Source organism: Crinia signifera, chromosome 7 (genome assembly GCF_055691185.1).
Source record: "Crinia signifera chromosome 7, ASM5569118v1, whole genome shotgun sequence".
NCBI lineage: Eukaryota > Metazoa > Chordata > Amphibia > Anura > Myobatrachidae > Crinia > Crinia signifera.
Genome location: NC_139223.1, coordinates 58,274,029 through 58,346,117, shown reverse-complemented (window position 1 = coordinate 58,346,117; position 72,089 = coordinate 58,274,029).

Here is a 72,089-nt window from a genome sequence, read left to right as displayed (position 1 = left end):
CAGAAATGGCTGTATCACCCTGTCACCACTACTTCCATGTTCCCTGTCTTACAGAATGGCTGCAGGAGAACAACACCTGCCCTCTGTGCCGCACAGCACTCTTTCGACCTGGACGTTTTCTCCCACCTTAACTGACGGCTACCCAGCAAAGCGGAAGAACCAAAAGTAAGATCAATGGTCTAAAGCGGTGAGTTTTTTTTTTTTTTTAAAGTTCAAAAGTTTTTACACTTTTACAGTGTTTTAATAAATAAAAAATGTTGTATTTTTTAAGAAGACTTGTCACTGATCCCTCCAGTTCCAACAACCATTGTTACACGTTTACAGTGTTTTTCTCTTTGTTTTCTGTTTTGAAACTGGAGGGAATTGACGTGAACAAGCTGGGGATTAGGGCTACTGGCGACACCCCAAAAAAAAAACGACATTAAGCAGCCACCTCATGGGTGTGTTGGAAGAGCTGCTAAGCTGCTAATTATTCTGAAAATGTTGCCAGTTACATCCAACTCATTTAAGGGCCGATATGGCCCCGTCCATGATGTTTGGGGTTTGTGCATGAGCATGTGTGATTATGCGCATGCACAATCCCTGGGAGCAGACGGCTTCAGTGATTCTTACATACGATATATCACGTCATCCCACCCAATCCTGCTAATGCAGCACCTGTGACTCGCAGGTTCCGGTGTGATATCCCCAGTACCACACTTTGCATTGGATCTGCTGTCACATACTGTACATACAATATATCACACAGTGGCGTAACAATGGAGGGTGCAGGGGATGCAGTTGCTATGGGGCCCGGCGGCTGGGGGGGCCTGAGCCCAAGCTAGCAATCCCCTGCATCCTTTACATTTTTTCAATAATTCCGCAGGCAAATGGTAATGGCAAGCTGGCAGCGTCACAGCACCGGTACAGCCTCAGTCTCTCCTCCCCCTCCCTGCCTCCTGGGGCTTAACGTCACACTCTAGTGACAGACAGTCTGTCACCAGCCCTGGCGCGAAATGTAAAAGCACCTGAATGACCTGTGCAGCTGCGGTGAGGAAACCAGGCGCGGAGGTTAGAAGACCCGGCGCAGGTTCTCGTGTGGTGCGGGGACCCAGCGTGGAGGTGAGGAGTCCCGGCGCAGGTTCTCATGTGTGCTGCGGGGACCCAGCGTGGAGGTGAGGAGTCCCGGCGCAGGTTCTCATGTGTGCTGCGGGGACCCAGCGTTGAGGTGAGGAGTCCCGGCGCAGGTTCTCATGTGTGCTGCGGGGACCCAGCGTTGAGGTGAGGAGTCCCGGCGCAGGTTCTCATGTGTGCTGCGGGGACCCAGCGTTGAGGTGAGGAGTCCCGGCGCAGGTTCTCATGTGTGCTGCGGGGACCCAGCGTGGAGGTGAGGAGTCCCGGCGCGCAGCTTCATGGCACTTATGTGCGGTGTCTAGGCCCGGCAGGGCAGAGGGAAGAAGTAGCGTCATGAGGGGGGGAGGCACCTGTATTAAATTTAAAAGGTTCACAGTGGCACCTTAAAGGAAGGGAGTAAAGTAAAAAGCACACAGTGCCATCTGTACTGGTAGAGGTCTCCCTCCCCCTCCCTCTAACCTTAGCCCTGTCTCTTTTCATTAACTCTCTCTCTTGCTTGCCCTGTCTCTTACTGACACTCTCTCCCTTGCTCCCCTTTTTCTCTCTCCCTGATCATATCACTCCTACTTGCCCCCTCCCTTTCTCTCTTGATCCCTCTCCTCTCTCTTTCCCTCTCCCTTTCTCCCTCTTTTTCCATGAAGCCCCTCCTCCTTTCTCCCCTCCCCCCCATGGGGGGGGGGGGGGGGCTGCCAAGATGTTGCTATGGGGCCCTCATCAGTCTAGTTACGCCTCTGATATCACATGTGATCCACCCAAACCTGCTAATGCAGCAGCTGCGACTCATTGGCTCCGGTGCGATGTCCACGGTACCACGTATTGCATCAGACCTGCTGTCACATACATACAATATATCACATGTGAACCCACCCAAGCGTGCTAACGCAGCAGCTGCGACTCCCAGGCTCCGGCGCGATGTACCTGGTACCACGCATCGCATTGGACCTGCTGTCACATACATACCATATATCACATGTGATCGCACCCAAGCCTGCTAATGCAGCAGCTGCGACTCAGAGACTCCAGTGTGATGTCCCCGATACTATACATCACATGAGACCTGCTGTCACATACAGTACATATGGTGATTATTCCGGGTAAAACGTGCAATTAAGTGCGATAATGGGTGATTTTTAGTCATGAAAACGTGCAATTGTGTAAAATGTGCGAATTTGGGTTAGAAAAAAAATGGCGTGAGGTCCCCCCTCCTGAGCATAACCAGCCCCGTGCTCATTGAGCCAGACCCGTTTCCAAAAATACGGAGGACAACAAATCAGGGGGTCCCCCATATTTTGAAACCAGCACCGGTGTCATGCCACAGCCGGGGGACACTTTTTACATAAGGTCCCCCGGCCGAACCATGAGCACTGTGGCTGGTCAGCCTTGGACGGGGTACCTGGGGGAGTGGGGATCCCCAGGGGCTGGCTGGCAACTTTCAGCCTGGGGGGCAACACAAGCAAGTGGCCCATCACCATCGCCATCGTTTCGCCACCCTCCCCTCTCCCCACTAGTATGCAGCAATGATTAAACAATCCTTCCCTACCACACACATACACCAGAAATTTACACTATACTGTAAATGCCCACTACACATAATGCCACACACCGTAATGCCCATTACACATAAAGCCATCACTGTAATGCCCATTACACATAATGCCAACACCATAATGCCTATTACACATAATGCCAACACCGTAATGCCCATTACAAAGCTATCAATGTAATGCCCAAACATAATGCCAACACGTAATGCCCATTACACATAATGCCAACACCGTAATGCCCATTACACAAAGCCATCACTGTAATGCCCACTACACATAATGCCACACACCGTAATGCCCATTACACATAAAGCCATCACTGTAATGCCCATTACACATAAAGCCATCACTGTAATGCCCATTGCACATAATGCCAACACCGTAATGCCCATTACACATAATGCCAACAGCGTAATGCCCATTACACATAAAGCCATCACAGTAATGCCCATTGCACATAATGTCACACACCGTAATGCCCATTACACATAATGCCATCACTGTAATGCCCAAACATAATGCCAACACCGTAATGCCCATTACACATAATGCCAACACCGTAATGCCCATTACACATAATGCCAACAGCGTAATGCCCATTACACAGAAAGCTATCACTGTAATGCCCAAGCATAATGCCAACACCGTAATGCCCATTACACATAACGCCAACACCGTAATGCCCATTACACATAATGCCAACACCAGAGGCGTACTGTACCTAGATATTCATAGGCCCCATAGCAAAAGTTTGTAAGGGCCCCCTATTTAGTAACTGTTGGTGATAAATGTATATAAAACATATTAGTTACACTGTAAAGCTGGGCCCCTTTCAGCTCTGGGCCCCATAGCACCCTTTTCACCTATGGTAGTTACGCCCTTGGCCAACACCGCAATGCCCATTAAACATAATGCCAACACCGTAATACCCATTACACATAATGCCACACCGTAATGCCCATTACACATAATGCCAACGTCGTAATGCCCATTACACATAATGCCAACACCGCAATGCCAATTAAATATAATGCCACACACCGTAATGCCCACTACACATAATTCCAACAACATAATGCCCATAAAACATAATGCCACACGCCGTAATGCCCAGTACACATAATGCCAATACCATAATGCCCATTAAATATAATAATGCCTATTACATATTATACTATATAACTGCTGCTTACCTACATGCTCATTATCAGAGGAATGTCACTTGTTGCTAGGGGTTACATGCTTCTTGCCAGGGGTTTCATTTCTGCCATGGGGAGTGATAGTTCTTGCCAGGGGGGAGCCAGGGTACATGCACGTCACCAATGGGTTCCATTTAAATAGCGCACCAGCGCTACCCGAATCTGCACTTCCGGGTAGCACTGGCAGCGCTGTTCTCTAAGTTCTGACAGACACTAGAGGTATGGCAGTATCTCTAGTGTCTGTCTCCTCTACGGCGGCGGACATTTTTGGAGAGGCCGTCGCTACTCTACTTACATTTAAGCGGCAGGAGTTTGCTGGACAGGAAGGCGGCCGGCGGCTGCGGCGGGGATGGCTGCGGCAGCGTGTGCAAGAAGCACACAGCCAGCTCAGCCAGTAAATAGTCAGACCGGCCTGGGGGGCATGTGGCACCCTGCCCCCCGGCCCAGCCCACCCCTGGGAACCCCCAATAAAGGGTCACCGGCATCCCAGATTTTTGGATGCCCTATTGCTCAACATTATTACAATGAACATACAGTAGCTATCACATTAATGTTTGCTTTCAGGCATGCTATCTGGTCTAAAGACCCATACACACTTATCTTTCCAATCTGGCTGGTTGGAGTGAATATCTGGAAAAATTTGGGAGCAAATGATAATTGACCATTTGCTTCTAAGCATGGAAAACAGACACAAATTGGTCCTACAGACAAATTGGTCATACTGTACATACTAGCGATATGAAAGCCAAAAGATATTGGTGAACAATTTCCCTTGAGCTGATCATGAAAGACATTGTGCATACACACTGATCACTGGGTGCATGAGAAATATTGGCAGATTTGCCTGCGTGTCCGAAAGATGTCAATATCTTTAACAATGAGTGTGTGGGGGGAGGGGGGGGGGGGGCACATTGTTCAAGATATTAGAAATACACACTAGAAGATATTGGCATCAATATCGTTCAGAAGCCAATTTCTGAATGAGATTGATGCCAATATCTTCTAGTGTGTATGGGCCTTGATGCAAATAACTGCTTTTGTTCATTTTCCAGCATTTGGGAGCAAACGGTTGATTGTAATTTATTCCCAGAAATTTTCAGATTTTCATTCCAACCAGCCAGATTGGAAAGATTATCTTCTAGTGTGTATAGGCCTTAATGCTCACAGCAGACTATGCTTTTAAAGGTAAGCAATTAACACACACCTGTTTCAAAGCATCTCGGGAAATAGTTAACACAAGCTCAGGGCCGGTGCTACTACTAGGCAGCTTTAGGCAATTGCCTATGAGTGCCGGCCACTGGAGGGTGGCACCGCACGCTGTCTATGTATATGTTGCACTGACTTGAGGTTAGCTTTTGACTGTCAACCTTCCCCATGTCGACCTAATGCTTGTGTCGAACTAATGACCTGTCGGAATAACCCATGTTGACCTTCAGTCGTGACAACCTTCATCGATGTGGACCTAGTGATGTCGACCTAATGCTTGTCCATCTAGTTACGGTCTATCCAATGATCCCAGTCCAGGTACAGTGTGAAAGCTCCACAGCTTATAACCCAGGTTGACCAACCCGGCAATTCGACTTTTGTTTATCACATCGCACCTGGGATTTGGACAGGGGTCCGACCTGGAAGTGACCCGGCATATGCGGGGCGAAGCTGTCTATAGTGACCCAGCAATAAGCCGGGATGCAGAAGTCATAGCGGTGTGGAGAAGGGATTTTTTTTAAAAGGCCGTTTCACACTGCACTGTGACCCAGCAACAACCTGGGCTGGACCCAGGTTATTTGTGCGGTGTGAAAGAGGTATAAGAAGGGTTAAACCTTGTTTGCCCTCTGTATCGTAGGCAACCTGGTTTTAATACAAAAGTGCCGGTCCAGGTTTGGATGGTCTGACGTGTGTTTGCAATGTGAAAGGGTACTAGAGTATCAGCCTTTTTTAAGGCACCCCTAGTCCAAAAGCTTCTTATCAATGTAATATGTTTTCATTTTTTTAAGTGTGCGTATCTGTCACCCTTAGGTTTAGTTACGTAGTGGTGGTTCTAATTGCCCACATATTTTATGATTGGCAGCCACCAGCACTGGTTTTGCCTATCACTTTGAGCATAAATAATTTGTTTTAATCCTGTACCACCCACCCAAGGCCCCTTTAATGGGTGTGTACATGGTGCAGTTGATTTGCTATTTGATCCAAATTCGATCAGGATCGTATCACACGGCAAGGCAGAGTCTTGCCTGCACAGTCTACTTTTCGATTTGATTTCAATTACGCGGGTCCATGCATCTGGATCGAATGCATTTGAATTCTATTTGATTTTGCTTATGTAAGCCAAATTGAATAGGAGACTAGACTAGTGTCCCAAGACATATAATGATCAAAATATTACTTTTATCCTTGGATGATGGCATCCAGGGATAACTAGAGACCCATAATAGTAGTGGACTCTAGTATTCACATACTGTATATGAAAGTGTATCTGATGGGAAATACAATTGTGTACAATTTTCCATTTCAGGGATGATTTGGGATCCCCCTGGGTTGGTGAGGCTCGGCTGCTTTGGGGTCCCACACTGCAATATTTTGCACTTTTTAACAACTTTTTTTTTTTCTAGAGCTGTGCGGGTTCAGATTTACCCAGTTCTTAAATCGGGATCGTATTGGCTATTCAAAACATGTGACATTACTGCTCCCATGTCCACCCACTAGTGGACAGCAGTGGGTTGTAAAAAGTATAAATAAAAAGAAGCTTTAGACTGTGGCTTAATAACTAATGAAACTCACAATAAAACATATGTCTGATTAAAAATCAGTCACAGAAAGAGCCTGGCACTCCACCAATGGTACCCGTAGTTACCGCTACTAGTAACTGCCCTGTGCCTTCCAGCATGGAGTTACACAATATACATGCTGGCAATGGTGGCACTCACAGGACTTGTCGTCAATATAAAAAGCAGGACACAGTGGTTTCTAATGGCAACAACGATTTAGTCTTTCTTGACCTTCGAGATAGATAGATAGATAGATAGATAGATAGATAGATAGATAGATAGATAGATAGATAGACTATTTAATGTTTGGCAGCCGGGACCACAGAGATCACCAATTGGTGGCAGCAGCAATGACAGTTGAGCACACTGGGTCCAGCAGCAGAACTGAGATGGATTTGGAAGATACCCCATACAACCCTGCTATTGGTGTAATGACCCCTCTTCACTAACATGCCATTTCCCACTGATTTCCCACATGTCCCCCTGTGTAATTTCAGTGGGAAGAGGATGATGTGGAGTATACTGTAGATGTGATGTGCCGCATGACCATCACCAACTGCCGCCCGCATGACACATCCTCCATGGTATAAAGCCTCAGCACTGGCATTTCCTGGGTAGAAGCTGCTGCACATACAGGAGAGAAGACATCCCAGCAAAGATCAGGTTGTTTCACCAGTACTGATTCACCAGAGACAGGATCACCACGCATAATCACATCTGTGCTTTTTTTTTCACCTTTTTTTGCCATTTGTGCAGCCATATTCAACAGCCACAATGAGCCAAAGGGAGTTAGCCCAGCTGCTTGGAAACACCAGACAGACCCAGAACACCAGAAGGACATGGCTGAGGTCAGGACGCCGCAGACCATACCATGGGAGTCGATCAGCAAGAAGATCTGGACGATCGTCAGGAAGAGGAGGACATGAGCCCCGTGCCAGTGACCATCAGGCAGCTGCAGTGAGAGCAGAACTCCTCCTGCTGCTGGAAAGGCTCATGCGGTTCATGCCCAGCCTGCCCACCTACAGCAGGCGCACCATTGCGGACGGAGAGGAAACAGAGCACTGCACCATCTGCATCTCGGACATGGAGGTAGGTACAGAAATGGCTGTATCACCCTGTCACCACTACTTCCATGTTCCCTGTCTTACAGAATGGCTGCAGGAGAACAACACCTGCCCTCTGTGCCGCACAGCACTCTTTCGACCTGGACGTTTTCTCCCACCTTAACTGACGGCTACCCAGCAAAGCGGAAGAACCAAAAGTAAGATCAATGGTCTAAAGTGGTGAGTTTTTTTTTTTTTTAAAGTTCAAAAGTTTTTACACTTTTACAGTGTTTTAATAAATTACATTTTTTGTATTTTTTAAGAAGACTTGTCACTGATCCCTCCAGTTCCAACAACCATTGTTACACGTTTACAGTGTTTTTCTCTTTGTTTTCTGTTTTGAAACTGGAGGGAATTGACGTGAACAAGCTGGGGATTAGGGCTACTGGCGACACCCCAAAAAAAAAACGACATTAAGCAGCCACCTCATGGGTGTGTTGGAAGAGCTGCTAAGCTGCTAATTATTCTAAAAATGTTGCCAGTTACATCCAACTCATTTAAGGGCCGATATGGCCCCGTCCATGATGTTTGGGGTTTGTGCATGAGCATGTGTGATTATGCGCATGCACAATCCCTGGGAGCGGACGGCTTCAGTGATTCTTACATACAATATATCACGTCATCCCACCCAATCCTGCTAATGCAGCACCTGTGACTCACAGGTTCCGGTGTGATATCCCCAGTACCACACTTTGCATTGGATCTGCTGTCACATACATACAATATATCACATGTGATCCACCCAAACCTGCTAATGCAGCAGCTGCGACTCATTGGCTCCGGTGCGATGTCCACGGTACCACGCATTGCATCAGACCTGCTGTCACATACATACAATATATCACATGTGAACCCACCCAAGCGTGCTAACGCAGCAGCTGCGACTCCCAGGCTCCGGCGCGATGTACCTGGTACCACGCATCGTATTGGACCTGCTGTCACATACATACCATATATCACATGTGATCCCACCCAAGCCTGCTAATGCAGCAGCTGCGACTCAGAGACTCCAGTGTGATGTCCCCGATACTATACATCACATGAGACCTGCTGTCACATACAGTACATATGGTGATTATTCCGGGTAAAAAGTGCAATTAAGTGCGATAATGGGTGATTTTTAGTCATGAAAACGTGCAATTGTGTAAAATGTGCGAATTTGGGTTAGAAAAAAAATGGCGTGAGGTCCCCCCTCCTGAGCATAACCAGCCCCGTGCTCATTGAGCCAGACCCGTTTCCAAAAATACGGAGGACAACAAATCAAGGGGTTCCCCCATATTTTGAAACCAGCACCGGTGTCATGCCACAGCCGGGGGACACTTTTTACATAAGGTCCCCCGGCCGAACCATGAGCACTGTGGCTGGTCAGCCTTGGACGGGGTACCTGGGGGAGTGGGGATCCCCAGGGGCTGGCTGGCAACTTTCAGCCTGGGGGGCAACACAAGCAAGTGGCCCATCACCATCGCCATCGTTTCGCCACCCTCCCCTCTCCCCACTAGTATGCAGCAAGGATTAAACAATCCTTCCCTACCACACACATACACCAGAAATTTACACTATACTGTAAATGCCCACTACACATAATGCCACACACCGTAATGCCCATTACACATAAAGCCATCACTGTAATGCCCATTACACATAATGCCAACACCATAATGCCTATTACACATAATGCCAACACCGTAATGCCCATTACAAAGCTATCAATGTAATGCCCAAACATAATGCCAACACGTAATGCCCATTACACATAATGCCAACACCGTAATGCCCATTACACAAAGCCATCACTGTAATGCCCAGTACACATAATGCCACACACCGTAATGCCCATTACACATAAAGCCATCACTGTAATGCCCATTACACATAAAGCCATCACTGTAATGCCCATTGCACATAATGCCAACACCGTAATGCCCATTACACATAATGCCAACAGCGTAATGCCCATTACACATAAAGCCATCACAGTAATGCCCATTGCACATAATGTCACACACCGTAATGCCCATTACACATAATGCCAACACCGTAATGCCCATTACACATAATGCCAACAGCGTAATGCCCATTACACAGAAAGCCATCACTGTAATGCCCAAGCATAATGCCAACACCGTAATGCCCATTACACATAATGCCAACACCGTAATGCCCATTACACATAATGCCAACAGCGTAATGCCCATTACACAGAAAGCCATCACTGTAATGCCCAAGCATAATGCCAACACCGTAATGCCCATTACACATAATGCCAACACCGTAATGCCCATTACACATAATGCCAACACCAGAGGCGTACTGTACCTAGATATTCATAGGCCCCATAGCAAAAGTTTGTAAGGGCCCCCTATTTAGCAACTGTTGGTGATAAATGTATATAAAACATATTAGTTACACTGTAAAGCTGGGCCCCTTTCAGCTCTGGGCCCCATAGCACCCTTTTTACCTATGGTAGTTACGCCCTTGGCCAACACCGCAATGCCCATTAAACATAATGCCAACACCGTAATACCCATTACACATAATGCCACACCGTAATGCCCATTACACATAATGCCAACGTCGTAATGCCCATTACACATAATGCCAACACCGCAATGGTAGTTACGCCCTTGGCCAACACCGCAATGCCCATTAAACATAATGCCAACACCGTAATACCCATTACACATAATGCCACACCGTAATGCCCATTACACATAATGCCAACGTCGTAATGCCCATTACACATAATGCCAACACCGTAATGCCAATTAAATATAATGCCACACACCGTAATGCCCACTACACATAATTCCAACAACATAATGCCCATAAAACATAATGCCACACGCCGTAATGCCCAGTACACATAATGCCAGTACCATAATACCCATTAAATATAATAATGCCTATTACATATTATACTATATAACTGCTGCTTACCTACATGCTCATTATCAGAGGAATGTCACTTGTTGCTAGGGGTTACATGCTTCTTGCCAGGGGTTTCATTTCTGCCATGGGGAGTGATAGTTCTTGCCAGGGGGGAGCCAGGGTACATGCACGTCACCAATGGGTTCCATTTAAATAGCGCACCAGCGCTACCCGAATCTGCACTTCCGGGTAGCACTGGCAGCGCTGTTCTCTAAGTTCTGACAGACACTAGAGGTATGGCAGTATCTCTAGTGTCTGTCTCCTCTACGGCGGCGGACATTTTTGGAGAGGCCATCGCTACTCTACTTACATTTAAGCGGCAGGAGTTTGCTGGACAGGAAGGCGGCCGGCGGCTGCGGCGGGGATGGCTGCGGCAGCGTGTGCAAGAAGCACACAGCCAGCTCAGCCAGTAAATAGTCAGACCGGCCTGGGGGGCATGTGGCACCCTGCCCCCCGGCCCAGCCCACCCCTGGGAACCCCCAATAAAGGGTCACCGGCATCCCAGATTTTTGGATGCCCTATTGCTCAACATTATTACAATGAACATACAGTAGCTATCACATTAATGTTTGCTTTCAGGCATGCTATCTGGTCTAAAGACCCATACACACTTATCTTTCCAATCTGGCTGGTTGGAATGAATATCTGGAAAAATTTGGGAGCAAATGATAATTGACCATTTGCTTCTAAGCATGGAAAACAGACACAAATTGGTCCTACAGACAAATTGGTCATACTGTACATACTAGCGATATGAAAGCCAAAAGATATTGGTGAACAGTTTCCCTTGAGCTGATCATGAAAGACATTGTGCATACACACTGATCACTGGGTGCATGAGAAATATTGGCAGATTTGCCTGCGTGTCCGGAAGATGTCAATATCTTTAACAATGAGTGTGTGGGGGGAGGGGGGGGGGGGGGCACATTGTTCAAGATATTAGAAATACACACTAGAAGATATTGGCATCAATATCGTTCAGAAGCCAATTTCTGAATGAGATTGATGCCAATATCTTCTAGTGTGTATGGGCCTTGATGCAAATAACTGCTTTTGTTCATTTTCCAGCATTTGGGAGCAAACGGGTGATTATAATTTATTCCCAGAAATTTTCAGATTTTCATTCCAACCAGCCAGATTGGAAAGATTATCTTCTAGTGTGTATAGGCCTTAATGCTCACAGCAGACTATGCTTTTAAAGGTAAGCAATTAACACACACCTGTTTCAAAGCATCTCGGGAAATAGTTAACACAAGCTCAGGGCCGATGCTACTACTAGGCAGCTTTAGGCAATTGCCTATGAGTGCCAGCCACTGGAGGGTGGCACCGCACGCTGTCTATGTATATGTTGCACTGACTTGAGGTTAGCTTTTGACTGTCAACCTTCCCCATGTCGACCTAATGCTTGTGTCGAACTAATGACCTGTCGGAAAAACCCATGTTGACCTTCAGTCGTGACAACCTTCATCGATGTGGACCTAGTGATGTCGACCTAATGCTTGTCCATCTAGTTACGGTCTATCCAATGATCCCAGTCCAGGTACAGTGTGAAAGCTCCACAGCTTATAACCCAGGTTGACCAACCCGGCAATTCGACTTTTGTTTATCACATCGCACCTGGGATTTGGACAGGGGTCCGACCTGGAAGTGACCCGGCATATGCGGGGCGAAGCTGTCTATAGTGACCCAGCAATAAGCCGGGATGCAGAAGTCATAGCGGTGTGGAGAAGGGATTTTTTTTAAAAGGCCGTTTCACACTGCACTGTGACCCAGCAACAACCTGGGCTGGACCCAGGTTATTTGTGCGGTGTGAAAGAGGTATAAGAAGGGTTAAACCTTGTTTGCCCTCTGTATCGTAGGCAACCTGGTTTTAATACAAAAGTGCCGGTCCAGGTTTGGATGGTCTGACGTGTGTTTGCAATGTGAAAGGGTACTAGAGTATCAGCCTTTTTTAAGGCACCCCTAGTCCAAAAGCTTCTTATCAATGTAATATGTTTTCATTTTTTTAAGTGTGCGTATCTGTCACCCTTAGGTTTAGTTACGTAGTGGTGGTTCTAATTGCCCACATATTTTATGATTGGCAGCCACCAGCACTGGTTTTGCCTATCACTTTGAGCATAAATAATTTGTTTTAATCCTGTACCACCCACCCAAGGCCCCTTTAATGGGTGTGTACATGGTGCAGTTGATTTGCTATTTGATCCAAATTCGATCAGGATCGTATCACACGGCAAGGCAGAGTCTTGCCTGCACAGTCTACTTTTCGATTTGATTTCAATTACGCGGGTCCATGCATCTGGATCGAATGCATTTGAATTCTATTTGATTTTGCTTATGTAAGCCAAATTGAATAGGAGACTAGACTAGTGTCCCAAGACATATAATGATCAAAATATTACTTTTATCCTTGGATGATGGCATCCAGGGATAACTAGAGACCCATAATAGTAGTGGACTCTAGTATTCACATACTGTATATGAAAGTGTATCTGATGGGAAATACAATTGTGTACAATTTTCCATTTCAGGGATGATTTGGGATCCCCCTGGGTTGGTGAGGCTCGGCTGCTTTGGGGTCCCACACTGCAATATTTTGCACTTTTTAACAACTTTTTTTTTTTCTAGAGCTGTGCGGGTTCAGATTTACCCAGTTCTTAAATCGGGATCGTATTGGCTATTCAAAACATGTGACATTACTGCTCCCATGTCCACCCACTAGTGGACAGCAGTGGGTTGTAAAAAGTATAAATAAAAAGAAGCTTTAGACTGTGGCTTAATAACTAATGAAACTCACAATAAAACATATGTCTGATTAAAAATCAGTCACAGAAAGAGCCTGGCACTCCACCAATGGTACCCGTAGTTACCGCTACTAGTAACTGCCCTGTGCCTTCCAGCATGGAGTTACACAATATACATGCTGGCAATGGTGGCACTCACAGGACTTGTCGTCAATATAAAAAGCAGGACACAGTGGTTTCTAATGGCAACAACGATTTAGTCTTTCTTGACCTTCGAGATAGATAGATAGATAGATAGATAGATAGACAGACTATTTAATGTTTGGCAGCCGGGACCACAGAGATCACCAATTGGTGGCAGCAGCAATGACAGTTGAGCACACTGGGTCCAGCAGCAGAACTGAGATGGATTTGGAAGATACCCCATACAACCCTGCTATTGGTGTAATGACCCCTCTTCACTAACATGCCATTTCCCACTGATTTCCCACATGTCCCCCTGTGTAATTTCAGTGGGAAGAGGATGATGTGGAGTATACTGTAGATGTGATGTGCCGCATGACCATCACCAACTGCCGCCCGCATGCCACATCCTCCATGGTATAAAGCCTCAGCACTGGCATTTCCTGGGTAGAAGCTGCTGCACATACAGGAGAGAAGACATCCCAGCAAAGATCAGGTTGTTTCACCAGTACTGATTCACCAGAGACAGGATCACCACGCATAATCACATCTGTGCTTTTTTTTTCACCTTTTTTTGCCATTTGTGCAGCCATATTCAACAGCCACAATGAGCCAAAGGGAGTTAGCCCAGCTGCTTGGAAACACCAGACAGACCCAGAACACCAGAAGGACATGGCTGAGGTCAGGACGCCGCAGACCATACCATGGGAGTCGATCAGCAAGAAGATCTGGACGATCGTCAGGAAGAGGAGGACATGAGCCCCGTGCCAGTGACCATCAGGCAGCTGCAGTGAGAGCAGAACTCCTCCTGCTGCTGGAAAGGCTCATGCGGTTCATGCCCAGCCTGCCCACCTACAGCAGGCGCACCATTGCGGACGGAGAGGAAACAGAGCACTGCACCATCTGCATCTCGGACATGGAGGTAGGTACAGAAATGGCTGTATCACCCTGTCACCACTACTTCCATGTTCCCTGTCTTACAGAATGGCTGCAGGAGAACAACACCTGCCCTCTGTGCCGCACAGCACTCTTTCGACCTGGACGTTTTCTCCCACCTTAACTGACGGCTACCCAGCAAAGCGGAAGAACCAAAAGTAAGATCAATGGTCTAAAGTGGTGAGTTTTTTTTTTTTTTAAAGTTCAAAAGTTTTTACACTTTTACAGTGTTTTAATAAATTACATTTTTTGTATTTTTTAAGAAGACTTGTCACTGATCCCTCCAGTTCCAACAACCATTGTTACACGTTTACAGTGTTTTTCTCTTTGTTTTCTGTTTTGAAACTGGAGGGAATTGACGTGAACAAGCTGGGGATTAGGGCTACTGGCGACACCCCAAAAAAAAAACGACATTAAGCAGCCACCTCATGGGTGTGTTGGAAGAGCTGCTAAGCTGCTAATTATTCTAAAAATGTTGCCAGTTACATCCAACTCATTTAAGGGCCGATATGGCCCCGTCCATGATGTTTGGGGTTTGTGCATGAGCATGTGTGATTATGCGCATGCACAATCCCTGGGAGCGGACGGCTTCAGTGATTCTTACATACAATATATCACGTCATCCCACCCAATCCTGCTAATGCAGCACCTGTGACTCACAGGTTCCGGTGTGATATCCCCAGTACCACACTTTGCATTGGATCTGCTGTCACATACATACAATATATCACATGTGATCCACCCAAACCTGCTAATGCAGCAGCTGCGACTCATTGGCTCCGGTGCGATGTCCACGGTACCACGCATTGCATCAGACCTGCTGTCACATACATACAATATATCACATGTGAACCCACCCAAGCGTGCTAACGCAGCAGCTGCGACTCCCAGGCTCCGGCGCGATGTACCTGGTACCACGCATCGTATTGGACCTGCTGTCACATACATACCATATATCACATGTGATCCCACCCAAGCCTGCTAATGCAGCAGCTGCGACTCAGAGACTCCAGTGTGATGTCCCCGATACTATACATCACATGAGACCTGCTGTCACATACAGTACATATGGTGATTATTCCGGGTAAAAAGTGCAATTAAGTGCGATAATGGGTGATTTTTAGTCATGAAAACGTGCAATTGTGTAAAATGTGCGAATTTGGGTTAGAAAAAAAATGGCGTGAGGTCCCCCCTCCTGAGCATAACCAGCCCCGTGCTCATTGAGCCAGACCCGTTTCCAAAAATACGGAGGACAACAAATCAAGGGGTTCCCCCATATTTTGAAACCAGCACCGGTGTCATGCCACAGCCGGGGGACACTTTTTACATAAGGTCCCCCGGCCGAACCATGAGCACTGTGGCTGGTCAGCCTTGGACGGGGTACCTGGGGGAGTGGGGATCCCCAGGGGCTGGCTGGCAACTTTCAGCCTGGGGGGCAACACAAGCAAGTGGCCCATCACCATCGCCATCGTTTCGCCACCCTCCCCTCTCCCCACTAGTATGCAGCAAGGATTAAACAATCCTTCCCTACCACACACATACACCAGAAATTTACACTATACTGTAAATGCCCACTACACATAATGCCACACACCGTAATGCCCATTACACATAAAGCCATCACTGTAATGCCCATTACACATAATGCCAACACCATAATGCCTATTACACATAATGCCAACACCGTAATGCCCATTACAAAGCTATCAATGTAATGCCCAAACATAATGCCAACACGTAATGCCCATTACACATAATGCCAACACCGTAATGCCCATTACACAAAGCCATCACTGTAATGCCCAGTACACATAATGCCACACACCGTAATGCCCATTACACATAAAGCCATCACTGTAATGCCCATTACACATAAAGCCATCACTGTAATGCCCATTGCACATAATGCCAACACCGTAATGCCCATTACACATAATGCCAACAGCGTAATGCCCATTACACATAAAGCCATCACAGTAATGCCCATTGCACATAATGTCACACACCGTAATGCCCATTACACATAATGCCAACACCGTAATGCCCATTACACATAATGCCAACAGCGTAATGCCCATTACACAGAAAGCCATCACTGTAATGCCCAAGCATAATGCCAACACCGTAATGCCCATTACACATAATGCCAACACCGTAATGCCCATTACACATAATGCCAACAGCGTAATGCCCATTACACAGAAAGCCATCACTGTAATGCCCAAGCATAATGCCAACACCGTAATGCCCATTACACATAATGCCAACACCGTAATGCCCATTACACATAATGCCAACACCAGAGGCGTACTGTACCTAGATATTCATAGGCCCCATAGCAAAAGTTTGTAAGGGCCCCCTATTTAGCAACTGTTGGTGATAAATGTATATAAAACATATTAGTTACACTGTAAAGCTGGGCCCCTTTCAGCTCTGGGCCCCATAGCACCCTTTTTACCTATGGTAGTTACGCCCTTGGCCAACACCGCAATGCCCATTAAACATAATGCCAACACCGTAATACCCATTACACATAATGCCACACCGTAATGCCCATTACACATAATGCCAACGTCGTAATGCCCATTACACATAATGCCAACACCGCAATGGTAGTTACGCCCTTGGCCAACACCGCAATGCCCATTAAACATAATGCCAACACCGTAATACCCATTACACATAATGCCACACCGTAATGCCCATTACACATAATGCCAACGTCGTAATGCCCATTACACATAATGCCAACACCGTAATGCCAATTAAATATAATGCCACACACCGTAATGCCCACTACACATAATTCCAACAACATAATGCCCATAAAACATAATGCCACACGCCGTAATGCCCAGTACACATAATGCCAATACCATAATGCCCATTAAATATAATAATGCCTATTACATATTATACTATATAACTGCTGCTTACCTACATGCTCATTATCAGAGGAATGTCACTTGTTGCTAGGGGTTACATGCTTCTTGCCAGGGGTTTCATTTCTGCCATGGGGAGTGATAGTTCTTGCCAGGGGGGAGCCAGGGTACATGCACGTCACCAATGGGTTCCATTTAAATAGCGCACCAGCGCTACCCGAATCTGCACTTCCGGGTAGCACTGGCAGCGCTGTTCTCTAAGTTCTGACAGACACTAGAGGTATGGCAGTATCTCTAGTGTCTGTCTCCTCTACGGCGGCGGACATTTTTGGAGAGGCCGTCGCTACTCTACTTACATTTAAGCGGCAGGAGTTTGCTGGACAGGAAGGCGGCCGGCGGCTGCGGCGGGGATGGCTGCGGCAGCGTGTGCAAGAAGCACACAGCCAGCTCAGCCAGTAAATAGTCAGACCGGCCTGGGGGGCATGTGGCACCCTGCCCCCCGGCCCAGCCCACCCCTGGGAACCCCCAATAAAGGGTCACCGGCATCCCAGATTTTTGGATGCCCTATTGCTCAACATTATTACAATGAACATACAGTAGCTATCACATTAATGTTTGCTTTCAGGCATGCTATCTGGTCTAAAGACCCATACACACTTATCTTTCCAATCTGGCTGGTTGGAATGAATATCTGGAAAAATTTGGGAGCAAATGATAATTGACCATTTGCTTCTAAGCATGGAAAACAGACACAAATTGGTCCTACAGACAAATTGGTCATACTGTACATACTAGCGATATGAAAGCCAAAAGATATTGGTGAACAATTTCCCTTGAGCTGATCATGAAAGACATTGTGCATACACACTGATCACTGGGTGCATGAGAAATATTGGCAGATTTGCCTGCGTGTCCGGAAGATGTCAATATCTTTAACAATGAGTGTGTGGGGGGAGGGGGGGGGGCACATTGTTCAAGATATTAGAAATACACACTAGAAGATATTGGCATCAATATCGTTCAGAAGCCAATTTCTGAATGAGATTGATGCCAATATCTTCTAGTGTGTATGGGCCTTGATGCAAATAACTGCTTTTGTTCATTTTCCAGCATTTGGGAGCAAACGGTTGATTGTAATTTATTCCCAGAAATTTTCAGATTTTCATTCCAACCAGCCAGATTGGAAAGATTATCTTCTAGTGTGTATAGGCCTTAATGCTCACAGCAGACTATGCTTTTAAAGGTAAGCAATTAACACACACCTGTTTCAAAGCATCTCGGGAAATAGTTAACACAAGCTCAGGGCCGGTGCTACTACTAGGCAGCTTTAGGCAATTGCCTATGAGTGCCGGCCACTGGAGGGTGGCACCGCACGCTGTCTATGTATATGTTGCACTGACTTGAGGTTAGCTTTTGACTGTCAACCTTCCCCATGTCGACCTAATGCTTGTGTCGAACTAATGACCTGTCGGAATAACCCATGTTGACCTTCAGTCGTGACAACCTTCATCGATGTGGACCTAGTGATGTCGACCTAATGCTTGTCCATCTAGTTACGGTCTATCCAATGATCCCAGTCCAGGTACAGTGTGAAAGCTCCACAGCTTATAACCCAGGTTGACCAACCCGGCAATTCGACTTTTGTTTATCACATCGCACCTGGGATTTGGACAGGGGTCCGACCTGGAAGTGACCCGGCATATGCGGGGCGAAGCTGTCTATAGTGACCCAGCAATAAGCCGGGATGCAGAAGTCATAGCGGTGTGGAGAAGGGATTTTTTTTAAAAGGCCCTTTCACACTGCACTGTGACCCAGCAACAACCTGGGCTGGACCCAGGTTATTTGTGCGGTGTGAAAGAGGTATAAGAAGGGTTAAACCTTGTTTGCCCTCTGTATCGTAGGCAACCTGGTTTTAATACAAAAGTGCCGGTCCAGGTTTGGATGGTTTGACGTGTGTTTGCAATGTGAAAGGGTACTAGAGTATCAGCCTTTTTTAAGGCACCCCTAGTCCAAAAGCTTCTTATCAATGTAATATGTTTTCATTTTTTTAAGTGTGCGTATCTGTCACCCTTAGGTTTAGTTACGTAGTGGTGGTTCTAATTGCCCACATATTTTATGATTGGCAGCCACCAGCACTGGTTTTGCCTATCACTTTGAGCATAAATAATTTGTTTTAATCCTGTACCACCCACCCAAGGCCCCTTTAATGGGTGTGTACATGGTGCAGTTGATTTGCTATTTGATCCAAATTCGATCAGGATCGTATCACACGGCAAAGCAGAGTCTTGCCTGCACAGTCTACTTTTCGATTTGATTTCAATTACGCGGGTCCATGCATCTGGATCGAATGCATTTGAATTCTATTTGATTTTGCTTATGTAAGCCAAATTGAATAGGAGACTAGACTAGTGTCCCAAGACATATAATGATCAAAATATTACTTTTATCCTTGGATGATGGCATCCAGGGATAACTAGAGACCCATAATAGTAGTGGACTCTAGTATTCACATACTGTATATGAAAGTGTATCTGATGGGAAATACAATTGTGTACAATTTTCCATTTCAGGGATGATTTGGGATCCCCCTGGGTTGGTGAGGCTCGGCTGCTTTGGGGTCCCACACTGCAATATTTTGCACTTTTTAACAACTTTTTTTTTTTCTAGAGCTGTGCGGGTTCAGATTTACCCAGTTCTTAAATCGGGATCGTATTGGCTATTCAAAACATGTGACATTACTGCTCCCATGTGAACCCACTAGTGGACAGCAGTGGGTTGTAAAAAGTATAAATAAAAAGAAGCTTTAGACTGTGGCTTAATAACTAATGAAACTCACAATAAAACATATGTCTGATTAAAAATCAGTCACAGAAAGAGCCTGGCACTCCACCAATGGTACCCGTAGTTACCGCTACTAGTAACTGCCCTGTGCCTTCCAGCATGGAGTTACACAATATACATGCTGGCAATGGTGGCACTCACAGGACTTGTCGTCAATATAAAAAGCAGGACACAGTGGTTTCTAATGGCAACAACGATTTAGTCTTTCTTGACCTTCGAGATAGATAGATAGATACAGTAGATAGATAGATAGATAGATAGATAGATAGATAGATAGATAGATAGATAGATAGATAGACAGACTATTTAATGTTTGGCAGCCGGGACCACAGAGATCACCAATTGGTGGCAGCAGCAATGACAGTTGAGCACACTGGGTCCAGCAGCAGAACTGAGATGGATTTGGAAGATACCCCATACCACCCTGCTATTGGTGTAATGACCCCTCTTCACTAACATGCCATTTCCCACTGATTTCCCACATGTCCCCCTGTGTAATTTCAGTGGGAAGAGGATGATGTGGAGTATACTGTAGATGTGATGTGCCGCATGACCATCACCAACTGCCGCCCGCATGCCACATCCTCCATGGTATAAAGCCTCAGCACTGGCATTTCCTGGGTAGAAGCTGCTGCACACACAGGAGAGAAGACATCCCAGCAAAGATCAGGTTGTTTCACCAGTACTGATTCACCAGAGACAGGATCACCACGCATAATCACATCTGTGCTTTTTTATTCACCTTTTTTTGCCATTTGTGCAGCCATATTCAACAGCCACAATGAGCCAAAGGGAGTTAGCCCAGCTGCTTGGAAACACCAGACAGACCCAGAACACCAGAAGGACATGGCTGAGGTCAGGACGCCGCAGACCATACCATGGGAGTCGATCAGCAAGAAGATCTGGACGATCGTCAGGAAGAGGAGGACATGAGCCCCGTGCCAGTGACCATCAGGCAGCTGCAGTGAGAGCAGAACTCCTCCTGCTGCTGGAAAGGCTCATGCGGTTCATGCCCAGCCTGCCCACCTACAGCAGGCGCACCATTGCGGACGGAGAGGAAACAGAGCACTGCACCATCTGCATCTCGGACATGGAGGTAGGTACAGAAATGGCTGTATCACCCTGTCACCACTACTTCCATGTTCCCTGTCTTACAGAATGGCTGCAGGAGAACAACACCTGCCCTCTGTGCCGCACAGCACTCTTTCGACCTGGAAGTTTTCTCCCACCTTAACTGACGGCTACCCAGCAAAGCGGAAGAACCAAAAGTAAGATCAATGGTCTAAAGCGGTGAGTTTTTTTTTTTTTTTAAAGTTCAAAAGTTTTTACACTTTTACAGTGTTTTAATAAATAAAAAATGTTGTATTTATTAAGAAGACTTGTCACTGATCCCTCCAGTTCCAACAACCATTGTTACACGTTTACAGTGTTTTTCTCTTTGTTTTCTGTTTTGAAACTGGAGGGAATTGACGTGAACAAGCTGGGGATTAGGGCTACTGGCGACACCCCAAAAAAAAAACGACATTAAGCAGCCACCTCATGGGTGTGTTGGAAGAGCTGCTAAGCTGCTAATTATTCTGAAAATGTTGCCAGTTACATCCAACTCATTTAAGGGCCGATATGGCCCCATCCATGATGTTTGGGGTTTGTGCATGAGCATGTGTGATTATGCGCATGCACAATCCCTGGGAGCGGACGGCTTCAGTGATTCTTACATACGATATATCACGTCATCCCACCCAATCCTGCTAATGCAGCACCTGTGACTCGCAGGTTCCGGTGTGATATCCCCAGTACCACACTTTGCATTGGATCTGCTGTCACATACATACAATATATCACATGTGATCCACCCAAACCTGCTAATGCAGCAGCTGCGACTCATTGGCTCCGGTGCGATGTCCACGGTACCACGTATTGCATCAGACCTGCTGTCACATACATACAATATATCACATGTGAACCCACCCAAGCGTGCTAACGCAGCAGCTGCGACTCCCAGGCTCCGGCGCGATGTACCTGGTACCACGCATCGCATTGGACCTGCTGTCACATACATACCATATATCACATGTGATCCCACCCAAGCCTGCTAATGCAGCAGCTGCGACTCAGAGACTCCAGTGTGATGTCCCCGATACTATACATCACATGAGACCTGCTGTCACATACAGTACATATGGTGATTATTCCGGGTAAAAAGTGCAATTAAGTGCGATAATGGGTGATTTTTAGTCATGAAAACGTGCAATTGTGTAAAATGTGCGAATTTGGGTTAGAAAAAAAATGGCGTGAGGTCCCCCCTCCTGAGCATAACCAGCCCCGTGCTCATTGAGCCAGACCCGTTTCCAAAAATACGGAGGACAACAAATCAGGGGGTCCCCCATATTTTGAAACCAGCACCGGTGTCATGCCACAGCCGGGGGACACTTTTTACATAAGGTCCCCCGGCCGAACCATGAGCACTGTGGCTGGTCAGCCTTGGACGGGGTACCTGGGGGAGTGGGGATCCCCAGGGGCTGGCTGGCAACTTTCAGCCTGGGGGGCAACACAAGCAAGTGGCCCAAAACCATCGCCATCGTTTCGCCACCCTACCCTCTCCCCTCTAGTATGCAGCAACAATCCTTCCCTACCACACACATACACCAGAAATTTACACTATAAATGCCCACTACACATTATGCCACACACCGTAATGCCTATTACACATAAAGCCATCACTGTAATGCCCACTACATATAATGCCAACTCCATAATGCCCATTACACAAAGCTATCACTGTAATGCCCAAACATAATGCCAACACCGTAATGCCCATTACACATAATGCCAACACCGTAATGCCCATTACACAAAGCCATCACTGTAATGCCCACTACACATAATGCCACACACCGTAATGCCCATTACACATAAAGCCATCACTGTAATGCCCATTACACATAAAGCCATCACTGTAATGCCCATTGCACATAATGCCAACACCGTAATGCCCATTACACATAATGCCAACAGCGTAATGCCCATTACACATAATGTCACACACCGTAATGCCCATTACACATAAAGCCATCACTGTAATGCCTAAACATAATGCCAACACCGTAATGCCCATTACACATAATGCCAACACCGTAATGCCCATTACACATAATGCCAACACCGTAATGCCCATTACACATAAAGCCATCTCTGTAATGCCCAAACATAATGCCAACACCGTAATGCCCATTACACATAATGCCAACAGCGTAATGCAGATTACACATAAAGCCAACACCAGAGGCGTACCTAGATATTCATAGGCCCCATAGCAAAAGTTTGTAAGGGCCCCCTATTTAGCAACTGTTGGTGATAAATGTAAATAAAACATATTAGTTAGACTGTAAAGCTGGGCCCCCTTCAGCTCTGGGCCCCATAGCAGCTGCACCCCTTGCACCTATGGTAGTTACGCCCTTGGCCAACAACGTAATGCCCATTACACATAATGCCAACACCGTAATACCCATTACACATAATGTCACACACTTTAATACCAATTAAATATAATGTCACACACTGTAATGCCCATTAAACATAATGCCAACATCGTAATGGCCATTAAACATAATGCCACACACCGTAATGCCCAATTAACATAATGCCACAGCGTAATGCCCATTACACATAATGCCACACCGTAATGCCCATTACACATAATGCCAACTCCGCAATGCCAATTAAATATAATGCCACACACCGTAATGCGCACTACACATAATTCCAACAACATAATGCCCATAAAACATAATGCCACACGCCGTAATGCCCGATACACATAATGCCAATACCATAATGCCCATTAAATATAATAATGCCTATTACATATTATACTATATAACTGCTGCTTACCTACATGCTCATTATCAGAGGAATGTCACTTGTTGCCAGGGGTTACATGCTTCTTGCCAGGGGTTTCATTTCTGCCATGGGGAGTGATATTTCTTGACAGGGGGGAGCCAGGGTACATGCACGTCGCCAATGTGTTCCATTTAAATAGCGCGCCAGCGCTACCCGATTCTGTACTTCCGGGTAGCGCTGGCAGCGCTGTTCACTAAGTTCTGACAGACACTAGAGGTATGGCAGTACCTCTAGTGTATGTCTCCTCTATGGCGGCGGCCATTTTTGGAGAGGCCGTCGCTACTCTACTTACATTTATGCGGCCGGGGTTTGCTGGACAGGAAGGCGGCCGGCGGCTAAGATGTAAATAGTCAGACCGGCCTTGGGGGCATGTGGCACCCTGCCCCCCGGCCCAGCCCGCCCCTGTCTTTCAGTATGGGTTTTCGTGATGTTAATCCTTACTGGATCACCCTTTGTGCCGTAATTCAAAAAAGGATGCTTACAGCAAGCTTACATTCACAATAATCAGTTAAAACATATAAAGGTATCATTTAAAATTGATGCTCACGTGTTTTTACTTCATCTCAATGATATATCCTCCTATCACGGTTTCTTTCTCCAGACAAAAGGAGCCAACACCCAAGCAGATTAAAAAAAACTCTTGCAGTATTTTATTGGTATAACAATTTAAAAGAGAAGTAGAAAGAAAGAAGGGTACTTGTTTCCTAGCACGGCCACAACGATCATAATCGCGGTCATCGGGGGTAAAATCGGGGCCATCGCGGGCATCGCGGCCGCTAAAAAATCGGGTGCGATGGGCCAGATGCGATGCCCGCGATTTCCCCATAGAGAACAATGTTAAATGCCTCAATTTACCCGCGATGACCACGATTTCCCATAGGAAACAATGTGAAATGGCTCAATTTAGCCAAATTATCATAGGAACAATAGTAAATGGGCCAAAAACACCCCTGAACATTAAAATGTCCCCCCAAAAGTAGTTGACGCCACCCCATCATCAACGTGAACCCGAAGCGTGGCGAGCGCAGCGAGCCCGCGAGGGGCGGCTGTACGCGTCCTCCGACCTTTTCATGCCCTACTATCCACTAGGGCGTGGAGTGAGAATAGAAAAGTGTGGCGAGCGCAGCGAGCCACCGAGCCCGAAGCGTGGCGAGCGCAGCGAGCCCCGCAAGGGGACGCGGATACCTTCACAGTTATACGCGTCCCCTCGCGGGCTTCCCAGGTGTCCATGGCGACGCGGACACCTGGGAAGCCCGCGAAGGGACGCGTTTACCTGTGAAGGTATCCGCGTCCGCTCGCCACGCTTCTGGCTCGGTGGCTCGCTGCGCTCGCCACAGTATTCTATTCTCACTCCACGCCCTAGTGGATAGTAGGGCATGAAAAGGTCGGAGGACGCGTACCGCCGCCCCTCGCGGGCTCGCTGCGCTCGCCACGCTTCGTGTTCACGTTGATGGCGGGGTGGCGTCAACTACTTTTGGGGGGACATTTCAATGTTCAGGGGTGTTTTTGGCCCATTTACTATTGTTCCTATGCTGATTTGGGTAAATTGATCCATTTAACATTGTTTCCTATGGGAAATCGTGGTCATCGCGGGTAAATTGAGGCATTTAACATTGTTCCCAATGGGGAAATCGGGGGCATCGCGTCTGGACCATTTAAGCATTTTTAGGTGCACACGACGCGACCGACCCGATTTTTCACTGTTTTCAATGCATTTCAATGGAAAAATCGGGGGCATTGCGTCGGTCGCGTCGCAGGCCACTCAAATTACCCCCGATGGCCAAGATTTGTGGCCGTGCTAGGAAACAAGTACCGAAAGAAGTAATAATGCCACTGTATAGGTCATTGGTACAACCTCATCTAGAGTACTGTGTTCAGTTCTGGAGGCCATATCTCCAGAAGGATATAAATACATTAGAGAATGTACAAAGAAGGGCAACTAAAATGGTGCCTGGCCTACATCACAAAACGTACCAGGAAAGACTAAAATATCTTAATATGTACAGTTTAGAGCAGTGAAGGGAAAGGGGGGACATGATATAAACATTCAAATATATCAAGGGTTTTAACAAGGTAGAGGTGGGAGACATTCTTCACAGGAAGAGGAACAACAGAACACGAGGACATGCACTGAAACTAGAGGGAGGAAGATTCAGGGGATATTTGAGGAAGAATTACATCACAGAAATAGTAGTAGATAAGTGGAATACCCTCCCATCAGAGGTAGTACAATTTAAACATGCTTGGGATAGGCATATTGATATCCATACAAAAAATAAGGTTCAAATATGGTTTGAGGTAACATGTTTTAAAAAGGGGCAGACTAGATGGGCCAAGTGGCTCTTATCTGCTGTCAAATTCTTTTTTTCGATTGACAGCACCACCATCTCCTTTAGACCCCAAGGGCTGTCTTGGAGTTATTGTTAACTTTTTAGTATTATTATTTTTATCCTTAATTTATATTGTGCACCAAGAGTAAAGAAAGGAATACGCAAAACAGTGACAATTAAAAACAATAGAGGACAAGTGCAGGGTACCATAGCAGCATCAGCAGAGGGCACTGGAATAAGTATCAGTGTGGCAGAAAACTGCAGGATTTGGTGCCATGAAAGATGGTTTATGGAAAAGCGCATGAGGGAAGTGGGCTCTGATCGTGAGAAAGCTTACGTTCTAAAGGGGAGGGGCAAACAGACAGAAAGGGTGATACAGACAAGAAATACAGTGTACCCACTGGCGAAATAGATTCAAACTTACACAATTCTTATAAATTGGTAGTTACAGAAACAGAAGTGTATATCTGAAAAACTCAAAAGAGAAAAAGGACCATAGTGCAACACCGTATGTCACTTAGTGGCTAATTTCATTAACACAGGCCACTCACATATAGGAGGTTAGATCTGCGCATATAAACGGGTCTTTACTTTTCTCCTTCCTCAGGTATTTTCAACCTACAGGGACTTAAAAAAACTGTATAGTGCAAGTATTGTAAGGTAAAACACATATAACAATGTATTCGTGCACTTACAATAAAATCAAAGGTAAAAGCATATCACCCAACTTGGGGTAAAATCTCCCGGATCCCCGTCAGTCCATCTATTCAGGGTACAGTTTCTGTTTTTAATGCATATTGTACATTAATTGTGTGTTATTTGAAAAATTGTGTGTTTAATAAATTTTTATCATCCTGGATCTCTCTCCCAATCAAACAGGCTCTCATTTATTTTTTAAAGCATTTCTGCTCTCATCCTAAATCACTGCACCTTGCTCTCTTTGTCGCCCACTGGGTCTTCTCTATTTGTCTGCACCACCTAGTACAGGGGAGATCAACAAGTCTGAGGCAAAGAGCCTAAAAATACTGTATCTGTAGTCAAGCTAAAGAGCCGATAGCAGTTTGTCTGGTCTCCTCTCCTCGTCCAGTTACCAATCCAGTTTCAGTCTGGTCACCTATCCAAATCCAGTCCACACACCTACTCAATCCAGGTACAGGGCTAGATGCACTAAGCTTCAATAGTGATAAAATGGAGAATGATAAACAACCAACCAATCAGCTCTTAACTACCATGTCACAGAACATGTTTAAAAAATATCAGGCAGGAGCTGATTGGTTGGTTGTTTATCACTCACCATTTTCTGGCAGGAGCTGATTGGTTGGTTGTTTGTCATGCACCATTCAAAGGTTAAATGCGCTGGTGAGCCGAAACGGCCCCTCAGGGGACATGTATGGCTGTCTGGATTCATGAATGCTGCTTCCACGTTTGCCTGTTTGTGGATTACAAGCTGCTATGGCCTGTTGATGACATGAGTAGTCATTGATATTAAACTGCATCTTTAAATTTTTCAATCTGGGAGTGCTGGTCCTATCTGTTGCATTAGCTGATGGTCATTGCAGTTTATTGATTACTATATATATATATATATATATATATATATATATATATATACCCTGCAGTTACCCATTGACCAAGTTTATACTGCCTTTTCTCATTTTCTCTGTGTTTTGTCAGTGTAATATTCTCCCATGCAGTTTGCAGCCAGTAATGACAAGTGCAAGGGGCCCCCCTGTCTAAAGTGCCCCGAGCCCCCCGAAGCCTTAATCTGGCACTGAACAGCACTGTTGCCACAGATGGAATGTTTGGGCTGAGGCTACAACTCTTGTATGATACAGTATGAGCTCTTAGAACTGTGACATTTATTTAAGTACCACTGAAAATTCGAGATTATGCTTTAAGATTTATAAATGAATCATAATAATAATAATTCAAACCATTAGCAATTCATCCAAATTATCCCAGTTTGCTCCCTATTAAAATACTACTAGTATTGTCCCATAATTGTGTCCATTTTCAATAAAGAGCTTTTTATGCAGAAATGCGGCAATCACAACTTGATATAAGATTTATAGGCAATTAGTTGGATTTGTGCGGTTGTATCTTGTATCTAATGGTGGGTGTTATATACATGTTTTATGCATTAAAAATGACTTTCCTGCAGGTTCATTTATTAAAGCAGCTGCTCCAGCAAAAGCAATATGTGATAGCGGAAAACTGCTGTGACATTAAGCTGGCATTATTATGAAGTTCCTCCCTCATCTTCACACTGTATAATTTACCCCACCTCACCTATTGTTACCAATGAGTCACTTACTGTAGTGACAGCATCCGCCTGATCTGTCACATTAATTTAGTAACAACCTTGAAATCTTTTGCCTCATCAAAACCTAGATTCAGTAGTTTCTTACATTAAACAGTATGTAACTTTTCTGATTATTTCTATTTTCTTATAGATTTTGTTACCGATAAATCAATGCATTTTTCTGGTAGCGGCGGCTGGTCTGCGCAGAGCCTGATTAACCAATAGGCTGATTAGGCTGCAGCCTAGGGCACCTTGCGAGTAACACCAGCATAATTTCCCGGGATTTCAACCCTGCTATGGAGCAGGGTTGTTCCCGGGTTTACATGGGGACCTGGCCGGTGTGAATGGGCAGGGCCGGCAACAGAAATCTTGGGGCCCTGTACAATTATATTTCTGGGGCCCCCATCTAATCCCAAATCCACACAACCCTCTTCTGTAAGAGCCTCACTTAACCTTTCGCTGCCCAGATCCTGCTTTCATGTGCAGACTTCTCTCGTTCTCAGACCTGTTGGCCTGGCTCCTGACTGCTGCCTTCTGCTGGCCTGTCACTTTCAAAAAAGAACGCCAAGCACTACAAGCAGGCACAACCTGCGCTATAAAGTACAGGAGCCAGAGAGGCCACAGTGCCAGTGGCGGGTATGGCTGTGCATCTGCGGCCACAGGCCATGTGCACACACAGAGTAGATGACTTTGAGCACCGAACGGCAAGGCACACACACAGTATACAGCAGTGGCACACAGTGTCAGTCAGACTCAGCCACACACAGATGGTGCACAGTAGACGGCCTGGCCCCAAGGGTCACTGACAGGCCAGTGGCCAGGATGGGGCATGGAAGCTCTGGGGCCCTTGAGATTGCTGGGGCCCGTTACACTTGTCCCCCTTGACCCCCCCTGTCACCTGCCCTGTGAATGGGGTAGGGGATACTTACCTGGGTTGCCGGTGCTCGGTGTGCTGTCCGCCCGGGGATCCACACAGGCGGCGAGCACAAATGACGGGACCGGCGGTGGATGAAGATGACGCAGCTCTCCGGCGGCAGTGAGGGCACCAGAGAGCTGCGTCATCTTCATCCGCCGGCTGTCCTGTCATTTGCGCCTATGTGGATCCCTGGTCTGCACGGAGGACCAGCAACTGGGGGTGAGTATTCTACACACCTCCTGCCCGCCTCCACCGCCATCCCGCCGACTGCCCGCCTACACCCCACCTCCTGCCAGCCTCCTCCCCGCCTCCTTCCCGCCCCCCTTCACACACCAGAAAATGCAGGGACTTTTCTGGTGTGAAAGGGGCAAACCCGGGAATGGCCCGGCATGATTCCTGGGCCATATTCCCGGGTGGGTCCCTGCATTTTCTAGTGTGAAAGGGGTATGACAGGCGAGGAATAAAATGAAGGTCTTATTTATTCCATGCTTTTTAGCTATAGCCCCTCCTGATGTACTCTGGGGGTAAAGTTCTTAAGGTGACTGCCAGATGGCTGTGCCAATGTAGCTTACCGATGTAACCATTACTTTATTTACATTGTGCTACAATTCCAGCTGGGCAGCCTAAAGCCAAAGTCACCTTCACATGCCACAAGCATTAGATCCTACATTGTCAGTGGTATAACCTTCGTTACATGCATATAGGCAGTATGAATGGCGAGTCCCTGAGAGCCCATACACGTGTGTTTAGCAGCATTAGAGCTACATGTGTATTAGCCAGGTGTGGTATGGTGGTCCGACTGCCGGTGCTTGCTGCAGGCTTGCTGCGCTGCAGGGTTGGGAGTCTTGCTTCGCTCGCAACAGGTTCTATTCTCCCTCAGTGGTGGTTCTGGACCCCCAGAAGGGAGAATAGCCCCTGTGAGTCGGGATCTCCCCTGTCGGAACACCGGCAGTCGGGATTCCTTCGTCGGTATACTGACCATCAGGATCCCCCGTCATCCGGCACCCGTATTATCCTACGCCACCTGGAATTTTTAGATAGGCCCTGGGTTTGCATAATGTTAGGGTTACTCAGAAGGTGTCACAGGTGATCCGCTGACTCATGACTGGATGACACACGCCTGCAGGAGGCAAGTATTTATACCATATGCCTCATGCCGCATTACCACATGAAAGGGAGCAGCATCTATATTTTCTATAACTGCACATGAATCAGGCCCACTGTGCGTACATTTGTTTTGCACATTTTTTTTAGACCTCTGATAGCTGACATCAAGGGATTATGGGTAAACTCCAAAGGTGTGTAGCAAAATTTGGGAATGAATAAGCTGGTTTGAGCATTTTAAAGTAGTGTTTGATGCAATACTAAGTGTTGCATTTCAATCGGTTGTATGCTTATACTGTATAATGCAATGTGTGATTCACGAAATGACCATGCTGCCTATGCATAAGAACCTATAAATCTCCATTGTATATTTTAATAAATCATTGTTTACATGTTTTCTTTGCAACTAGCTCTTGTGAGGATGAGTCCAATAGTAACCATACCTCTGCTGCCTTTTGACCTTCTATAATACCCAAAGCAAATCTGTGAAAATATACCAAGATAACTCTTTAGACCTGGCTCTATCACTCCAATCAGCGGTGCCAAGAGGGAGGAGAGAGTGGGTAGTAAATGCCTGGGTCCATGCTTGTTGGAGAGGCCCAGAATGATACTTATGTACTGTACCAGCCAGTACCAGTAATCTGACCAATCATATTCCTCAGTGCAGGAGATAAAGCCAGATTCACTAAGCCTTGAAAGGTGATCAAGCGTAGAATCTTATCTTACATATAATAGCCCAGAACTGTCAGTCTGTGAGTGTGTTTATAATGCTGGGCATAGTCTGGGTGGAGTCATACACAGAGAGTGAACCTGGACCAGGGCACCAGAGAACGAGGTATAAGAGCAAGGACACACACAAAGCACTTTTCAGAGGGCGAGCCATACGGACGGTGCGTGATATCAGCACATTGAGGCGTGTCAGGGGTGTAGCGAGGCCGAGCTCCGGCCACCGTAAGATCACAGGGCGCCGGAGCCGTGCATCACAAACTCTGCCGTCCGCTCCCCCGCCAAGCTTGCCCACTTACCTGGCCGCCCAGCTTGCCCATTCCCCCGCCCACTGACTCCTGTGTCCTGACTCCTGCGCCGCCCGGCCGTGACTCACAATATCAACTGTGTGAGCCATGGACGCGCGGCATTTCAAACAAATTCAAGCAATTTCAGTCCCCTTTGGCAAAGAGCAATTTTATTCCCCCTTGGCAACGAGCTATTTTAGTCCCCCTTGGCAACGAGCTATTTTAGTCCCCCTTGGCAACGAGCACTTTTAGTCCCCTTGGCAATATGCAATTTCATCGTGTAATGGACATTATGGTATGTGACATAATGTGTAAGTGGCATCAGAGCTGGATTCATTGGGGGCTCAGTACCCCTAGGCCCCCCTTATTCCAGGGCTCACCTGGGGCTGGCATGTATTTAAAAGTTTTTTTTTTAGCTTAATATTTTGTGCATGGGAGTAGGGTAGTGTTGCAGCTTCACCTATCTGCCAATGTGACAATGATTAATGGTGCTGAGCATCAGGAGTCAAAGCACACTGACTGCACAAGTGTGCAGTGCATTACTGGGAGTTGACTAAGTCCCATGAGACTTTGCACAAGAGGTCAGAGGCTGAGAGGCTTGTGCTGAGCTCTGATTGGTGGAGCTCATTACATCCTTCTCAGGCCCATGGAGGACAGCAGCAGCCTAGTCATGGGAGGGTTTTTATTCAGAGTCAGCTGGTATGGGAACACAAACGATACACCATGACATGGCATTTCAGGACTTTTAAAGTGATGACATTTTATTTACTATGTTTCAGGGGTACAACCGACCCCGTCCCTCCCTGTGTTACCCATTGACCAAGGTTATAATGCCTTTACTCAGTGTTTTGACAGTGTAATATTATCCCATGCAGTTTGTGGCCAGTAATGACAAGTGGGAGGAGGCTCCCTTGTCTATAGTGACCCAGGCCAGCCAAAGGCTTAATCCGGACCTGAGTGGCATTACAGTGTGCAAAATCAAAAATAGAATTGAAGCAAAGGTTTAAAAAGAAAACATGATAAGGTGGGTCAAGTGATGGGGCTGGGGCGGGTCAATGGGTGGGCTGTGGGTTGGTCAAGGGGCGGGCCACTGTTCGGGAATTTCTCAACACGAAGGTGGTAACCCTATTAATACTATTATAATAAAAGTGAGTGAAGGGGACATATATAGTGAACAAATGCCATGTATGTCACAGTCTTTTATAGTACAACTGTTGTTATCAGTGTTGGCTCCTACTTGTTTTTGGTAGAGGGGCTGTTGCTTTCCAAGCCCGGAGAGGAGGAAGCAAAGAGACAGCTGGGTCCCAGGACCTGCGCAATGCATATGGCAGGTGCTGGGATGGGTGCATCTGTACAAGCCAGGTAGGGATGACTGGAAGGCTGAGAGCGGCTTCCTACTAGAACCACACTCTCTGCACAGTCCATCTTATCAGTCCCTGTGGGAGGAAACACCTCCCAATAGGACTAAATGCCCTGTCTTTCAATAAGAAGTCACTGCCAGTCAAAGTGTAGCTGGTGTAGTCACAGACTGCAACTGGCTCAGCTGAGCTCACTGAGGTGGCAGATATTACTGGGAGGGGAGGCTGCGGCCTATTAATAAAAAATGATGATTCAAATAAATCAGATCATATTATCAGGAGAGAGGTACTAATGCACAACTTATTTTATCAACATTTTCTTTTGTGAATGCAAACTCCAGGACCAGGCTGCTGTTTTACATACAAAGTTATCTTGTTCATCTGTGATTAATAGTCTTCAAACACTTTAAATGAATGCCTGCAAAAATGACCCAGGATGTGGGTGGGCATTGCATTGGAGCTCTCAAACACAATTTCCATATTATTCACACTGATTAATCACTAGACATTCCTAACACTTAAAAACAGTTAAATATATATATTAAATGCTATTCGATGCCAATTAGGTTCTCAGTTTTTCTGAGAAGAATAATCCACTGTGGTAGATGTACTAAGCCTTGGGAGTGATAAAGTGTAGAGAGATGAAGTACCAATCAATCAGCTCCTAGTTAAGGGATAGCTGTATGAAGGTCTGTTATGGAGGAGAAGTGGTATCAGCGCAGTAATTATTGGTGACTTTTTTCTACAAGGTAGTGCACCGATATGCCGTGCAATGTATGAGCAGTCAGTAGCAATTGCCGTTCCGACACCTGCTGCTATTGGTTTCCACAGCTAGAGGTGACGTTGCCATTCACCACAGCAGGGACAGCACTGTCTGCTCCAGGCTGCATAGGAAATCCCACATTAGTAGCGAGCTCGCACACATGCCCAGTGAGCCGGCATGCTCAGTGATATAGTGTTCTGGCAGTGCAGTAGACTGTGAGTCTAATGTGTATGCTTGAGTCTCTAGGAACATGGCACCTGCGCCTTGTTCCTGGGGACATTTCTACTGAACATTGCCAATCATTGGAAATATGGCCACCACACCATTCTCATGGTGATTTCTTTCTGCAGCTACTTTAGTTAATGTTCTGGCTGATGGGGCATAGTATATGACTCCTGAGGGCAGGGGGAGTATGAAAGTAGCCAACAGAAGGCACAAAGTGTACCCTCATGGGCTTGCTTCGCTCGCCACCTGATTACTAAAGGTAACCAGTGGTGGTGTGAATAGGGTACTTGTTTCCTAGCACGGCCACCATGATTTCTATCGTGGTGGTCGTGTCGGAAAAAATTGTGTCGGTCGCGTCGGGTGCATACCAAAACGCACACGACGCGACCGACGCGATGTACCCGATTTCTCCATAGGCTTCAATGTTAAAATAATTTAACATTGAAGCCTATGGAGAAATCGGGTCCATCGTGTCCATAGGCTTCAATGTTAAATTATTTTAACATTGAAGCCTATGGAGAAATCGGGTCCATTTTGTCCATAGGCTTCAATGTTAAATTATTTTAACATTGAAACTGAGTCCATTTAACATAGTAAAAAATGGTAAAAGGGTCAATATGGGCCATTTCTCATTGGGTATGGCCCCGTCATGTGTGTAAAAAATAATGGCCCCCCATTGTGGCCGCCACCCCCACGATTGACGCAAACCCGAAGCGTGGCGAGCGCAGCGAGCCTGTGAGGGGCGGCGGTGCGCGTCCTCCGACCTTTTCATTCCCCTACTATCCACGCCGGCGTGGAGTTGAGAATGGATTAGTGTGGCGAGCGCAGCGAGCCCCCGAGCCCGAAGCGTGGCGAGCGCAGCGAGCCCTGCGTGGGGACGCTGATACCTTCACAGATCCCTGCGTCCCCTCGCGGGCTTCACAGGTATCAGTGTCCCCTCGCGGGGCTCGCTGCGCACGCCACGCTTCGGGCTCGGTGGCTCGCTGCGCTCGCCACACTAATCTATTCTCAACTCCACGCCGACGTGGATAGTTAATTGTGGGGGTGGCGGCCACAATGGGGGGCCATTATTTTTTACACACATGACGGGGCCATACCCAATGAGAAATGGCCCTTATTCGGCCTTTTCCCATTTTTTCCTATGTTAAATGGACTCAGTTTCAATGTTAAAATAATTGACATTGAAGCCTATGGACAAATCGGGTCCATCGCATAGGCTTCAATGTTAAATATTTTAACATTGAAGCCTATGGAGAAATCGGGGGGCATCGCGTTGGGCGCGCATAGGCTTCAATGTTAAAATAAAATATAAGGCACACGACCGACGCGAAGTACCCGAGTACTGCTTTTTTCAAAGGAAATCTCGGGCATCGTGTGCCTTAAAGTTAAGGCACACGATGCCCGCGATTGTGGCCGTGCTAGGAAAAGTAAAAAGTACCGTGAATAGTCAAATAGGCATTTCACAGACAGGGGTGTAGGCATTTCAAACAGGTGTGGTGTCCACTCCCCACAACTCAGGGGCCTGTGCGCAGTGCACACCTGCAGTCATAGATATGCCTAAACACTGCATGCATCAACATGATGAAATTATTTTAACCCTTTTGTTTGTGTGGTAGGGAAACTTCATTGGGTGGAAATTTTATACTTTTTGAAAGATATCTGCAAATGTAATTTACAATATTTCATAGTCCCTTATAATAGTTTTGTTGTACATTGCTCCTGTGCTGCATATCATTCATGTTTTACATAGAGGAGTCTAAATGGGATGCGGTCAAGATTCCGGCGATCGGAATCCCGGCTGTCGAAATACCGGTGCTGGGATCCCAACTGCCACAATCCTGAGATATTCTCCCTCTGTGGGTGTCCATGACACCCATAGAGAGAGAGAATAAATTAGTGTGCTGTAGTGAGGCACCGGCGAGCGCAGCGGGCCCTCAAGGGGCGGCTTTGCGCTCGTCCCCCCTGTTAGGATTGTGGAGGTCGGGACCCATCTAAATAATATCAGGTTTTTAACTGTACATCTTCGCATCTCATTAAAATACCCTTAATGTCCATTTATCCTGTCACGTGCAGAGCACACACACATGTGATGTACTTGTCTGGCAATCAGAGGGTCAAAACTAATACAACAGTTCCTCCACGTATAGAATTCTACAGTAACAATAATGTTTGTAAATAACACATTTCCTCTTGCATGTGCAAAACTCTCTGTGGATTTGCACCGTTATAATATTCACCGCAGTTTCATGGCTGGCATTACTTGTACAGTATGTGATACTGATATTTCTGAGCTATTAAAGAAAGGACGAGTACAGTAAGCTTAATTTCTTACTATGATGTTTATATAATTATTATATCATCATGCTACAATATTATACAGAGTAATTAAACCTGAGCAATAACAGATGAACACAGCCTTTTCAAGACACGCAGAGCCTTTTGAAACTGCACATAGCATAGTGTGTACTTGCTTTAAGCTATTGAGTACTTGGGAAACAACTGTGCTCCTTGGAAAGATAATGTCATTGAAAGATCAAAGTTAACAGACCACACTTGTGAATGACGTGCAATGCCTTTGTTGAAATAATCTCAAATATACCAATCACTTCAATCTATATGTACTAAGTCTTGGAGAGTGATAAAGTGCGTACCTCCCAACTTTCCCAATTTTCTCATGACGTCCAATTTTTTAGGGACTGTCCCGCGTCCCTCCTGGGGCCGGCAGTCTCCAGCGGTGGGTGCGCAGTTAGGAGTCCGCCCTGCTTCCCACTGCACTGCTGACCACAGCAGCGTTGAAACAGATGGAACATGTCCAGCAGCCCTCAAAGAATGGCCACGCTCCCGTGCCTGGCTGGGAACTACTAAAAGTTGGGAGGTATGATAAAGTACCAACCAATCAGTTCTTAGCTGCCATTTGTCAAACAAAGCAGTTAGGAGCTGCTGACGGAACCCTAAAGTGCTAGCCAATATCAGCTCCTGTTAAGTTGCAGGCTGTCAGTGGCAGATCCATTGCCCCCTGCAGACCTTGCAGTTGCTTGAAGGTGCTAGGTGGCTTGTGGGCAGTGAGGATCTGCCTGGACCTGCAGATACTTTGCTGCAGGTCCTTTGCACAATGGGCACTGCCTTAGAGGAGACAGCAGCCATTTTGGGAGAGACATTTGTATTTGGGCAGATTTATTATTAAATAGCACACACATGTCACCACTCACAACTAAACGGCCCCTGGGTGTAGTTTTAATATAGAAATCCATGATTCATATAATTTGGTGGTTACAAATGGCATAAGGGCCTTCAGAACCCCTTGTGCTAACTGTACATGTAACAATGACAGTGTATAAAACCTTTTGGAGTGGTGTGTCTCATCCCCAAAGCCTGAATACGTTGTACTCACATGTACCCCTGGCTAAGAACCCATGATCTAGATAGCACTCTACTAAGGGGGGTTTGCCAAACACAGTGTACAGTACTTTGTGAATGAGGTTTATATCTAATCCATTCTCAGTACAGTATGAAGTTGAACACTAACATCCTGTGGAAAGTACAAACTAGATGAAAACTGTTTCAGATCAAGCAATATTTTGCAGCCATCTAAAAAGAACACAGAGGATCTAAAATAAATATTAGGCAGGGATACATTTGGACAATTTGACAAAAGAGGATTAGTATAAAACCTAGTGCTGTTCTCTAAGCAGCTAATCTTTTAATAGTTTATTCCATTTACCTGGCATTGAGAGAACAGCTTACCTTCCTATAATACAGTCATTTTGTATTATTATTTTTCTTTCACAATATCGTAATTAAGCTGATTATTCTCCCAGGATAGGAGCTCATTTAGCCTTTTTTGAATATTGTAATGTTTGCAAAATTTTTACTATATACACTGGGATTTAGAGTTGGGCGTACAACATCTGTATTCTACAGTATTGCTTAAAATACACAATTCTGTATTGGACATGCACACTAAATTAGAGATGAGCGCCGGTGACAAAGATTTGGATTTGTCGCCGGGATTTGGATTTGGCTTTGTCAAACAGCGGAGAAAACCTATGGATTTGGATTTTTTTTTCAAAAATGGTAAAAAAAACCCTCCCAAATCACATAATTTTTGCATTTTTTTTGTCCCTAGAGTAATATTGACCTCAATAACGTTAATTTTCAGCCCTTTCCAGACAATTTTGACCACTTTACAGCTCAAAATGTTGGTTTCATTCAATTTAGGCCAAGGTCTGCAGCAAGCTGGCTGGTTATTAACATACTGAACTTCTGACAGTATCAGTATGGTGTATTGGGGTGCAGTACACAGACACAATAAAGAAGAGCAAAATTACACAATGAAAAAAAAAAAAAAAAAAAAAGCTGACAGCCTGCCTGTGTACTGCACCCCAATGCACTGACTGACAGCCTGCCTAAAACAAGACCAGTACAATATAAGTATATAACCCAGCACAAACCCCTCTGCACAGCACAAACCCCTCTGCACTGCACATACCCCTCTGCAGTCTTCAATGCACAAACCCCTCTGCACTGTGCAACATAAGTAACCCCTCTGCACTGCACAAACCCTCCTGCACAGCACAAACCCCTCTGCATTGCATAAACCCCTCTGCACTGCACTGCACCCCTCTGCACAGCACAAAACCCTCTGCACTGCACTGAACAGTGCACCTGCACTGCACCCCTCTGCACAACACCCCTCTGCAAGCACAGCACCCCTCTGCACAATGCCTAGACCCCTGAACTGCAGAGCTGTGCGCAGCTTGTGGAAGCGTGACTGTGAAATGGTGTTGAATTCTCAGGATGCCGAGCCTTTATAGACTCGGCATCTCATGAGAATCTGACGCCAGATGGCCACGTTCGGCAACGCTCAAGTTTCCGAACAAAGACGGAAACCGGGGAATCCGGACCGCTCATCTCTACACTAAATACACTTATGCATATACCCGAATGCAGATTTCAGTAATTTTACACATGCAACTCCTTATGATCGTAGAAAAGGCCCCCATACTCTAGTCTGGCTTGTCCTAAGGACAAGTCAGACCAAATTGCCCTTAAGCTCCCCGGGATGCTCACTTGCGATTTGGCAGGTGATTTTTACATGTGATAAATCCCACTTTGTCCCCAGTACTGCCCAGACCCCACCACTTCCTGGACACTGCCACTGCCCGGCACTCACCGTTGCCCACCGCTGTCCACCCTGCACATAGGTGTGTGCCAGCAGTGCTTCACCACTGGCACACACCTACAGATCGGATCCAATACATTGTGGGTGCTAAAAAGCATCCGCGATGTGCCACTGATGTAATGGATTGAACCTGCAGCAGGTTCATTCTGTAGAGTACGGGACCGTGCATTGGGTCAGATGGAATGTCACGCACATTCAATTTTGGCCGATTTCTCTGCCCAATCTTTCGGAATCAGGTGAAATTGGTCCAAATTTTACTAGCCTTAAGGGAGTATCCAAGTACAGTTAGGGTCAATTTATATATGTAATATATTGATACTTTTCAATTGAGGGTGTTGGAGGACTAAACTCATGGGTGATGGTGACGATAAGCAGGGGCTAAGACCACAATAGTTAAAAAATTAGCAAAAATGTTTAAAATTTTTTAAATCAATTTAATCTATTTTAATTTTTTTGTGGCCTTACCCTTCATACTCAGAGAAATGTGACGGTCCATCATTAGCCTTCTCTGACCACCGGTACAGCAGCTTGCTCTACAATCCCTCCATACCCAGAAGCTGGAGTTCCCTTTAAACTGGCCATTGGTGCAAAAATGACAGTGTAAATTAACTGGCCAATCAATATCCAATTGGGAGCCAGTTTACAGTCACATGCTACTGTCAGCCTATCCTCATACAGCCAGGGGTATAAAGTAAGCTCACAGAGCACTTTCCATTTGCCAGTGGTTTGCTGTTTCCTTTGCTGCAGCAGCTGCTTACTTCTCTTCAGTTGTACGCATTCAGAGACACGCATGGTGTTATTCATCCAAGCGTTTCCTATTTGTGCTGGTCTCATCCCAGTATCTGAACCTGTGTATACTGTCTAGCTGGTACAGCTCGGCACCCAGTACTAAACCTATGCATCCTGTTTAGTTGGTATTGCTCCACATCCCATCATCTGAACCTGTGTATCCTACATAGCTGGTACTGCTCCGCATTCCAGCATCTGCACCCATGTATCCTGTGCAACTGCTCCTCGTCCTAGCATCTAAACCTGTGTATAGGAGAGGCACAAAAGCTAGGAGCCTTGATGTAGTGTTTACTCATATGAACTAGGTGAACAAACAGGACAGATCAGAAACTGAAGTACTTAGATGCAAGGATGACATCTGTAGAATACTGGCTCTGCATTGCACCCTGCCATCTAGTATTGCATATCAGGGGATGCTCTGCTTTCCTTGCATCTACTGTAAGTACTTCAGTTCCTGAACTGTCCTGTTTGTTCACCTAGTTCATATGAGTACAAACTACATTAAGGCTCCTAGCTTTTGTCCCACTCCTCTCGACTCCTGCTCTATCAAACCAACATGTCTGTGTATACTTCTACCAGCAAATATTCACTGGCTCGTGGTGTATGCTCTGCTCCATGCTGACAGACAAAACACTGTCACACTGCCCTATGGTGATAAAGGTGACTTGCAACCCCAGGATACATGCAGAGTCATGGTTTGGACTGAGTATAACCAGCAATGAGTCCTAGGGTAGGCTGTGTAATATAGGACACAATATCAACAGAACAGCTAGAATGAACAAGCCCTCTTAATAAGGAGAGTCACTGCAGCTGAACAGCCTAACACACAAGGAAGAGTGCTAATGGCCTAATTATGTAACAGGTGACAATGCACACAGAACACATACAAGAGACAGTCTGCAGTTACACAGACCCGCCAGAGGTGACAGAAGCCCCTCACACTGAAAAAGGTGCTGGAAGCACCGCACGCCGGGCCAGTAGAGAGAGAGAGAGAGAGAGAGAGAGAGAGAGAGAGGCAGGCAGGAGATATAGAGAAGAAGGAGGTTTAAAAGTCACATTAGGGCGACATTGCAGGGAGGTTGCGGTAATTATTTCCAACTTCCATTACAATTATATCTAAGGAGTATTTATTAAATAGAATACAATATGAATTAAGACAATCAATAAATTTTTTTTTTATAATAGGTTAATGGAATAAAAAAATAAGAAAGATCATGGAGTGCACCTTGTGTGCATGAAGTGACATAAGTTTTATGACCTATGCATGAAATGTATTCCAGAAGCCCTCGGCAACAAGGGATGGGGTGTTTTGTTTTTCTGAAGGTCGGATTGGTTGTTATGTATCAAGCTGTTATTGGTTAGGAATTGTTATGGGTGTGGTTAAGGTTAGGATTAGGGGAGATTCTAGAATATTCTGCCTCTTTGATTTCAAACGTTGGACTGATAAGTACTGTGTTGAATCAGAGACCATATATCACTGTTTTTCACCATCTTTATCTATATCTATCCTTTATTTCTTTTATTCTTATTGCCATTCTGGTAATTTACCTCACCTACTCTATCTTTCTGTCATCTCCTTTATAGCTTTCTATCTTTCCTTGTTTTTACTTGCTCTGTGTTGAAATGTCTGCCAGGCCAAGGAGGGATGCTGGTGTCCCTGCTCGCTTCCTTCAGGGAGCAGGGGTGCCATCTACCTCAAGTGCGAGAGGGCGGGCAAGGGCTAGGGAGCAAGCAGGGCCTGGTCCTGCTTCTGTCCCTTCCCGAGTGCGCACCCGCCCGCCTGGCAGAGATGCGGTGAGAGGCCTGTCAGGCTCTCCTGCACCGCTTGCTAGGCTGCGTTCACCCGCGGCTGATGCTCAGTCAGCGCGCGGGCGGCGGGAGGCAGGCCCCGAGGCAGACTTTATGTCTGCTGACGGGCAGGTTATAATGGCGCCCACGGTTGCGGCGCGATCAACTCGCGGGCGCCGTGGGAGGAGGGAGTCGCCCGCGGCTGATGCCCAGTCAGCTCGCGGGCGTCGCTCTGTGTCACAGCAGCCCGCGGCTGCTACAGCTCGCGGGCGGCCGGTGAATGTGGGAGCGCCGGCTGCTGGAAGAGGCCGCGCGCAGACGGCGGAAGGATCCAGACGCCGGTCAGTAATGGCGCCCGCGGTTGAGAGACCTGCTCGCGGGCGCCGTGTTAGTAGTGGGACGCCCGCGGCTGGCGCTCAGCCAGCTCGCGGGTGTCGTACAGGAGCGCGGCAGCCTGCGGCTAGTGCTGCTCGCGGGCTGCGCGATAGTTATGTAACGGGTCAGGGGTCAGTGGCAGTGACTGGCTCTGGGCAGCAGCAGCGAGGGATTCGCGCTGCCAGGGGGGTTAACCCCAATATTACAGTAGGCAGCACAGGGCGTCAGGGACAGCCCAGGCGCCCTGCTTCAGCTAGGGGGGGTAGGCCTGCGCATGGCAGAGGCCGCTCAGGGCTGCCCCCTAGTGGTGCTTTAGTAGATGCTGGGGAGAGGGACATAACTCCCCAGCATTATGAAGAGGATTTGTATTATGCTCCGGTTGCAACCAATGCCAGGGCAAGGAGGAGGAACAGGAGGGCACTGAATTTTGACGTGCCTGCCGAGGGTTCAGGGGATGGAGGTTCATCCTCTGGGTCCTTGGAGGAGCAGAATGTTGTGGCATTGGTTCCGACCGGAGGCAGGGGTAATCGCTATGGGTCCCACCGTTCTTATGCCGAGGTGGTGCGGGAGGGGGTTGCCCCCTCTGGGAACACGGATTCGGTATCCGCGATCTGTGCAGCAGTGGTATCCGCCATAGTGCCCTTGTTAACCACCGGTCCAGGTGGTCAGGGTGCTGGTGGTCAGCGTCCAGTAGACGCTGCAGCACTGACACAGGCCATGGTGCCGGCCCTTTCCTCTGCCCTGGGTGCCACCAGCAATGTGTCGGCAGGACCTGCTGTTGACTTGATTGATGAGACAAATGTCCATTTTGTGCCCGCAGTAGCAGGCACTTCGGGAGTCATGGATCAAGCAGCAAGGGGACGTCGACGAGGTGATGGCAGCAGGTCTGGAGGATCGTCACATTCTGATGGTGAGCTACCATCCGACCCCGATTGGGTTAACTCAGGCGGGTCGGGGACAGGTAACACTGGCTCTGAGGGAACTAGCTCATCAGGAGGGGGGAGACACAAAAAGGGTAAGCGTGGCAAGCGGTCAGGTAGGAAGCGCGGTCGCAGGCACTCGGACAGTTCGCTGGCCTCCACTTCTTCGGAGTCACCCTCCTCGTCGGATGACGGGGTGAGGAGATCCAAGAAGAAGAGGAGACGTACGAGGCGATCTCCGAGTGAGGATTCAATAGTCACGGTTGAATCCGATTCCGTCCAGTGCGCAAACACCGCAGTAATGCGTGGGTTGCGTCCACGGATGCGGGACAGGATTAGGAAGGGCAAATATGTTAACATATTTGCCCTTACTAGCAAAAGTCAGAAGGCGCTGATTGCGGCGAGAAAGAAGGGCACTGACAGTGAGGAGGCGCTTATGACTTATAATAACTGGGTGCGAGGAATGCTGGTCTTCGCAGCTTGTTATATGGAGTCTAGGCCGGATGAGTATATGAGTTTGATACGGTATCAGTATTTGATTCATAACCTATACACATCATACCGCGGCTATGGATGGCGCACGTATGATGAAGAATTCCGGCGTAAGCAGCATGGGAAAGATATTTGTGACTTTGGCAGAAAAGACATTGAGCTTTATGTTGAGGTCACAAATTCGGCCGTGCCAATGGGTGAGGCTTCCTCAAAACCTTGGAATAGGAAGCAAGGGGGCCAAGTGGCAGGGGGCAGTGCAAAAAGAGTAGGTCATGGGAAATGCTTCGCCTACAATAACAATGTTTGTAACCTGGGTCAGAAGTGCCGTTTTCGGCACTCCTGTATCAGGTGTGGAGGCGGTCATCCCATTAAAGACTGTAGCAAACCATCGCAGGGACAGGGTGGAGCTTCCGGCAGCAGGCAAATCCGCGGTCCAGCGGAGCCAAATCATGCTTAGAGCTCCATCTCCGGTCCGGCTGCAGGCCATGTTGCCGTGGTTGGAGAGGTACCCCTTTAGAGAGGAGGCAGAATTCATTAAAAATGGATTCTCAGAGGGGTTCGCCTTGCCAATCTCGGGTAACATTAATCAAGGGTCTGTGAAGAATTTGCGTTCGGCATATCAGTTTCCTTTAATTGTTAAGGAAAAGGTTAGTGCCGAGGTGAATTTAGGCCGGATGGTTGGTCCTTTTGAAGAGCCTCCTATTCAGGGCATGATCCTTTCCCCAGTAGGAGTAGTCCCCAAAAAGGTGGAGGGCAAATTTAGGCTGATTCAGCATCTATCCAGCCCAAGGGGTGCATCAGTTAATGATGCCATCCCTGAGGAATTGTGTAGGGTGGTGTATCAATCTTTTGATGAGGCCATTGCATTAGTGAGGTCATTTGAAAAAGGGGCTTTGCTTTGCAAAATAGATGTTGAATCAGCGTTCAGGTTATTGCCTCTGCACCCATCAGCTTTTAAATTCATGGGTTTTAAAATAGAGGACGGGTATTATTTCGATAGATGCCTTCCCATGGGGTGTTCCATTTCCTGCGCTTATTTCGACCGATTCAGCACCTTTTTGCAATGGTGTTTGCATGAGGTTTCTGGAGAGTCCGGAATAGCGCATTACCTAGATGATTTTCTGCTAGTTGGGCCACCAAACTCTGATAGATGTTTGGCCCTATTAGAGTATACCCAGACACTTTTTAAGTCGTTTGGAGTACCAATAGCGGAGGATAAAACCGAGGGCCCAACTACAGTATTAACCTTTTTAGGGATCGAAGTGGACACAGTACAGGGACAATGTAGGCTCCCAAGAGACAAGATTAACCGGTTACATGAGGAAATCTTGTTTGGCCTCGCAGCAGGTAAACTGACGCTTAAACAGGCTCAATCATTATTGGGTGTGTTTAACTTTGCTTGCCGGGTAATACCCATGGGGAGGATTTTCATGCGAAAATTAGAAAGGGCTACCGTGGGGATAAGGAGGCCTCATCATTTCATTAGGCTCACAAGCGAAATACGACGTGACCTGGTTATTTGGGATGCCTTTTTGTCTCAATTTAATGGGGTTTGCATATGGCAGGAGGCACCTATTTCTAATTCTATTCTGGAGCTATATACCGATGCAGCGGGCGCCACTGGTTTTGGCGCTTTCTTTGCCGGTAGGTGGTGTTCAGAATCCTGGCCTGCTAGCTGGGTAGAGAAAGGATTCACGAGGAACATGCTTCTATTAGAAGTATTTCCCATTATGGTCGCCCTTGAGCTGTGGCATGAGGTCTTAAAAAATAAGGAAGTGGTTTTTTGGTGTGACAACCTAGGGGTTGTTTACGCTATCAACAGACAAAAATCTACTTCCTTAGAGGTTCTCAGGGTTATCGGGCAAATTGTGCTGACGTGTCTGGTCAGCAACATAACGTTGAGAGCCAGACATGTCCCCGGGGTACATAATGAAATAGCCGATGCCCTTTCGCGTTTTGAATGGCAGCGTTTTAGACGTCTGGCACCAAATGCACGTTTAACGGGTGACATTTGCCCTTTTTATGTATGGCAGGTAATACACCCGGAATGGAGGGGCTAGCACATAGCTCTTTGGCGCCGGCTACGTTTGCCGCATATTTGTCGGCTTGGCAGACTTGGAGCCAATTCCTATTGGAAAGGGGCAACAGAGGTAAGACTTTAAAATCATTAATTCTTGCCTTTGCGTGGCGTTTCTATGTAGCCGGGAAATCTCGTGGCGCAGTGAGTAAGGCCTTAGCAGGCATTTCTTACTTTCTGCGTTTGAAAGGGAAAAGGGACATTACAAAGTCCTTTTTCCTGCAGAGAATGCTCAAGGGCTGGGCGAGATTACAACCGCCCATTCCCGACAGGCGGCGGCCGATTGACGGCCGTCTGTTGGGTAAGCTGGTACGCGCCTTGAAAGCAGTTTGCTCCTCTCTGTATGAGGCCAAACTGTTCGCCATGGCTTTCGTTATGGCCTTCCATGGGGCGTTCAGGGTAGGTGAGCTGGTGGCACCATCTCGGTCATCGGCTTCACCTATGCTGACAAACCATGTCGTCGTTGCCCCCGACGGGTTATGGTGCAGGGTACAACGGTCCAAGACCGATGTAGTTGGCAGGGGGCGTTGGGTACGAATGGGGTCCTGTCCGGATCGGCGGATTTGTCCGTTGGCTGTGGCAGGGGCTTATTCGTCCTTGCGTCCTGACGTGCCGGGGGGATGGCTTATTCATATTGATGGGTCTCCCCTGACTCGTTATCAGTTTAATGCGGTTTTGAAACGGGGTATTCTGCACCTGGGTCTCTCACCGGAGATGTATGGGACACACTCTTTTCGCATCGGCGCCGCTTCGGCTGCCGCTGCGGCGGGTTGGTCTGATAGATCTATTCGGGCACTGGGTAGATGGAGGTCTGGTGCGTTTCGGCGTTACATCAGACCTTGATCTGGCAGTGCGCCCCCTTTGAGGATTAGCCGCTCGCTCAAACACGCTTTAGTGTTTGGGGGGCCTTGAGGAATTTTTTATTGCCACCGGTTTTAATTACGGCTTCTGCCGGCTGGTGGGTGTGTTTTTTGCCTCAAGTCAAATTGGGGCGACCCAAATCCCCCCCCCACCCCCCCCCCCCCAGCCCAATGTTAGGGTTTAAACAAAGCCCAATGTCAGGTTATACTCTATTTTAAATTAATCTAATTCAAAAAATCATACTAATTTTTCTAAATATTCTTTTTCAGGCATGAGGATTGACCCGCAATGTATCTGGTTGTTGGGTCATTCCTTTGTTTACTGGTTATCAGTTTCCCCAAATGTTCTGGATTACTCTCAGTATCCAGAACTGAATCTGTTCAGATGGGTAGGGCACCGTGGGTTGCGGTTTTCGCAATTTAGGCAGACATTCGAAGAGGCAGTGGATAGGTTTGGTTTTCCATTATTTTTAATTGTGCACTTAGGGGGTAATGATTTAACGTCCAGAACCTGTCTGGAGGTTAGATTTGAAATCAGGAACGAGTTAGTAGATATTTTGCAGCGTTTCCCCTTTTGCAGAGTTTTTTGGTCAAACATTATACCAAGGCAGAATTGGAGGGGTGCTCTTAATCCTGGTGCAATTGACCTGGTTAGGCGGAGGGTGAACTCAGTAGTGGGTCGAGCTGTCTGTCAGCATGGCGGATACTCGATTCCGCATGCGGGTATCACCTTCCGCGATCAGAGATTGTACAGGAGCGACGGAGTACACCTTTCAGAAGAGGGTATGGCCTTGTTCCTTAGGGATATTGTAGAGAGTTTGAGGGGTATGTAGTTTAGTCTATGGTGGCGGTGCCGGATCGGGAGATCTCGGCAGGTGGCCGGTCTCAGAACGGTGGCTAGGTTAATTTGTACATTAACACCTTTTGAGATTTATTTCCCTTGAGGGGCAACTCCTTTGGAGAAAGTGACGTTAGCATGGCAACAGTTTTTCCTTCAGGGGCATCACCGATCCAGGTGGGCCCCTTATGTCGCTTTAGTTGAGTTGTGACCTGATGGGGAATATTTAGATCGTTCAGGTAGGTGGCCTGAACTTTATTTTAAGGACAGGGATGTGGCAGGAGGCCTGTTCTTGTTCTTTTGGGCAGTCGGCCCAAGAAATCTTTATTTAAAGCTGTTCTGACCTCGCCACCATAGATAGTTAAATTTAAATATTAAATTTAAATATTATAATTAGATCAAATAGGCCGCCCTCTTTCAGAAAAATAAAAAGACGACCCCATTCACCACATTTCAGTTGTCCGAGTCGTTATTTTAGATAAGATGATTTGAATGGTGCATGAATGCAGTGGGTCATGAAAGACTTAAGATCATGGAGTGCACCTTGTGTGCATGAAGTGACATAAGTTTTATGACCTATGCATGAAATGTATTCCAGAAGCCCTCGGCAACAAGGGATGGGGTGTTTTGTTTTTCTGAAGGTCGGATTGGTTGTTATGTATCAAGCTGTTATTGGTTAGGAATTGTTATGGGTGTGGTTAAGGTTAGGATTAGGGGAGATTCTAGAATATTCTGCCTCTTTGATTTCAAACGTTGCCCGTCCGCCCTAAATGGTAGGTAGTAGTTCAGTTCATTTTATTTGTCGTCTTTTATTGAGAGGCCGGTCTCAGAACGGTGGCTAGGTTAATTTGTACATTAACACCTTTTGAGATTTATTTCCCTTGAGGGGCAACTCCTTTGGAGAAAGTGACTTTAGCATGGCAACAGTTTTTCCTTCAGGGGCATCACCGATCCAGGTGGGCCCCTTATGTCGCTTTAGTTGAGTTGTGACCTGATGGGGAATATTTAGATCGTTCAGGTAGGTGGCCTGAACTTTATTTTAAGGACAGGGATGTGGCAGGAGGCCTGTTCTTGTTCTTTTGGGCAGTCGGCCCAAGAAATCTTTATTTAAAGCTGTTCTGACCTCGCCACCATAGATAGTTAAATTTAAATATTAAATTTAAATATTATAATTAGATCAAATAGGCCGCCCTCTTTCAGAAAAATAAAAAGACGACCCCATTCACCACATTTCAGTTGTCCGAGTCGTTATTTTAGATAAGATGATTTGAATGGTGCATGAATGCAGTGGGTCATGAAAGACTTAATGTAAAATTGTTAATGTGATATAAATAGATAAGACATATAAATCAAATTAATAAAGAGAGATGTTCACATTCTGTAGTAATCTGTGTAGGAGTATTTCAATGAGAATATTCAACTGTCTTATTAATGTATTCTACTTTTTTATTCCATTGATCTTTCCTAACATATTGTAACTTAATAACTCTGTATTTATTATTTTCCATTATCATCACCTTCCTTCATCTAATATTCTTACTAATGCTCACAGATTTATTATATGTGCTATTCTTATTAACCTCTGTGTTGTTCGTGCTTCTTACTCTGAATCTTATACTTATTTGACAATACTTGTTTCTGGTGTTTAATCAGTCAGTATGGAACATAAAAGTACAATAAGCTCAACATTCAAAGCTGTTTATTTGGCCACAATTGTTTAAGATCTGAATGACTTGATCATTGTGGAGCAAATGATGTTAGATTAGTTATCGGGAATGGTATCTGTGTAGGAGTAGTTCAAGGAGAATATTCTAATTGTACATGTATTTATATTTTCTATTATTATTCTTTCATAACCAAACTTTAATGCTCCATTATCTTCCTTCATGTTTTAATCTTATTAATACTCACCAATGTATTATATAGAAAGTGCTATAATTATTAGCCCCAGTGTTGTCTAACTGATATTTAATAGAATTCTTTCATTAACTACATGTTTCTGGTATTTAATAAATTAGTATAGACCATAGAAACGAACTCAATACCCACAGGTGATATTTTTACACACAATTATATAAATCCTTAATTATTGGATCACTGAGAAACTGCTGATATCGGAATAGGTAGGATAATGTGAACAAATTTATTTGATTGGTTTCAGAATTTTCTTAGGGTGGAGGTGTATGATACCTTCTGAAAAGGACAATTGGCGAGGTTGTCCATCTCAAACCAATGAGCATCAAACCATCATTTATCAAGTACTTGCTATAAAATGACAATTAGAAGCTTATTGGCTGATACACATGCATAGAAGGATCAATATATTTCCACTGTAGGGTTCATTGGCATTGGGGGAAGGGGATTACTAATCCGGACCTGCACATCTCTGTCTGAAATGGTGGCAAAATCTAGTGCATATGCTCCATCTTCTGAAATATAACTGGGAAGATGGCACCGGCTGAGGAGGAGCTACCCGCTTCCCAGATCAAACAAGCTAAGGTGCCTCCCCCACTCGATCTGAACAAAGTGGCCCTACACATTTTTTTATGCATTTTTTCTAGGGAATATGGACATGTCTCTTATTAAGGACAAACACCCCGTATGTTCCCAGGGCCCGATGCTGCAGTCTTTACAGCCCTGTTAGTATTATGCTTTATAAAAATGTCAAGGTACTTCCTCATCTTTGCGGCCACCGCTTACGCTACAGAACTTACATACTTATCATCCCCTTGCGGGCTCGCTTGGTGGCTCACTCGCCACAACTTTACTAAAGGTAATAGATAGTCGCATGGACATAGGAGGGTGACATGGCTGCCCCCCACATCCTCTACACATTCTGCTGAAAATCCTTAAGAAGTGGTTAAGTAGCGGCTAACATACTTCGCGTAGATGATAAAGAACCAATGTCGGTACTTATGTATTATCTGGGCTCCCATGTTAAATGCACCCCATTTTTTCATACCCCTACTATCCAACTACGCATGGAGTTGATTTTATATAGTGTGGCGAGCGCAGTGAGCCACCGTGCCCGAAGCGTGGCGAGCGCAGCGAGCCCTGCGAGGGGACGCTGTCTCATAAGAAAAACGGGAGCCCAGATATTACATAAGTACCCCAATGTACCCCAAAAGTTGATGAGATAAAATAAAAATAATTTGTTCCTTAATATTCATGCTTCGTTTGCTACATCCAACCACATTTGAAGGTAAATTATATACACTGGATAAAAAAAGCTTCAGATTTACAATTGAAAACTGTATATTTAAAAATCAAATTATAGAAATCATACGGATTTTGGAAATTGGAAGCTAAGCTTCAATAACTATCTTACCAAGGATTTATATAATACATTTGTTTAATTGTGTAAAGTATAAAAGTTTGGATTGAGCTGATTTTGTCAGATGGTTTCTACTTCAGTTTAATGAGAAAATACTCTACATGTTTTATCCCACGCTGTTTCTAATGACTAATCTGATTTAATACATTCTACACTCTGTAGGTATCTTAAAAAAAAGTGGAATGTAAAAATAAAATGCATTATGTACAGAAATAATAATAAATAATTCAGACATGATGTAAGAGTTTAAATATAAATAGAATTCTGTTTTTTTTTTTAAGACAATGAATTGTCAGAAGAAAGAATGAATTATAATTAATATACTTTAACATTTTGTAGACAGGGTTTACAATAATAAATTATTTATAAGGAAAAAAGTCACATATGACAAATTAAAATGATGGTATTCGTTAAACAAAATAATAAATGTTTCACAAAGAAACCCCAACAATATTATTTACATCCCAACCTTGGTGATCAGTGGAGCCTTCATCTTGCGTTGGAGTGTGAAGGAGGCAGAGCCTATAGGAAAAGGGGGTGGAGCTTTACAGCAGCGCTATTCACATCACTGTGGGGATGTGCCAAGCATCTCTTCAAGATGCTGGGTAACCCCAAGCTCTCCATATACTGATTTTAACACATTCCAAAGCAGTGCTGGACTAAAAATAGAACCTGACATTTAAAAAAATATAGGCCTATTTCGGTGTTAGCATCTGGCGCCTGGCCAGAGGTTTTTATATAATGGGTGCAAAGTGCACAAAACTGCACCCATTTTTCTAATACTTACCCTTTGGAGCCCGGCGGAGGCAGGAGCGCTGCCGAGATCCCAGAAAAAATTGTGTGGTGGCCATTTTTCCGCAATTTGCGCATGTGCAGTGGAGTCTGAGAGTGTTATTGCTCAGACTCCACTGCTCAGAGCTACTGTGAAAATCGCTGGAAAAATGTCCACCATTTTTCCAGAGCTTTGTGCATGCGCAGTAGGGTCCGAGCACTTTATTCCTCAGACCCTACTGTTTCCTGCAGAGAGGAGGGGTCCTGCCGGAGGAAGCTTCACATGGGCCTCCTCCTCTCTTAAGACGCCCCTGCGCCTGGCATAGACATCTCTATTCCTTTCTCCTCCTACTTCTTAGTCTATTCTCTGACAAATATAACTAATATTAGAACAACATATAATTGTACATCATTCTCTGTAATAAACACACAATTATTGGTGTAGGTCACACAAAAAGGAAAGGAAATGTGGTTGTAGAGGATTAGATAGTGTAGAGGATTATTTAGTGTTCATTATAGTATTTGTTTATGGCAGGGGTGCTGATCATAGATGAAGGCACATATGTGCACACCAAGCAGAGCTGTAACTACACATTTTGGTGCCCTGTGAACATAAAGAGATTTAGCACCTTACTTCATCATTTAAGTAGGAAGAGCACAGAAAAAAGGTGTGACCTCACTGAGAAGGGGGTGTGACCACACAATAGTGCCCCCAATTTAAATTAAGGCAAACAGTAGTGTAACTTACTTACTGTATGTAATATAACACACTAGTGTTACTTATACACATTACATCACACAGCAGTGCTCCTTATTTAAGTTATGGCACAAAGTAATTCCCTTATTCACATTAGGCCACACCATAGAGCCTATTCACGTAATTGTAAATAGTAGAGCTCATTCATTTTACTGCACAGTAGAGCTGATTCACATTACACCACAGAGTAGACCCCATTTATATTATGCCACAGAGTAGAGCCCATTCATATTATGCCACAAAGTCGGTTCATGTTACACCACACAGAGCCCAATCACATTAGACCCAACAGAGCCCATTCACATTATGCCACACAGTAGTACCCCTTATACAAATGAGGCCACACAGTAGTAGTGACCCTTATACACTGTGCTACAAAGTAATAACCCTTACACATTTGCTACACACAATAACACCTTTTATCAAACACATTGTGTCACACAGTAATGCCCCTTATAACATATTTAGCCACATAGGCATGTCATTCACAGATTATGCCATGTAGTAGTAGTGGCCCTTTATCTCACAGTAATGCCCCTTACACATTATACCATACACAGTAATGCCCTTGCACATTATGCCAATCACAGTAATATCCCTTTTAACATTATGCCACACAGTAATGCCCTTATATGCCAGTAATAACATTAGGACACACAGCATTGCTTCTTATAACATTATGCCACATATTAATGCTTCTTACACATTATGCCACACACAGTAATACCAAAAAAATTATGGCCCTTACACAGTAATGGCCTTTTGACTGCCAGTGGTCTCGGCCGTAAATATTTATAGGAAAGCCCACAGCTTGCATATAACGATGGTGTTCTGACTCTCATGCTGCTTGCACCAGTGTTTCAGTAAATATGCAGCTGTGCAACTTGTCTAACAGAATCCCCACCAACCTAGTACAGTGCTGGGCATCTCAGCAACTGGACCTCCCTATCTGACCATTGGCCCTCCTTGCCATTGCCGGAACTTCCAGATGGCCAGCCCAAAACTGATTCAAGATGTGTTTCTTGCCAGAGTGCAGGAAAAAACCCAGTTAATACTTTAACTGGCTAAACGTATTACTTTGATTTATAGTCTTGAACAGGAATCTCCATTTCCTTTCCAGATGGTAGCACCAAAAGGGGTCCAATAGTTTTACTTTAGGCTGGGGAGATTAGAGACATTTTTTTGTCATGGGTACAAGGGCCTCACGCCACACTCTGCACCCATTCACATACTTACATGTTTCCCCTTTCATCTTACATGCGATAAGACTCACTCTTGCATATGCTGCTGATAAATAAAATCTATAAATACTTTTCAGTTTAGCAATATCAGTAATAAATTGTGTCATTTGGGAGACATGTATTAGCGGACACAAGACAGGTTGGTTGCTTGTATAATTATTGACACGGCCTTTGTAAAAACAAAAACCAATTAGAGAAAAATTATCCAGATTCATTTTTGTTTACATATTTTTGAACCTCAACTTTATTGCTGTCACATACTCAGCGGAAGCACCAATTTTCTCACTCTGAAATGGTGCCTCATGCCTCAGTAATGTCATTAGGGCCATTCACAAACTTACAGGTGTGTCCACTTTTGTCTTACATGTAGCGTATAAGATAAGTCATGTCATACTCTGTATAGTACCACCTATGCAGCAGTATAGTAGTAGTAGTAGTACAGGTCGAGTATCAGTTATCTGGATATCCAAAAACCAAAATATTTTAAGTATGAAAACCAGTGCTCCTTCCGCACCATTTTTGTTACTGCCCTGGTCCCACGGCAGCAATCGGGTTCATCTTCAGAGGCATACCCGGTCCCAAGGATGCATTGCGTGGGTGCGCTGGTGATGCCATGACGTCACCGGGGCACCTGTGCAATGCATCTTTGGGACTGGGGATGCCTCTGAAGACAAACTCTATATCTGCTGTGGACGTCAGGGAGCCGCCGGAGGACCAGGTGAGCATGCAAAAAAAAAAAAATTACTAAATCAGAAATAATCCCTTATCCAAAATGCTTGTGGTCCTGAGCATTTCAGATAAGGGATACTCAACCTGTAGCAGGAGTAGTAGTAGTGGTAATAGTAGTAACTGAAGAGGTGGAACTACCATTGGTGCAGCACCGGGGCCTCGGAGGGCTAAAGGGCCCACTGCAGCCCCTTTCACCTTCTTCCTGCCATTCACTGTTTCTCCCTGTCACACCCACCCTGCCTCCCCCTGCCACTCCCTGTCACCCACTGCCATGTTGCATATTGGGGGTTATTTTGGTTCACTCTTTCTGACAAAATCCTTCTTAGATGGACAAAACCATGTGCACTGCAGGGGGGCAGATGTAACATGTGCAGAGAGAGTTAGATTTGGGTGAGTTATTTTGTTTCTGTGCAGGGTAAATACTGGCTGCTTTATTTTTACACTGCAATATAGATCTCACTTTGAAGTAAAACCCCACCCAAATCTAATTCTCTCTGCACAAGTAACATCTGCCCCACCTGCATTGCACATGGTTTTTCCATCTAAGAAGGAATTTGTCAGAAAGAGTGAACTAAAATAACCCCCACTGTGTACTTTTGTTGGGGTGAAGGAGAGGGCCCCAAATTATATTTTTTTGCACCTGGGCTCACCATCCTCAAGTTCTGCCACTAAGCAGCAGTATGGTGGTGGTGGTGGTGGTGGTGGTGGTGGTAGTGATAATAGTAGTAGTAGTAGTAGTAGTGATAATAGTAGTAGTAGTAGTAGTAGTAGTGATAATAGTAGTAGTAGTAGTAGTAGTGATAATAGTAGTAGTAGTGATAATAGTAGTAGTAGTAGTAGTAGTAGTGATAATAGTAGTAGTAGTAGTAGTAGTAGTAGTGATAATAGTAGTAGTAGTAGTAGTAGTAGTAGTAGTAGTGATAATAGTAGTAGTATCTTTAACATTTGAATGCATAATATGCTTTCCGGAAATAGCGTTCCTTCCTTTGCACTGACATTGAAAATCCTCAGGAATTTTAGATTTATCTCTCAGAGATACTTAAGAAGGAAAATGCTTTGAATTACTTGAAATCCCTAAAGAAGACTTGAAAGTTATTAAAATTCTGGAAGTCTTTCAACAAAAATAAAAGGACGAGATATGTTTAATCTATCATCTCTCTATGTACTGTTGTCTCCTTTTGTTTATATGTATGGGGCAAACTATGAACTTGTGTTTTTAGCAATTTTTTTGGCCTCTTGGGAGATCATTCTCATTTTCAGAAATCTTTTTATGGGGCATTACTGTCAGAAATCTTTGTGTTCTCATGTCCACAGCAACAGAACAGAAAAAACAAGTAATAAAATAAACTAGGTTTAGTCGCTTTGAAATTTATGTTCTTTGTTCCTTGACGGAAATATTTTATTTCAGCAAATAAGATGAATTAGAAAAATGTTCAAATCAAAACTACAGGACTTGCTTAAAAATGTTATGAAAGCATTAACATGAAAAGATGTAAAACCTTCATGAGAACTTTATCTTACATAACTTTCTGTAAGTGCTGTAAATACAGGCAACATTTGAAAAGTTTTATTATTTTAACATTAGGTGATGAGGCTAAAGGAGAAATGCGCTGGCTTCAGTGGTGGACCTCCCAGAGGCGATGGAGGCCTTCGGGTGTGATGTGTGCAGCGGGGCATCTGCAGGGGCACTGAGACTAGATTAGAGGAATGGTCAAGAGCATGGCAACATCAGTTTAATGCCAACAAATGCAAAATCATGCACTTGGGTCTAAAAAATCCAAACTAAATATAGTATAAATGGCACGATAATGGAAACTACTGAGGAAGAGAGGGATCTAGGTGTCACTATTTCAGGGGACTTAAAAGCAGGTAGGCATTGTAACAAAGCAATGAAGAAGACAAGTCAGATGCTTGGTTGCATAGGGAGAGGTATCAGCAGTAGAAAGAAAGAAGTAATAATGCCACTGTATAGGTCATTGGTACGACCTCACCTAGAGTATTGTGTTCAGTTCTGGAGGCCATATCTCCAGAAGGATATAAATACATTAGAGACTGTACAAAGATGTGGTCCCCCGTATTTTAAGAACCAGCCCCAGGCCCAACCAGCCAGTGGGGTAATGCCACAGCCGGGGGGAGACTTTTTATACAAGTCCCCCCGGACAAAGCATTAACCCTACCGACCAGTCAGCCTGGCCAGGGGTCCTGGGAGAATGGGGACCCCCCAATAAAGGGGTCCCCCCCTCCAGGACTTACCTGGCAAGGCTGAAGCCTGGTGCTGTCCACGATACCCCTGGGCTGTGGGTACCAGGCTGATAAAGTGTAAAAAAATAGAAGAAACCATTGGGTTTTGTTGTGGAACTAAGATTCTCAGCAAGCCTGGAATGCATACTGGAACTTGGAGAACCACAAGTCCCAGCATGCAGCCCATTAATGGGCTTGCTGGGACTCTTAGTTCCACAACAAAACCAATAGTTAAATAAAAGCACACTGACACATAATAAAAATAAAACTTTAATGGTACTTGTGTATTATCACAGCGCCAAATTTTACTACGTATGCAAACGTAGTAAAATCGCATCGCATGCCGTTATGGTATGGCATGCAATGCGATGCGATTTTGACACTTATAATGGCATTTAATGTAATGTATTAACCCCCCCCCCCCCCGTATCGACGTGATCCCGAAGTGTGGCGAGTGCATTGAGCCCCGCGAGGGGACGCGTATTATGTTACATGTATAACGCATCCCCTCACGGGGCTCACTTCGCTCACCAAGCTTCGGGCTCGGTGGCTCGCCACACTATATAAAATCAACTCCACGCAGACGTGGATAGCGGGGGTATGAAAAGGTCAAAAGACGCGTACCGCTGGGCTCGCCACACTTCAGGATAATGTAGATAGTGGGTGGGGGCCTAAATAAATTACATGATATGTCATTTAATGGTATAGGACATTAAATGCCATTATTAGAGGTTCAATCAGAACCAATATATCATTGCATCGCATGATATACAATAATGGCATGCGATGCAATGCAATTTTTTATCGCACCCTATCTTTTTAATGGATTCACTGACACAGAGCAGTGAATACATTATATAGGAAAATCGCATCGCATACAATTATGGCATGCAATGCGATGCGATTTCACTACCATGAATAGCCCACTATGCAAATGCCGTAGTGGGCGCCGTGATAATACACAAGTACCACTTTAATACACACAGAGCCCATACATACTGATACTTACCTATCTTGAGCCCGTAGGAAGCCCTCGGTCCTGGTACTGGCCCTCAGTCCTGGTCCAGTGTCCTGGTCCGGTGTCCGAAGAAATCCATAGGGGACCTGTGGAAGGAAATTATACTTTTCGGAAACCGGGCTCCTGATGGGCTCCATTGGCTGAGATGTTAGACTGGGACCTGCGAGCATCTCCCATGCACACGCATCCCAGTCACTCACTTCAGGGAGATGGGCAGGGTTAGGGGGGGTGTGGCGACTGACAAGGGCTGGTGGCAAGGAGGCGGGGACCGACGTGGAGCTCCGTCGGAACGGGACGTGTGAGCATCTCGTGCATGCACACCCCCTTCTGATGGATGGTGGGGCCTGGCGGCTGGAGGGGGCTGGCGATTCTTTCACCAGTCACCGCAAGCATGAGGCCGACATTGAGGATTCAGACAATTCCACATGAAAAAAAAGAGCTGCTTCTGATGGTTCTATAGAAAATGTCAGTCGATTTTTACTTTAGTAAATATCTGACATACAAAATTGACAAAAATGTAAAATAAAATATAAATCGACAGAACAACTGAAAAATCCAAAATTTACATTTAGCAAATACCCCCCCCCCCTTCCCCTGTGTCTCCAGGAGATGCAAATTAAGTATCACCACTGACTGAGTTTCTAGGGTACATTGCACTTAAAGGGTCTGATTCAGTAAGGGTTGTAGTTTTGCGAAATTGCAACCCCTGATGGCAGCATGCAGGGGGCTACCCAGCAAAGGGCAAGGCTACCCCACATGCCGGGTCCCACCCTGCTATGCAGGCGCTTTGTTGCTTGCATATTACCGGTAGTCCCATCCCTATGGCTGAGCAACCTAGCCTGCGAAGCCAGGCACAGTAGTGAGTCACCACCTGTCGCTGCCCCATCACCCCTTAGACTGCGGCCGCATTTTTGCATTGTTATTGCAGTTTAAGGGTTCTTGCACGTGCGCAGATTGCCAATAATCACTGATTAGCGATTTTCTGTAATTTGCAGGGGTTACTGAATTAGGCCCAATGATTTGCCAATCCTTATCTTTCTCTATATATGTCTAGTGTCTGTTTGTGTGTCACAGAAACACCGCCATCTGTTGGCAGTGAGTGAAACTACAGCGCTCTCTCTCTCACACATGCACGAACACAGAGGCAATCACCAAGTAGCAGACTAGCTTTCGAAGCATTTGCTTTGAGTGGGTTACTAGTGACTGTATAACTAGACACAGGTACAGTATAAATTTGCAGTTTCTGTTTTTTTACCTGTCAGTCTCTCTTTTTCAATCGAGACCCACACTCTGAGTTTGGGCGGGAATTCCCGAACAGGTTTGGAAACCTCTGCTTGGACTTGTCTGTCGTGTTGCTATTCCTGCTTCATCTTTGCCGCAGCGCAATGTACCATCTATATGCGCATCCCTTCTCACCTGTGTTCATTCATCTCTACCACTGACAACTTGCCCCTGGTAACATGCAAACTGCTCCTCTGCTTCCCAACATCTCAGCTGTATTGTGTACTAAGAACTGTGCTGCTAATTGTTACCTGTGCTTCAGTTACTGTTATGTTTAGTCCTGTGTACCTGTATTGTTCTAATTATGTAACCTATGTACAGCTCTGCGAGCCACTTGTGATGCCTTATAAATAAAATGTAATAATAATAATAATGATAATAGCAAGTGGACAATATATGCATCTACAGTACCACAGTTGCTAATACGTAAACATGGATAATAGTATATGTGGCAGGGTTTCTTTGCTTGTACCCCTTTTCCACTGCCTTGAATAACTCAGGTTTTTGAACATGAAAGCACATCAACCTGGGTTTTTGCTCAGTGGGAAAGTGACCCACCCAAAAAACAGACCTGTATTCAGAAGCCGTGTATACCGGTAACCAAGGTTAACCGACCCAGGACCCATTTACAGAATGGTAGTTGGCTCAAATCGGAATGGTTTCTGTGACAACTATCACCAGGGAGGGAGAGACTCCAGCCTTCGGTTTTTCCTTATTCCCACTTCATATGGGGTGACTGAAATCCAGGGGTTAATGTGAGGGGAACAGGGTGGAATTGAGTTCCACCACTTCTATTGGTGAGGTGGAATGAACATTTTAACCTCCACATTGGCCCTGCACAGTAATTCTCACAGAAAATCATTCTAGTTTGCAGGGGGATGCCAAAAACCCTACCACTGGCCTTGTCTCTGTAGGGTCGGGGGTGGGGGATAATTATGTGTCATCAGGGCCGGTGCTAGGTTCCTCAGCACCCTAGGTAAATGATCTGCCTATCCCGTGCGCAGCCGCCCACCCCTCCATTACCTCGGTTCTCATGCTGGGCACTGTATAGTGGGTGTCGGGGTAACAGCCCTCCAGGTGTCCCGGATCCCTTGGGAACCCCACCAGGCCCTGCACGCTCTCCTTGGGAAAGCTGTACCCATAGCGGCCGCTCTACACGGTGACCTGCACCGCGCTGTTCATCAGCGGCTCGGCGTGGACGAGGGTGGTGAACCATTGCAGCGGACATCCAGAGGGGCTGGGACACAGGCGGTAAACCGATGCGGCAGCAAAATGACAGGCAAAATGTACGTGTGCCAACAGTACCGGTTGGCGCACGTACAGCCAGCCTGGCATCCTCAGCGCATGGAGACTGCAGAGGACATGGACGCCTTCACTGCCGTCGGCAGAGCACTGTACTCGTGGGACAGATGGATGGAAGCTACTGTGCTCCCCCCGTCCACCTCCTGTGCTGCCCCACAAAGATAAATAAGGGGCGCCCTCCAGTGGCCAGTGCCCTAGGCAGCTGCCTAAAGCTGCCTAGTGGTAGCTCCGGCCCTGTGTGTCATAGAGAAATAGTTCCCCCACCTCTGCATGACCACTTTAAGCCCTGGTTAAATCTCTCCCTGTCAGTCTACCTAGTAACAGCTTGTGACTCCCAGACAGGACATTTCTCATTCCCCCACTGCAAGTCAATGGTTTGTTATGGAGTTTATGGGAGCATTTTCCAGCTCTTGGAGATTACTTCATCTCAAAGAGCTGGCACTGGGCTGGCGTGCAGAATGAAGGGTGCCAACCCAGGAATATCCTGGGTTGGTGCCCCATGGTGCACCAGTAAGTCCCATTTCTGAACTGACCCAGAACCGTGTTCCAAATCCCAGGTCAGACCCAGAATTTTGGGTGGAAATGGTGTACTGCCTTTAACTGCTCTTCCACTTCTCTCCCCTGCTTTGCAGTTATAAAGGCAAGTGCAAAATTCGACCAAGTCTGCATATGGACATACTGTATGCATACTTTTACTTAGAAGGAATAAGAGTATTATTGACACGGTCATGGTCAACACATGTAAAATTTACATGAGTTTTTCATGTATTTTTCCTTAATTTTTTGAAACCTTATATACTTTACCATCCACGTGGCCTAAAAGTGGGAATGGTGACGTTTGCTGAGCACAGCCGAGTCAATACTTAACACCTGAAACTGTGCACTGAACATGTCCTGCAGAACATATCATAGTGCGTGATTACTGTACCACCCTATGAGAAAGTCTACAGATCTCTACTTTGTAAACTTTCCTGGTATAAAAATAATCCCAAAATTGGATTAAATTGTTCTCGATGTAACAGACCAATTATATTTTTATAGAGTTATTTTATCGATTGATTGAAGAAAATTTGACCTATTAGTGGGACGGATGAGACTGGACAGAGCCAGATTCAACTCCAATAACCTTTGCTGTCAATCATTATTGAACCATCTGCATTTATATTGTCCACACAAAAACTTTCTCTAGTTCCTGAAGCATGAAATCACCTTTATGTCAGAAATATAATTCCCATCTCCTGTCTAATGCACTCGTTCTCTTTTTTCCTGGAAAATATTACACACGACAGACACATCATAATAATTGGAAAATATGTGACATTACTGGGGTGTCTATTTCAGAATTCTAGTATGCCGTGACTGCAGTGTACTATATGCTTTGGGCCTGAATCAGTATATTAGTATATTGCAGTACACACACACACACAGTACACACACACACATATATATATATATATATATATATATGAAGCAATACGGATCATACAGCGGCACTCCACAGACGAGTTTCAAAAAAAGTGCTTTATAGTTGTCCCTTTATAAAGGGGTATCCACTCCCCGAAACGTTGGGACACCTATAAAGCCCTTTTTTTGAAACTCGTCTGTGGAGTGCCGCTGTATGATCCGTATTGCTTCATATCCTACTTCATATCCAGGAGGCACCCGCAGCAGCTGTAAAAAGTTTTGGGAGTGCCAGGCTGAACGTCTATATATATATATATATATATATATATATATATATATATATATATATATATATATATATATATATATATATATATATATATATATTGTGTATCTGTATATTTTCCACAGATGGAGCCATCCTCATCTAGCCCTTTAATAGGATTAAGTGAGTAATGGTATTACTCTGCTAATCCGCTACTGTATTGTTCTACTGTGTATATTGTATTGCAGATGAGAACAATAGGCATTGGCTCAGCATGGCTCACCATGGCTATCCAGAGATGGCTAGATGAGGCTGATTCCGTTGTACAGCATGTTATAGTTCCATACCTAAAACAATAAAGCACCCGATTTTTAATTGTACAGGAACCCTGATGCCTGATTCCTATGTTAAATGCACCCCCAGACCCGATTTTTAATTGTACACCCACCCTGATGGGTGATTACTATGTGAAATGCCCCCCACATTGATTTCATATGGTGTGGCGAGCGCAGCGAGCCACCGAGCCCGAAGCATGGCGGTGCCTGTACAATGTAATATCGGGTATAATCGCGATGCAACGCGATATTAAAATTGTATACTCAGCCCGGGGAAAGGCTCAAATCGGGTCCCATCGAATACCTTAATTAGTGGTATGCGATGTGATGCAATGGGAGCCCAGATAATACACAAGTACCAAGTATTTTTGTAACCAGGACCAGTCCAAGAGCTGGTTATAGAAATACAGGGGGGCACTTTTCAGTTTGTCCCCTGTATTTCTGTAAGCAGCACGGTCTCTAAATTATTTATTTTTCACATTTTTACACAGAGAAGCCTGCCCGGATCTGACTGAAACGTGCAGGCTTCATGCTCATTCGTATTTAGCTGCCAGGAAACGACAGCCAAATACAAATTCACCATTGGAAACTACGACTCCAATGGTGAATTTGTATTTGGCTGTCGTTTCCTGGCAGCTAAATACGAATGAGCATGAAGCCTGCACGTTTCAGTCAGATCCGGGCAGGCTTCTCTGTGTAAAAATGTAAAAAATAAATAATTTAGAGACCGTGCTGCTTACAGAAATACAGGGGACAAACTGAAAAGTGCCCCCCTGTATTTCTATAACCAGCTCTTGGACTGGTCCTGGTTACAAAAATACTTGGTACTTGTGTATTATCTGGGCCGTATTTGGGTCGGTCATGGACAATCCCGGTCGTACACAGGATTGGGGATTTTAATCATTTTTCTCCTAAGAATCTCTGACAAATTAAATAATTGTTATTTGTGAAACTTACAATACATATATGATTTCAACTTGCTATATTATTTTGTTTCAAATTGTTACTATCTGTAAAACTGGATGCCTAATGACTAGGGTGCAGATTAAAGCAGAGTTAAAAGCGCTGGGGTAAAGTATGTGTGAGAAATACATTATAAGTTCGGGTGTAGCGGCTTCCGGTTTCGGCGGTGTATGTGGTATCAGCTCCCCAGGCTTCCAACGCGTTTCGAGAGTGAAACTCTCTTTGTCAAGGATGCCAGAAGACCTAGGTAAGCGTAGGGACAGATAGGGCATCCTAGGTTCTTCAATATAGTGCCGGAAGACTCGCACGGCTCGGACCCCCAAAACTGCTCACGAAGAGCTGTAAACATTTTATTTAAAAAAACGGCAAAGCACTTTTTATCATGTGATATAATGTATTTCTCACACATACTTTATTCAAGCGCTTTTAACTCTGCTTTAATCTGTACCTTTACCATATAAAAGCTGCTATTACGAGCGCAGACCACGCTTCCCACATTTTCCCTAATAATGACTAGGGTGGCCAATCCTGGAAACAGGATTGGCAGGATCCCGGGATTGGAGTTTCCAGCGGGGTGCGGGACCGTCCCAAAAAAACTGGTTAGTCCCGTGAAAATCGGAGTTGGGAGGTATGTTGCATCTTCCTTTAGCAAATAAGCTGTGCAGATTGACAGTCATGTACTGTATAAAAATAAGATGGTTGAAGACTTCCTTTGCGCTACTGTGATATGGGATTCGCCCTTTCGGAATCTGGAGATATAACCCTTTATCCCCCAACAAAGCAACTATATGAAAAATGTATTCCGAATTAAGGCGCTTCCCTAATGGGCACTATGAGAAATTGAATCACTGTATAATACTCTCCTTTTATGGTGTTCCAGTAGTTGATATTCCGTCACTCCGTTCCGCTTCTCTCCACGTTTTTACTCGAGACTCGTCCCGGAATCTCTAGTGAGTTGATGTACGCCCATGTGATGCAATTTAAATAATTACAACGATTCAACAAAAACGTGCTTTACACATTGGATCTTGCAAGGCTTTTATTTTCCATATAAACATCGAGGACCGAGGCGTGGCTTGGCTGCCGGGGGAGACGGACGTGCTCTGGAGAGGCTCCTGCACGGCGTCCAGCAAAAGCACTCCCCGAGCACCACCACCGCTCGCCAGGCCACCCGCAGACCGACTGACCGCCGCCACAAGCAGTCGGGACCGGGAGGTAACATCCCGCGGAGCCGGGGGACGCTTCACGCGTCCCTGCAGGTTGCGGCCTGTGCCTCCCCACACAGCCGGGGACTCGAGTACACCAGAGGCCCGCCGCGGCTCTCCAGGGCGACGAGGAGAGTACCACGTCTCGTCCGTGCCTGCCGCGGGAGCGCTGACCCAGCTCACCCCTCACACACCGCTTACCCTTCCTGAGGACACAAGCTCACAGCCCCGTTCCACGCTGCCAGATTTACAGGGGGTTCCCTGCGCAGATCAACGCTGGGCGGCCATCTTACTGCAGGCAGGGCTTGAGGGAGCCTGGTCACTGGCTGGACCGTGCCTGGCTGACACTCGCCCCGCATACATCTGAGCACCACAACTCCAGGGGTCTTGAGGTGGTGAGTTGAGGGGGAGAAGGGGGGAAGACCCTTTCATATTGCAATATAAGCAAACTACAAATTAAACCTGGTGCCTAACACCTCAGTACACGCTAATCTAGCAAGGTACTTCTGAAGTGAGTCTATCTGCCTTAGAGCGCCATCTACTGGATAGAGTGGAGAAGGAAATCCTACAACTGGAAAAAAAAAAAAAATATATATCACACTCTTATCTCTTATAAACCATCTTCAATAATGGAAAAATTTGTTGCCAAGCCGCCACGAATCCCTCGTGGCTCGCAGACCAGCAGGGGCAAAGGTCGAGATGCAATAACAGTCGAAAATCCTCAATCACCGGCCGGCAACTATAATTCCAGATCACCTAGCCAGGCATCACCCACAAATACAACAGAGCCCACCAGAGCCTTACCAACACACGAAATTACCGAAATTCTATCCTCCCTATTGGACCAAAAGTTGGCCCCTTTAAAGGACTCATTAGACTCCGCTCTCACCCAATTAAATCAACAAGCACAACGCCTATCTGAAGCAGAACAAAGAATTTCAGACCTAGAAGACGACCTAACAGTAGCCAAAAATGTCATCTCAGAACAAGAAAGGACGATGACGTCCATACAGGACAAATTGGAAGATTTGGAGAACAGAAACAGGAGAAGTAATGTCCGTCTTATAGGACTACCGGAGTCGGTTAAACATTATGACCTCATGCACCTGGTGTCCCAGTGGCTTCCGAGAGAACTGGGCTGTGTTGCTGCTTCCGGCTCGCTGATAGTTGAGCGTGTCCATCGCATTGGTCCAGATAAACAAACCACCACCAACAGACCCAGACCGGTCATCATGAAGCTTCTAAATTATGCAGACAAAGTACGGCTAATGGAGGCATATAGAAAACACAATACACTGGAGTACCAGGGTGCCAAGATACTACTTTTTCAAGACTTCTCTTACATGGTTGCCGCACGGAGAAGAGAATTCTCCCCAATTTGCAAGCGTCTGTTTGAAATGGAGGTCAAATTCGCACTAATCTACCCAGCGAAATTGAGAGTGCTATATTCCGGAAAAACATACTTCTTTGAATCCCCGCAGACAGCAAAGAACTTTGTGGACTCTATGACTCCTACGCACTCATCCGGAATGGATGATGCGGACTGATCTTCCATAAGGATACGGGTAATATTGCCTCTATTTAGAACAAAATTCAAGTTATGGACATTGGTTTATGGTTTAGGTTTATGTTATGCTCTAAGTTTATCTGAACATTTAAACGGTACAGTTGTATATTCTAGATGGTTACCCACTTCAATAGCTGTTATAGGTCTAGAAGGAGAAATAGATAGAAGTTACCAAATGCCTTGCTATATAGAGGCGTGGGGTGTCCTACACCTCCTTTACACCCTACCCCATGCCCCCCCCTCCCATTCCCTTTTATTCACTCGAATTGTGTTAGATCTCTTTATTAGACTGGCTCCTGGGGTGTCTCCTTGGACAACGTGCTGGAACATATATACCTGGATCGTCCCTACGGGGCGATACTTCGGGAGCCAAACTCACTGGGTTCAGGAAATGATAAAAAGTTTATGGAATGTTATTATATACTTAATTGTTAACGACACACAAGGTTTACTACTGTCAAGGAATACCCGATGTCCTACATACTTCGTCAGGGAACACACATTTCCCAACTGTCCGCTTGCTGGGACGGACAGGGGAAGGCCCCAAGTTAAGCACATCTTGTTAAGCTGGCCTAGGCTAGGTATTGGATAAATGTCCTTAGCTACAACCAACCCTACCCAGGCGCAAACAATGATCAAGTTAGTGACCTGGAACGTAGAAGGTTTAAACACACCAATCAAAAGAAAAAAAATCTTGACACGTCTTAAGAGATTAAAACCAGACATAACACTACTCCAGGAGACTCATTGGAGGTCCTCCGATCCTAACACACTAAGGGACTCCTGGATTGGAGACTATCATGCAGCATCTTGTGCAACCAAACAAAAGGGAGTACTAACAATATTTAGCAAATTTTTATCCTACACTATAATTGACACTATGAAGGACCCCGAGGGCAGATATCTCTTTATAAAACTAACTATACAAGATACCGTATATACCATAGCTAACATATATGCCCCAAATGGCCATAATGCACCTTTCTTTTCCAGTACATACTCTAAATTACAAGACTGGGCGGAAGGTGAGATTATACTGGGAGGAGACTTTAACTGTGTCCAACTGACAGAGCTAGACAGAGACACTAATGCGAACACCCAGGGAATACCTACCCCTCCATCCCTATCGCTCTTAAAGGACACGTTGAAGCTCTCAGACCCCTGGAGGTGCCAACACCCTGACTCTCGCGAGTTCACGTTTTATTCACATCCCCACAGCTCCTCATCCAGACTAGACTTCTGGCTGATCACAGACACACTTATTCAGAAAGTAGAGAAGACCCGAATAGAACCCATACAGCTCTCTGATCACGCCCCAGTTTGGTTTACATTAAGATTAAATACACCTATCCCAAAATCATATAACTGGAGATTTCCAGCTTATTTAGAAAACTCCTCAGATTTCCGAACGCATCTGGAACACTCGTTCCGTACTTATGCGAAAGACAACAGCGAACATGCTGATGACATCAACCTATTCTGGGCAGCTTCAAAACCGGTAATACGTGGCCAAATCCTGGAATATGTCTCAAGGAAACGTAAAAACCTAAACACCCAACTAAAAGACTTAAGCCAACAACTAACCACCACATATAACACACTTCTTTCAAACAACTCACCAGGAAACCGACAATCCTATCTTGCCGCTAAACACCAATATGACCTAATATACACCGAAAAAGCTAAATTCTCTTACGACATACAAAGAAACAAATTCTTTAGACACAACAACAAGTCCGGTAGATTGTTAGCAAACCTAATTAGGTCCTACTCCTCCCCCTCCCAAGTCACCCAACTATGCAGCGGACCTAACACAGAAGCCACTGATACCCAAACCATCTCACAAGAATTTCTAAAATATTATCAGACACTATATGAGGCGCCTACTGATCATCCACTGGAGGGTCAACGATTCTTAGAATCTGTTAACTTACCTACCATAACGGAAGAAGAAAGGGAATTACTGATAAAGCCAACTGATGAATTAGAACTCCTGACCTTAATTAAATCTCTGAACAAAGGGAAGTCACCTGGCCCTGACGGGTTCGGAGCAGAGTTCTATCGAATTATAGCACCTATACTGGCCCCACATCTAGTGAAACTTTTTAACTCGATGCTCCAAGGAAACCCTGCCCCCACCAAATTTAACGAGGCCAGGATAGTTGTCTTCCCAAAGCCAGGAAAAGACCCAAAACGTGTACAGTCATACCGACCGATCTCATTATTAAACCAAGACTTAAAACTATTTACGAAATTATTGGCTAGTAGATTGCAACCCATACTACAACGTATACTTCACCCAGCTCAAAACGGGTTTGTTAAAAATAGGACATCGGTCCATAACATTCGCACTCTAATGGCAGCAATATACAGCTCAAAACAAGCAAAAGAGCATAAAACACTAATAGTCAGTTGTGATGCCGATAAGGCGTTTGACCGGGTTTCATGGAAACACATACAAAGAGTTCTACAAACACAACAGTTTGGCACAAACTTTATTAAGATCTTTAATATTTTATATGACAACCCGGAAGCCTTTTTAACAATTAACGGACTAAATACAAAAACGTTTAAATTATATAGAGGAACACGCCAAGGCTGCCCTCTATCCCCCCTACTCTTTAACTTAGCCCTTGACCCGCTGATTCGTGCTTTCATCCAGGATACAACCTGGCAGGGTGTCAAGATAGGTCCCCATGATATTAAGGTCTCCGCCTTTGCGGATGACCTATTACTATATTTTCACGAGCCGACAGTGGCTTTTCCATCCATGCTGACAATACTAAAAAATTTCAATTTAATATCAGGATTTTTAATCAACTTTGATAAAACGGAGGCATTGGCGGTGGGAACGGCAGCGAGGGATGGATGGAGAAACACGTTCCCATTTAAGTGGGCAGACAGATATATAAAATATTTAGGCATACGAATCTCAGCCGACACAACGGAATGGTACAAGTTAAACTTTTCCCACCATATAACCAAGATGTTAGAAGACTTCTCGAAATGGCAACACCTTCCCATATCCTTCTTAGGTAGATGTCATCTATACAAGATGGTAGCATTTCCCCGCATACTATACCCAATACAGATGCTCCCTTTTTTACTATCAAAAAAAGATATACACACCATAAATAAAGCCCTCTCAAAGTTCATATGGGCAAATAAACGCCCACGCATAGCAATGTTCAAACTTAAACAATTACCCTTACTTGGAGGTATAAACCTTCCCTGTCCTGAAGACTATTCTCTAGCAGCTAATTATAGATATGCTATAGATTGGATAGGAAATAGAGACAACTATGTAAATAAGAATCTTGAACAAGCCTTGCTACCCCAATATGATCTATTAAAGATATTACACTTTCCAAACTCAACCATGCTAAGAGAACTACGACTCAATCCACTTATATGGGCGCCACTCAAAGCATGGACCCAAATACGTAGACGCAATGGCCTTAAACCAGAAAATTCCTTATTCCAACCATTGATAGAAAATCCAGCTTTCCAGAATGGAGAAGCTAATGAGGTCATTTACAGTTGGCACCTCCAGGGTCTACATTCTATATTTCAATTTCTGAATGAGGAGGGCACGACGGTACTAACTCTGTCACAACTAAAAAGTAAACATCCTACTATAAATTTCCCTTTTTTCGCCTACTTCCAAATGCGCAGTTTTATTACACGTATACTAACCCGTCTCCAATCTATTGAGAAAGGCTTCCCTTTAGATATCATGCTACGACAACGTCCTAATTCATCTTATTCTACAGCCTTGATATATTCTTATATAAGACGAGAGATAGACCATACCAAATGTGGGACGGGGTTAGCAAGGTGGAAGGATTCATTCCCAAACATGACCTTAAAAAAGATTATTCAAATGACTAACACACTTAATAAACATCTAGTCTCTTCCTCATATGCTGAAATGAATATGAAAATACTCCACAGGGCATACTACACTCCCCGACTACGGTTTCTCACTGGGACCTCAGAAGACTCCCTATGCTTTAAATATGGATGCCCAGATGCGGACATAGTACATTGTCTATGGTCTTGCTCGGTGGTGCAAGCACTCTGGAAACTAGTTCAAGATTATATTAATACGAGCTTAAATATACCTTTTGTGGCCACTATAGAGTGGGCTTTTTGGAATCAAATAGAACCCCAAACTCCGCCCATGAGCAAAGAAACAACACAATTACTGGCCCGCATAGCATCCGCTACGAAGAAAACAATACTATCCCAGTGGATACAGAAGGAAAACATACCTATCTCCCTAATGATGCCCCGACTGACATTTTTGTATCAAATGGACTGGATAGAATGTTCATTAGACGCAGAGTCGCGCTCAACAAAATTTTTTGCTATATGGCTTCCATATATACTAACACTACCTTCTCTCACCAAAGAAAACATCCGCAAAGTAGTGAGATTAACAACCTGGTATAATATAGAAACACTTGCTAAAGGCACGCCACCTTTTTAGATATATAAAGACTGTTTATGGACGAAAGCTTTTGTACTATACATTATATGTTAAGTTTGTATTTTATGTACCAAGATACTGCTATTACTTGCTAAACTGTATGAACACAATAATAGACAAATTGGACTCGGAATGTTATACAATGTTATATCTTTATTGCAAACAATGTGTGTCAATGACATATTTTTCATATCTATTCCAATAAACACAAGTTTAAAAAAAAAAAAAAAAACATCGAGGACCATCACAGTCCTGAATTTTGCATGCTCGGTCTCTGACCTGTCTACAGATATGTGCGGACCCCAATGTTTTTGATTTGGTTCTAATTCATCACAGTGAGTTTCTTTTGGCAAAACCACCCTTATAGCCTATTTCAGCCTGGATCGCTAATCAGAGAATTTGCAGTGGACTGTGACCAGAAAGCCGCTGCCCATACAGAAAGAAAAACTGCTGCGTGCAAAATTGCAAGTGAATCGCAAACAGCGATGTATTCGCAGATGCATTCGCAAACACCAAACCTTTGAACAGTTTTTCCATCTGCACCAGTCATGGGCTTCCACTAATCTGCTCAAGAATCATGCTTGAAGTGGTCACCGCTGACGTCAGAGACTCACCCGAAAAACGCCTGGGCATGCATCCGTTTTCACAAACACACCTAGAAAACGACATGGGGGAAATTTAATAGGATGAGCAATTCAGAAAGTGAGAGATCTGGTATGAGTTTTTTTTAAAGCGGCAATCATTTACACTGCAAAACCAGTTTGATTTTTAAGTGTAAATGATTGCTGCTTTAAAAAACTCATACCAGATCTCTCACTTTCTGAATTGCTCATCCTATTAAATTTCACTCCACGTTTCTGCCCCTATATGCCAGCCTCCTGTCCATGAAACTACGACTAAGCTGCGACTTCCATGTGTACAGATATTTTTATGCTAATTGACTCTGCACATGTGCAATGCAAATGCTGCGCATGCATTGTCGTTCAATAATCACACGATTTACGAATTCTCAGATTAGCTGTCCACATTGAATTAGGCCATTGGTTCCGATTCTATTTTTGGTTTGGGTAAAAATCATAAGAAATCAATAATATTTCCTAAAGAAAAAAAATTCGATAAAATCTATAAAAACAGCTAAAAATCATGTCATTTTTAAATCTCAAACCTCCGGTAGAGCCGTACCGGGACTAGGTCGACAGTCATTAGGTCGACACTGTTGGGTCGACATTTGGGTCAAAAAACAGTTAAAAAAACCCATGTCAACCTTGTGACCTGTCGACCTAACCCATGTCGACCTAACGCATTTGTCAACCTAAACCCACGTCGACCTTGTCCCATGTCAACAGACACCTGTTGACATTCACCCATGTCGACCTAGAACCCTGTCGGCCTTGCTGCCTGTCAACCCAACGGTGTCGACCTAATGACTGTCGACCTAGTCCCGGTATGGTTGACAATACGATAAAACACCCCTTGGTTTGTAATGCTTTGTTTCGGGGATCCGGAATGGGTTTTGGTTTGGCACAGATACACGAAATTCTGGTGGATTCGGTTTTCTGGGTTACTAAAACCGCTCGTCTCTAATATGAACAATTATATAAAATGCTCTATTTATGAAAAAAAAATTCAGCATGAATCATTTATAGTAGACTATAATTAGAAAATCTGTCCTGCTGTCTAACTTTCAAGAAGCATAGACGATTACATATGTTTTTCT